This window comes from Anguilla rostrata, chromosome 17, assembly GCF_018555375.3.
Source record: "Anguilla rostrata isolate EN2019 chromosome 17, ASM1855537v3, whole genome shotgun sequence".
NCBI lineage: Eukaryota > Metazoa > Chordata > Actinopteri > Anguilliformes > Anguillidae > Anguilla > Anguilla rostrata.
Window position 1 is genome coordinate 14,815,324 of NC_057949.1, and position 60,948 is coordinate 14,876,271.

Sequence of the window (60,948 nt, forward strand, 5' to 3'; positions counted from 1 at the left end):
TCAACACAGGCTGAACACACACACACTGAAAACACACTGAACACCTGGCACTCCAGGTGCTCCAGCAGCAGCTGGGGAGAGACCAGCTCACTTCACACAGGCTGAACACAGGCTGAACACACACACTGAACACCAGGCACTTCAGGTACTCCAGCAACAGCTGGGGAGAGACTAGACCATGTCACTCACACGGTCTAGTTGTAGGTAAACTGAACACTAGATACACTTCAATGGCATTACTAGGCTGAATGGCCCGTTCTTGTCATTATGCTATGTCATGTCATGTCATGTTATGTCATACAAGTTCCTTCTGTGTTGCTGAGTGATGTCAGTTCAAGCCTTAATGGACAGGCGAGGAGTTGCAAAGGCCAGAGCCACAGAGTCCGAAGAGAGCAGCTGACTGCTGGAATGCTGACACCTCTCAGGAGCTCAACCAGCCACACATTCAGTAGATACGGGCTGACCGAAGGTAGCTGGTGAAAGTGACATGAAATCGTCTTTATAATTTTTATTTTTTTTAAACACAAGTTGGAATTGCGCAAGCAGGAGCCATTTTTGTTCCTGTTGACGCGTTGCTGCATTTATACATGAAGCCACATCACATCTTCCCTTGAGCACATCGTCAGGCCGAATGCGTCAGACAAATTCATTAAAATTAAAGAAGAGATTAAGTGTAGTTATAAAAAAATGAATTAGGTAACACACACACACACACACACACACACACCCCTGGATGTGTAATGTCACTGTTGCGTGTAGAACCAAAATGCATATTCATATATTCTAGCTGTAGACCTCAAACCCGCTGATGCCCATCTAGCAGCCACTGTGAAGCCAGCAAATTGTGAGAAACTAGTGTAAATATCTACAATGCCCTTCATCACACCCAGAAACCATCAGGGCTGAAAAAGTAGACTAAAACAGAAATATTATCATTTTTTGAACTCCAGAAAGTGGACTATCCCTACAGTGAACTACAGCACATCAGCTTCAGCAACGGCTCACAAGGCTCTGATTGGTCCTTAACAGATCACAAGGCTCTGATTGGTCCTTAATGGCTCACAAGGATCTGATTGGTCCATAATGGCTCACAAGGATCTGATTGGTCCATAATGGCTCACAAGGATCTGATTGGTCCTTAATGGCTCACAAGGCTCTGATTGGTCCTTAACGGCTCACAAGGCTCTGATTGGTCCTTAACGGCTCACAAGGCTCTGATTGGTCCTTAATGGCTCACAAGGCTCTGATTGGTCCTTAACGGCTCACAAGGCTCTGATTGGTCCTTAACGGCTCACAAGGCTCTGATTGGTCCTTAATTGCTCAGTGATGGCCCAGAATTCCCTGCTGAGCACCCGAGTGCCATCTGCGGCGCAGAGCCAATCAGACACTGCCCAGGAAGGCTTTCATTCGGCAGGGTAATCCCCACCAATCAATCAATCCGTCAGTCCATCAATCAATAAATCAGTCAATCTACTTTTTTAATTTCTATGTAAAATTTCATTTATATAGCACAATTTACAAAGAATTTCTCACAAATATGCTTCACAGTATCCCCCAGTGTGAAACCCAACAAAGCCAGAGAGGTAGCAGTGACAATAAAAGCTCGGGTGGGATGTTGGAAGAACCCTTATGAGGAACCTGACTGATGAGGGAGGCCCTTCCTCCTCTAGCCAGCACCACATCACGCGACAGTGCAGCGCTTCACAATCTCCACCCTGGATTTTCCTACAGCCTCTCGACCAACAAAGCTAACTGAAAATACTGTAAGTTCTACCGTGATGTTGCGCTTGAATATATTTGAACAGAAAGCAGGTTCATTTGCTTTGATCTGGAACCCTTCCCCAAATGGTCAACAGTCAACGGCTGTACCCTGTTTCATCATCATCCGGGCTGATTTCAGCTGAAGGTCAGTCGGTTAATCGATTAAACATTTAAACTCTTTCAAAAGGAACCGTTCACCACAGCGTATTAGCATTTTGACCAAAGTTCTAAAAGGCATATAGAATATATTATCTGTGTGAGATCATGCATGATGTGGGCCAGCCCACCTCAGTGGGTCCCTTAGCCCCACTCATACAATGGAAAAGAGAGAGGGAAAGAGAAGGAGAGAGGGAGGGATAGATAGATAGATAGATAGAGGTAGATGATAAAAATCTAATCTGTTGACAGGGGGAGGGAGGACAGAGGGGGAGCTGTCCAGACTCAGTGGTGCTGAAACACCAGAGAGAGAGGGGGGGAGGGACAGAGAGAGACAGAGAGAGGGATAGAGAAATGAGGGAAAGCTAGATAAAAAAAAGAGAGGAGGGAAGGAGAGCAGGAGAGTGGGAGTGAGGGAGTGGGAAAAAGAGGGAGGGTGAGAAAGAGAGGAAATGTGGTAAATAAATGTAATAAATGAAATAAAATTGCTTGGAAATGCAAAAAGAAATTAAAGAGTGAAAGAGAGACAGCTAAGAGAAACAATACAGGAGAAATGAAGAGCAGACTGACATAGACCCAGAGAGAGAGAGAGAGAGAGAGAGAGGGAGGGAGGGAGGGAGAAAGGCACAGTGTTCACCTCTGAGCTGGGAAGGGAAACTGTAAGCTCTTCAAAAGCAACCATATATCGCAAATTAGAATATAAATTCAAATATATTTCTAATATAAATGATAAAATACAATTTGATAGGCATTTACACAGCATGTGTGCCTGTGCTCTGGTGAATTTATGTTGTCTGTTGTAATAAAACCATTAAATGATTCATTGTCCCAGAAAATGATTCATTTCAGACAGCAGATGGCTTATCAAACTTCCACAGCTAAAAAAAATGCAGAGAAGAATCCATCAAAATCTACTACTTGTCCCGCGTACACGTTCGTGTACATATGTGTGCATCTGCTGCTGCTCGTCAATGAAGAGGCTGTTCGTAAGGACAGATGACATCACGGAGGGGAACGAAAACCAGCACACAGCTTGAGTCCTACGTTCTCGGATGACTGATTTCTATACTGTGCACAAAAATCATTTTGCGCAATGAGTCAACATTACCACTACTTGATTCAGTTTTTATATCTAACGTGTTGCCTTTGTCCACTTGGCTACCAGACCGACATGTGGCATCTCACCAGATTAATCATTAACCCTTGCAGTTCTAAGCCAATTTTCCCAAATGTTTGGTACTCTCTGATTTATATATGAATATATATATATATATTTAAATATTGGCCTATAATTCAACCTGAAATGTAATGCCTATTTTTCAGCACAAACTGATTCCTGCTCTCTCCTACGCGCTGAAAGAAACTTCACCAAGCAGCCAATCAAGTGACACCTCTGCACTCAACGCTGCCCCGCCTCCACAGTTCAACGAATCAACGTTATAGGTGACACAAGAATGAAAGGGTCAGATTCGGGGATTCAACGCGAGGGACGACCACTAGGGGTCGCCGTAAAGGACAGTTAAGCCCAAGCCTGGGGCCTTGAGGGCGGAGACGCTAATGGGGGAGACGCTAACGGGCGGAGGCGCTAACGGGGGAGACGCTAACGGGGGAGACGCTAGCGGGGGAGACGCTAACGGGCGGAGGCGCTAACGGGGGAGACGCTAACGGGCGGAGGCGCTAACGGGGGAGACGCTAACGGGGGAGGCGCTAACGGGGGGAGACGCTAGCGGGGGAGACGCTAACGGGGGGAGACGCTAACGGGGGAGACGCTAGCGGGGAGACGCTAACGGGGGAGACGCTAACGGGGAGACGCTAACGGGGGAGACGCTAACGGGCGGAGGACGCTAACGGGGGAGACGCTAACGGGGGAGACGCTAACGGGGGAGACGCTAACGGGGGAGACGCTAACGGGGAGACGCTAACGGGGGAGACGCTAACGGGGAGACGCTAACGGGCGGAGACGCTAACGGGGGAGACTGCTAACGGGGGAGACGCTAGCGGGGGAGACGCTAACGGGCAGAGACGCTACGGGGGAGACGCTAGCGGGGGAGACGCTAAGCGGGGAGACGCTAACGGGCGGAGACGCTAACGGGGGAGACGCTAACGGGGGAGACGCTAACGGGGGAGACGCTACGGGCGGAGGCGCTAACGGGGGAGACGCTAACGGGGGAGACGCTAACGGGGGAGACGCTACGGGGGAGACGCTAACGGGCGAGACGCTAACGGGGGAGACGCTAGCGGGGGAGACGCTAACGGGGAGACGCTAACGGGGGGGAGATGCTCACGGGGGAGACGCTAGCGGGGGAGACGCTACGGCAGAGACGCTAACGGGGGAGACGCTAGCGGGGGAGACGCTAACGGGGAGACGCTAACGGGGGGAGACGCTAACGGGGGAGACGCTAACGGGGGAAACGCTAGCGGGCGGAGACGCTAGCGGGCGGAGACGCTAACGGGGGAGACGCTAACGGGGAGAGACGCTAACGGGGGAGACGCTAACGGGGAGACGCTAACGGGGGAGACGCTAAGCGGGCGAGAGACGCTAACGGGGGAGACGCTAGCGGGGAGACGCTAACGGGGAGACGCTAACGGGGGAGACGCTAACGGGGAGACGCTAACGGGGGAACGCTAACGGGGGAGACGCTAGCGGGGGAGACGCTAGCGGGGGAGACGCTAACGGGGGAGACGCTAACGGGGGCAGGGGAGACGCTACGGGGGAGACGCTAACGGGGGAGACGCTAACGGGGGGGAGACGCTAACGGCGGAGACGCTAATGGGGGGGAGACGCTAACGGGCGAAGACGCTAATGGGGGGGAGACGCTAACGGGCGGAGACGCTAACGGGGGAGACGCTAGCGGGCGGACGCGGAGACTGACCCGCGTGTTGTTCCTCTCGGCCTTCAGCTCGGCGATCTCCTCCTCCCGCTCCAGCAGCTGCTCCCGGCACACGTTCAGCTCTTTGGTCAGGACCGCGAACTCCTGTGGAGAGAGGGCGGGGCACACGGTCAACCGCCAACCAATCAGAAACGCACACAACCGACGGCAAAAAAAATGAACACGCACACTTGGCCCACTTTCAATTCAAACGGCTTCTCATGTCACACACATTCCACGTACGTGCATATTGCTAAAGCTAGCAAAGTGTTGATTAAAAGGTTACGTCGTTCTTACACACACACACACCACGCATCCGTCATGAGTACACACGCTGGTTCGCAAATACACACTTGAAGAATCGCTTTAAGTCGAAACCGAACATGCTGACAGTTGGCTTCACGTGAAGATGTCCAACAAACAAAACGATGGAAACCAAAAAAAGATACGAGAGTTAGACAACAACAGGAGAGCGTAATTGATTTGTTCTCTGCTGCGTCTCCTCGTATCATGTGTCGCCACTGACATAAAAAAACGCCACTCAGGGCCTAAAGAGCGCCGTTTCGCTGCTGTTGATTTTCCGAAAAGGGTAAAGCAAATCGTTTTTTACGACCTTTCTGCTTTTATGAAATTACCATCACCCTTTGACTGACATTGCATCAAATTGAAACACCTGAAACTAAAAAAGTTTACACTTGCATGATCAAAACAATAAAACACAATATTGATTCGGAATGCATATTTATTGACTAAAAATCATAAGTTTCTTTAAATATAAGATTTAAAAAATGGTACATTAGCAAACACTATAAGAAGTTATATCAAACACTAGACCCACCTAGTTGGTTGTGTTATGAAACTCGCAACTGTACCAAGCCAGCTGTGATATAAAACATAATATTTGTTATTTGCGCTAGTTAGTATCAGCTATTGGTGTAGCGATAGTTATCCAGTTTGTAATTCACAGCAAATTAGCATTGACAACAGTAACCCATCACTCTGACACCTTCTATATGCATTCCCGCATATAATGTGATGTTACGCTCTTAAAAGATATAGCCCAGAACATATTAAAACCACATTTAGCAAATACCCGAAAGCCAATTACAAGTATTTTGCACTGCATCCTCAAACCGCGGCTTGCATCGACAGTGACATTTAATGCGATGCCGTTTGGATAATAACACTATTGGTTATATGACACTAATAACTTGGCATCATTGTTCCTCGTTCGCTCAAAGAAACGTCCCCACCCCTATTACGGAGAGGCCTTTGATTCATTTGTTTCGAGCGCGGGTCTTTCCCGTAGTCCGAACCTTTGCATCGGGGTAGCGCGCCCAGAGAGAACGCAGAGTCGCAGAAGAACTATTTATACACGGGAAGAGAGGGACGGGCGACGCGTTAACGCACAGCTGGGAGAGCCGCGAACGCAGAGAAACAAGGTTGCGCGTCGCTTTTACGGAGGCGGCTAAAATAGACCGTGAATGTGACGAACGCTAAATAGGTTATTTTCCCTGCAAACCGGTTTCGGTGCGGCCTGTGTATCTACCTCGGACAAGGCACCATGAAGAAGACCGGGTCTATAAATATGCCGATCAGGTCTGAAGGCTCCTTTTTTGCCATCTGACCACTGTTTGACCTGAAGGGTCCCCTGCATGGCATTAAGAAGGGACGGGGTTTTTTCTAGATTAACTGGGAAAAACTGATTATCAAACGTGCAACGAGCCCAGTCAGAGGCAGTGGACTCATGTGTGTCATAAACACACGCACCAGCAGCTTTTGACGGATGATAGCAGGAAAGTCTGTTAAGGAGTAAAGCTTTTACTTTAGAAACCATAAAACACAATTAGTTAACTAATCAGGGTTAATCGCACACTTGACTAAAGAGTCCCTACACAAAAATGAAGAATTAAAATGGGGGGCTGTCTCGTGGCGTAGCCTGTATAGCGCTGTCCACATGCTCATTGCGAGCCGCGACGTCGGTGGTTTGAGTCCGACCGCGCGACCTCTGTCACATGTCTCTCCCTCTCTTCCCCACCCCTCCTGTCCCTCTACACCGTCCTGTCAAATAAAGCTGAAAACCCCATAAAGTAATAAATGCAATGATGTATTTTTAAAGAATTATCACATATTTTACTCAAGCCAACTTCTTTCTGCAATGTACGGCACAGTGGCAGTGTTTAATTCAATTTCAAGTTCAATTTTATTTATATAGTGCTTTTTTTACAGACACTTTCACAAAGATGTGTTATATGATGGACAGTTAGGAAACTAATATCTACTAAATTAGGAAATTCCAAGCCTGATCCCCCCCCAAAAAAACCAGAAAATGAGGTAAATAAAATTCCCCAGTCAAACAACGTGCTTTCTTGGTGTGACCGGTTAAAGGCTCCAGTCGATCTACATGTGCACAGGTGAACTGAGGAAACATCTAGCAATAGCTTACATGGTTCATGACTGTTGCAGTCTGCATTCCTGAATGGGTCAATGTTGTGTCAGGGCAAAAACTAAAATAAAAAATAATCCGTTCTGTAAGGCTACTCTCACTCATTCAAGTGGCAAAAATGTGTCATCTGGCAAGATTACATCACATTAAATTTAGGCATTTAGCAGATGGTCTTACCCAGAGTGACTTACATAAGTGCGTACAATCAGGCTAGTGCCCAACAGCAGGAGTCAATGCACAATGTCATAATGTTACAACATAAAGCTATATGCCATAGCAAGTGCCAGAGAGAGATGGAAAATGCAGCATTATTATGAACCAAGTGGGCTAGAGGATATAGTATTAGATTCAGCATAGGTATAGCTAGTGTATGTGTGCAAAATGTTCAGCATTACACGATCCAGGGCACAGTTTAATTGATCAGATTAATGGTCTGACACAAAAAACAGGCCTAAAGACAGGATGTAGCATTTGAAGGTAGCACACCCGACCATTTTTAACTGAAGCTCACAAGCAGAGCTGGGTGTTTTCAGACGCTCCCTTTCTGAATCATGAGCAAGGAGCTGGGTGTTTTCAGACGCTCCCTTTCTGAGCTCATGAGCACAGAGCTGGGTTTTTTTCAAACGCTCCCTTCTTCACTACGTGACGAGCCTGTGTTTACATGGAGGTGAGGATGGGGGCGTTTTACACGTATCTCTATAAGTGCTCTAACGTAGGTGAACTGTGTAAATCAATTCCGCAGCGAGAGAAACCGAACAGCTCAGCGTATCGGACGCTCGTCCGTGCATTAGCCTTCCCCTGCACGGGCGCGCGCCGACCAATCGCGTGACCCCTCCCCCCCCCGCGCCTCGACCTGACCGCGCACCCCAACCGTCCTGACGCGGCGTCCTTAAGCTCCGCCCCCTTCTCCACACGGAAGGGAAACGCATCCGCCGCAAGGCCCTGGACCATAGCGTGCGTTTGATATAGACCGCAAGTGCACCATAGTCCCTCCATTTTGTCAGAATGGAAAAAGATGCGATAGAACAAAAGGGCTTCATAAATAGGCCACCAAATGACAGCTGAGAGAAGAGAACGGACTCTATCTGGCTCCCGCCCAGGGCCCAGGACAGCCGAAGCTCCGCCCACAGCTCGTACTCTAACGGTTACGGTCTGATTATGGCCTGTCCTGGGGTCAAGTTCCACGGTCACGTTCGGTCCATATCTGGTCAGGACATCCCGGCCTGATAGTATAATGGTTAGGGGGCTGGGCTTTATCAGGGCGGGGGTGTAGTATAATGGTTAGGGGGCTGGGCTTTACCAGGGTGGGGGTTTCTATTACTTTTTGGCTAAATAAGACAAAAAGATTTGTCAATGGGGTGAGACAATTTTACTTGTCAAGCAAAAAATAACTTAAAACAAGCTAATATTTTCTATTTGAGAGAAAGAAATAAGATTTTAAGTTTCATTATAAGACTAAAATACTTACAGAGAGAGAGAGAGAGAGAGAGAGAGATGAACGGAAAGAGGAGGGGAGGGGGAGAAATGTACAGATGGGGGCACAGTGGGCTAATTCGAACCCGGTATTCCGGGAGCGAGTCTCCCTGAGAACGGGCTAGAATTCCGACTGGCACCGCCTTCCCACAATCCCTTGCTCCTGCCCCGACCTCTCCAGCATTCCTTCTCGCGGCGCGGTCACGGAGATCGAATGATTATCAATTTACTGGAGTCCTTTAAACTGTGCTGGTTACCCGCTCTCCCTCTCCCACCCTCCCACTCTCCCTCCCTCCCTCTCTCTCTATGTGTTAATGCACCGCATCTAAGAATAGATTCCAGAAACCAGCTAATTAGTATGCAGCAATATGCAAATTGTCTGATTCGTTAGCGGCCCTGCCTGTTTCATGCTACCGGCTCGCTCGTTCGCTCGCTCGCGCACGCGTGAATCTCCTCTCCTTCATGCCAAAGTCAGGACAGTAAACGCGGAGATGTACTGAATCAGCTATGTGTGAGTGCCGTGCCCATAAAACTCTCCCTCTCTCTCTCTCTCTCCTCCTCTCTCAAAATGGCAGCATTAGCACACTGTCAGTCCACGGTATGTAAATTACCTTAATCCCCTTCTCAGCGGACCGGTGTCTAGCCCGTACTGTAAACGCACGCGTGAGTCTTCGCTTCTTAAAACCGCCACTAGAACGGCTCAAACACCATTCTAGCCCTCCTTGTTTCTCCCTCTCTCTCTCTCTCTCTCTCTCTCTCTCTCCCACACACACACACACACAGATGTGAGCGTCTGTCACTCAGCACGTACAGCACTCCCTGTCTCTCTCACCTTGACCGGGACGGCCGCCTCACTCTGAAAGCGCTCTTTACGCGTTTGAAAAACAGCACCCAAACAGAGGGCCCTAACGCTGGCAGGAACGCGAGCCGCTGGTGTCTGCCGATAACGCCCGTCTGAAATTCGAGCCGGGACCGGGCTCGTCCGGGGGTTCGGATTTCAGTGACCGCGGCGCATGTTCTTAGCGTTTTCATCCGCTTCCTGCCCATCCCAGCCGACAAAAGAACCCAAACAAAACTGCAGACTCTCGACGGGGATCCCAGCACGCTCCACTCCCGTTACAATCCCAGATACAAGCCAAGATTTTGGTCCCTAAACATTCCTGGAAATCCAGTGTAAACATTTTTCGCAGTTTCCTGGATACGCCTTGAACATTATGTTTAAGTCAGAAGGAACACGACAGGATTTCTAGTCTTAAAACATCTCGAAATGCAAATAAATTGCATTATTCCAGTTAAATCATTGAATTGTTGTTGATCACTCGCAGCTATTTTATCAGGAAAGTTAACAATGTTCAACAAATCGTGCATTTCAAATTCCTAAAATGTCACTGGCAGGCATCTTTGACGTACCATGACCAAACGAACCGTCAGGGGATGTCATCTACACGTGACCTCCTTGGAGCACGTCCCGAGAGCTTGTTTGGAACAATAAATACGTCCTACGACGTTTTGAGGTGCGTATGCCGTTTGCCACGACATTAGCGTACAACGGGACTCAACCCAGAACATTCTCCAGTGTTCTAATGTTTTGCGCTGTCTCACTATTGCGTTGATTCCTCCAGTAAAATGAGGAGGAGAGGGCAGTGGCAAACGCAGCACGTATGCGCTGCTCCTCAAAGCCGTCAGGGCTAAAATTCGACAGCTGCCCGCCTGTAATTTTCTCTGGACCTCACAAGTACAGTGTGTATCCTCACCTCCAGCGAGACCTGGCATAATGGCCATGCGAGAGAATACAAATACTTCCTTTGTTTCCTCTCCGTTTTTTTGTCTCCGCGTCTTCCCTCTACCCACTCCACACCTCTCCCTTCGTCACTCTTCCTCTTTCTCTCCATATCTCTCTGTCCGTACCTCTCCATCCCATCTCTCCGTATCTTCTGTCCCTAGCCTCCCAATCCCTCTCTCATCTGCTCCTCCATCCCTGCTCTCCTGTTCCTCTCTCCGCTTGCATCCCTCATCCTGCTCTCCCATGTTCCCCTCTCTCTGTCGCATCCTCCATCCCTGCTCCTCTCATTCCCTCTCTCTCTCACCCTCATCCCTGCTCTCCCTCGTTCCCCCTCTCTCTGTTCTGCATCCCTCCATCCCCTGCTCTCTCTCATTCCCTCTCTCTTCGCTCCATATCCCTCCATCCCCTGCTCTCCCTTGTTCCCCCTCTCTCCCGGCTCTGGTGGTCTCTCTGGATGTCCTCCTCTCAGTGACCTCCTCACCCGTAGGTCTCCGTTCCTCACACTCACGTTTTCCAAAGAACGTCCCAGTGCTTCCGACACAAAGCCTCTCCCAAAATGTTCTCTGTGCCCCCCGCCGCCCCCCTCCCCCCCCACAGCGGAGAATAGGCATCTACCCCATATCCCAGCCCCGGATCTGCACAATATCCCACCTGGCCGTCGACTGAGGGCAGGTTTACCCGGACACGCACGGCGGATATTTCCAGGAAGGAGCAGAGCGTCTAACACGAGTAAATGTCTTCAAAATGATTTCACCAAACAACACACTCACGCTTGGGCAATTCGAATGGCCACACCCACAAACACACTCGTACATGCACATGCACGCATGTACACAAGCACACACACACACACACACACGTACACACAGGCACACACACACACACAGACACCCACACACACACACACACACACACACACACACTCACACACGCACACACGCACACACACACACACGTACACACAGGCACACACACACAGACACTCACACACATACAGACACACACTCACACACAGACAGACACCCACACTCACACACTCACACATACAGACACACACTCTCACACGCACACACAGACCTGTGGCAGGGCGATGGACAGCTGCCTCTGGAGGGAGTCCTTCTCGTGGCCCAGCTCGCGCAGTCGGAGCTGGGCCGTGCCCAGGCAGTCCTGGGTCTCCCTCAGGCTCTCCAGCAGCCGCTCCCTCTCCGTCAGCATGTTCACCATCAGCGACTCCAGGTTCCCCGAGCTGCCGCCCTCGTCCCCTCCGCGCCCGTCCCGGCCCCCGTACCCGCCCCCCGGCCCGCCTATCCCGCCTCCGGACCCGCCCCCTCCCCCGGCCGGGGAGGAGGGGCCCCCGCCGGCCCCACCCCTCCCGTCCTCCGAGATGGTGGGCATGACCTCGCACATCATCTTGAGGCGGGCGTCGGTGGGCTGGCCTCTTCTTCGTGGGTTTTAACTGCAGCTCTCAGGCCACCTCCACGCCCTCCGATGGGCAGATTGGGGCGTGTGTGTGTGTGTGTGTGTGTACACACCTCTATGTGTGTGTGTGTGTGTGTGTGTGTGTGTGTGTGAGTGTGTGTGTACACACCTCTATGTGTGTGTGTGTGTGTGTGAGTGTGTGTGTGTGTACACACCTCTATCTGTGTGTGTGTGTGTGTGTGTGAGTGTGTGTGCACACACCTCTATGTGTGTGTGTCCGCGCCTTTGTGTGTGTGCGTGTCTATATACGCGTGTTTGTGTGTATACGCGCGCTTACGAGTTTGAATACACAAGTTTGTGCGTACGTGCGTATGTGTGTACTCGTGTTTGCGTACACAAGTTTGTGTGTACACGTGTGTGTTTCTGTGTGTGTGTATGTATGTTTGTGTGTACGCACGTTTGTTTGTGCTGCTCTGTACGTGCCTCTGAGTGCCTGCCTCACGTGATTGGCTCTCTGGTCTGGCAGTTAGGTGTGACGCATGGCTGGGTGAGCCTTGGTTTTAAAAAGGGCGGGGTCGGTCTTTGCAGCCAATGAGATCTTTAGGATGCTAAGCCACTGGCTTCCTACATGCCTGTCTGTCTGTCTGTCTGTGAGTCTGTGAGTCTGTAAGGGGCGTGTCTGCTCTTCTCTGACGGCTCACAGGGCTGGGGGGTCAGGGTTCGAAGCCTCTTCCTTTCAGATTAGCCCAACGCTACGCGGCTCCTTCAGCAGATACGAACGCCCAGGCCCAACCATCTGCGCGTTTGTGTGCCCTGATTCGCAAGATTCTCAGGCTGCCCTGCAGTACAGCTGGAGCGGCAACTTTAGGATGAGGGTTTAGGGGTGTGGCGTGGGTGTGTTGGGGCGGCGGTGGGGTGGGGTTGGGCCTAGTTGGAAGTGGTGAAGTAAAGGAGGCTGGATTAAGGGGTGAGTGGGCGTGTCCAGGGTTCCAAAGGGGCGGGGAGGGATAAGAGGGAGGGCGGGAGCTGAAGAAGGCTTCTTCCTCCCTGGTTGGTCCGTCACAGAACCAGGAAGCAGAGCTGGGAAACAGAGAACGAGAAAAGAATCAGCTTTTTGTGCCATTTTCTCATTTTCTAAGCCCTGTGTGATTGGTCCGGTCGAGCAATCCTTGTTGTCTGGGAGGTGTAACACCAAACCCTCGAACATGGATCGCAGCCTTCCACCGACAGCGAGGAGTTTCACTGGGAGAGTGTAATGCGTGCGGAGGTTCACGCTGTCTCCCCCAGATCCCCTCCCTGCTGAACAGGCGCCCCAACCAACCAGTAGGAGTCGCTAATGCAACGATCAGGACTCATACCCTCACCGGCTTCCCACCCGCGAACACTGCCAATTGTGTTCGTAGGAACATCTGACCAAGCCGGAAGTACCGCTGCCGGGGATTGAACCCGGGTCTCCGTGGTGGTAGGCGAGAGCATTAACTCTACACTACCCAGACGGCCCCCGAATTTAGTTTACCGGGCCTTCATGTGGTAGAATACTCCCTAGTATTCAGAAAGTGACCTCACTCCCCCAGTAACATGAAGTCCTCTACAGCCTTTGCAGTGCTTTGGAGATCACCCTTTGTTTATGTGAAGCATCAAACCGCATATATTGCACATCTACAGTTCTTAATGTTTTTCATGCTTTGGTAAACCAATATTTCCCTGCTTATGCACAAAATGTGTAGATATCATCTCTTGCACTTGTCACATCGCAAATTAATTTCAAACGCATTTTTCTACAGTCGGCATTAAGAGGTGAAACCGTTCCTCGGGTTCCTTCAGGAGTTTGTGTCTAAAATCGTCATCGGCTCAGCACAAAAACGTCTCTCCGCCGAGAGAGGAGGACCGACCGACTTCAGGACCCCAGACTGTCGGCACCACGGACAAGAAGAAAAGAACGATTCAGTCGTGACAAGAAAGAACCATAGAAATAAAATCACAGAACAAGGGGGATGAATCAGACGAGTTTCAATAAAACATTCAAAATAAGGGTTTGGCAGGCGGCGTGATTTGGATGGCAGCGACACAAAGACCGAAAAGGGTAAATGTGTGCATCAGAAGGACAGAAGGGAAAATCTGCGAAAAAAAATTATATATTATTTAACTCTGAAGGGCTGGTGGAAAAAGCTGAATCAGGAACTGGTTTTTGTACGCATTGTTTTATGATGTTTTTGGGGTCTTTGTACGCCGACAGACAGTGCTGTTAGCTTCAGCCCAGGGCCGGAGCGTCGAACAGAAAGTCCCTTGCCTTTAATCCCTGCTGCAAGGTTGCCAAACCTCTTCCTCCTGAACGGGTGCATATACCCCAGACCTCTTTCAAATGAAGTTCATATGAAATGATTTGAAGTTCATATAAAATCAAGTCATTGAAAGAGAACTTCTGAATTGCTGTAACAAGAATCAATAACACATGTATCTCTGAAATGGTATAGAAAGTTTTTTTAAAAGTCTGACAAAATCATGAGGAATCGCAGTTTGCATATTCCTGTCGAAACTGTTCAGTTATCTATGATGCCCCAGGTAAAGTCAAATTAATAATAATAATAATAATAATAATAATTTGTATTTTCAATTTCATCATCATGTTAATTCACTACGGAAATTAGTTTTAAAGCAATGATACAAAATTTAAGGATTTACCTTTCATATCACAAGAGATTTTGAATTTAGTCTGTAGAATTTATGTTTTATGCAACCAGATGGCTTGTTTTCAGTCAAATAGTAAGCGGGTAGTGTAAATAAGTCATTTTCTGATTACACCACATTATATTATGTTGTGATACTACCAGAGGTGGGTAACCCGGCTTCAAACAGTCTTTTTACTCTATGAAACCGGGTTACCCACCTCTGGATACTACATATAACAGACCTTTTAACGTAACCATCACGTGACAGACATCTTCAGATATATTCAGACATCGGCTACATAGACTGATAACCAACGTTCAACGAAGCACAGGACCCCAAAATATCCAATTATAACAACCTCGTATATAAAAAAAAGAAAAAACAGCCGATGGGAATTATCGAGGTGGAGAGACAGAAAGAGAGAGAGAGAGAGAGAGAGATGGGGGGGGGGGGTTAAGAAGAGGGGGTACTGTGTGGAATAGGCGCCGTAGAGCACCAAATATCAAGACGGGGAGCATAGCTGCGGGCACGCGCAACTCGCAGCAGCCGGACCAGGCGCCGAACCCCACACGTCGGAAAGGCGGAAATTTAACAGTGCAGCCAAGAAACAGGCATCACATTTCGAAAAAAAAATTATCTACGATTCATACATATAATAATTAGCCATAGTTTACACTCCGTTGATCAACGAGCGAGCGAACGAGAGGGGAGGGGGCTCTTCCGTTTGCTACAATGTATTTCTTACCTCGACGCTAAACGCTTCGTTAGAATCAATAATACTCCGAGACAGGCTGCTAGAAAGACAGACATACTTTTTGCATACAGGCCAGAAAATGTGTCCAATGACATCTTGGTTTTATTGCAAACGATAACGAGTAGGCTGCAATTAGGGCCAGATTTTTCTAATTGTATAGAAATAACTGGTCGAATCAACAACCCCGCTCTTTGGTTGTACGCGCGCGCGCGCGCGAACGCAAACACACACTCACACACACAAACACACACCTATGTCGATTTATGTAGGGTAAACCACAATGCATTAGCATTCACAGCAAAATTCTTCCTATCGAATTTCAAATCTATGTCCGTCTTTAGCAGCACTTACATGGGCGAATATGTCACAGTATCTTCATGTATTTCGGTATGTTCTTGTGTATAGTTACGTACGGCGCGGAAGCAACCTGTAATTGCGATAATGGCTCCGCATAATGTGAAAATTATCAATATAAATGTATGTTCATATTGCGATCACAATGCGTACACATGACATGCACGAAATACGGACAGACAACCGGACATTGAAACCGGACCGACACATGCACATTTACACACTCAATATTATCAATATAAGCCTACAGGGTCATTTTATATTTCGAGGAATTAATTTAAAAAATGGTGCTATATTTCTCTCGGCCTGACTGTATGATTGTCTTCATATGTGCGTAGCCACAGAGGATGCTATTATGATTTCTAACGAATAAACTTTAAACACACGCACATTGTTGTCTACACAGCACTAATGGTGAATTGCGTTCACAAACAGTATGCAAGAGTCTAAGCATGTATTGGCATATCAAATGTCGCTCTCACCCCTATACACATCGTTCAACATAAACGCAAACGTGCAAACACACACAAAATAAATTGTGTGCTGTCAATGTAAACGCACCTGTCAAAGTCTCGACATTCCGATCGTTTATTTTCTCCTTCCTCCCTCCTTCCCTGCCCCCTCCCTACACCGCGAGACAATCTAACAAACACGCACGCATATTTGATAATAATACATGGCTGCAATTAGGTGAATCTGGCTTTGCATCTTACCCTAATCATCGCTGGAAGGAAATGCAAGACATCACACTCCTCACGGCTCCATTAGTCTCGCGCTCGTCGGTGCCAATACCTCCTCGAAAAAACGGGTATCGGTTTCCCCCTTTCTCCCTCGCGCACACATGTAAACGGCGCAATCGAAGGCAACGCTATCCACCGCCACACCATAGACCTCTCTCTCTCTCTCTCTCTCTCTCTCTCTCACACACTCTCTCTGGAATGAAAAGGTGCTGGGTCTTAAAGAGACATTCTCGCAAAATCCTCCCATCATCCCTCTCCCTCTGTAAAGCACACACCCAACAGACGTTCACCGACTGAGAGACAGATTTACGACCAAACGCTCATACATACACTTTTGAACATATGATTGCCCGCGACTAAATATATGTGCGCATTATAATTGAAGGATACTGCTGATGGCCATGGGTGGTACTGTAATCGAAATGGCGAAACACCGTCTTTGCATGCAGTAGCCTACTTATATGTGCAAGTCCTGTTCCACATAGGTATTGCAACATCAATGGCAACTGACTTTTCGACACTGACAGCAAAAAGCGTCAATCAGTAATGTCAAATAGTAGCTACAGTACGTAATTGGACAGTTTGAAGAAGTGTATCATAACCATCTCCAAGGCTATCTCTTATAGCCATCTTAACGAAAACCACGACACGCGCATATGAAGCGCGTGGACAGAAGGAAGCACGAAAGGAACTTCGCGTCCATCTCATTTTGCCTTCTTCCGCCTCGCTGTGATAACGAGCACTGCACTTTCCACCCCACTTATCGAAAGCGTACCCGGACTACCTGCTCAAACCATTATCGCTGGCAGCAGTCTGTTGTTTAAAACCAAGACGAAACAAATGTCACTTGTCGCTTAGAAGGAATGTAAATATAAAGGGTGTTCAATCATTCCCTCATATTGTGTACAAACTGTATTATCTGAAGAAATAACGATATAGCCTACATCTGTACATAGGCTACACTTTTCAGTTTTTATTAAACGGTCAAATATTTTTGACATCTGCCAAAACAGAAAAACTAATTTCTTAGTCATGGCTCAATCAACCGGTTCCAGATTCTCAGATTGATGACAATCAGACGTGTTAAATGAACCTTGTTATTTGTAACTCCGTGCTATTTAATCTTAGTATGTGGTATGTTATAATTTTGTCTTTACATATGTAGATGCACAACCCATAGCGTAGCAGCGCGACTAATGTCGAACAAAATCTGTTGGTACGGGTGTGCCATATAAATTTACTGCGCAAAATTACTCTCTCTCGCGAAAAAAAGTGTCTAAAGACCAAATAAAATGTACTGAGGTAAAGTACTTTAACCAGCACCTGCAGAAATCGAATTACCCGCGGATTCTGCAATTCCATAGCTTTCTGTTAAGAGGTTGGATGCATAGGGCGTGAGCCAATCTGACGAGGGAATAAAAAATAACTTCCAATAAGACACGAGAACAGGAGGGGTTGAATACAGGTACAGCCAATAGAATGTATCCCAAGCGACGCGAGCGAAACAAGGTGGGGCTGGTTAGAAGTGTCCCGAAAGAGGTGATGTAATGTGTTTTTAGACGATGATGTCATTGATGTAGACACGGTTAGGATTTAAAGAGACAACGGGGTGATTTAAATCGAGTCCAAGATCTGACGGCCGAAGATAAAATGATGAGGGAATCCTTAGGGAACCCATTTAACAGTCAACCATACAAATCATGCAAGCAATGATTATTACCTGCGCGCCAGACTGAATACCGCTATCAGTATATTTCTGTTAAAAATAGAATGACGATAGGCAGGGAGATCGGCATGCGCATTGTCTGTTAACTTCCGATTGGTTTGGGGGTCACACTTGTGTGTGAGTGTGTGTATGTGTGTGTGTGTGTGTATTTGGGGAAGGGAGGGGAGCGGAGGGGAGGGAGGCGGGGGGTGTTGGGCCAATGTAAGAAATAGGAGAGAGGAGAGAGTCGAACTGGTTTCAAATATATTCGTGCATTAATGTGCAGATATAAGACGCCGACATTCACAGCTTACGTATGTATCATTTTGCTGCAGGGGATTGGCCGAGGCTAGCAGATATAAATAAGTACATTGTGGAAGCACCTTCTCTTTATGAACCCGGTCCTGTGACCAGTAGCCATTCTGTTTTTGTAAGGTATGTTTATCATTTGGTACATTTATCATTTCGTTTTGGTATTACATGCGAGTGTTTGCTCTTAAGAATTTAATTATCCCAATCATTTATTTATATTTTTTCTAAAGTCATGCACTACACTTGTAGACTGCATGTTTGCCCTTGGTGCAAGCATTTGCCTGGTTCAATATTAATTAATTATTATGCTGATGATGATGATGATGATGAAGAAGAAGAAGAATCTTCTTATTCTACGTATTATTATTATTATAATAATAATAAATAATAAATAATAATAATAATAATAATAATAATAAAGTGCTTTACATTGATGAAGGGGACACAAATGTGCAGTACCCACCTGTGTGATGCAGAAGCAGCCATTTTGCACCAGAAAGCTCACCACACATCAGCTAAGGTGGAGAGGGAGGGAACAATTTTAGCCATATAACTGGGGGACGATTAGGTGGCAGGTTGAAAAAGCCAGACTGGGAATTTAGCCGGGACACCAGGGAAACCCCTGCTTTTTTTTGGAGTGTCACAGGATCCATAATGGACCCCCGTGAGTCAGCACCTCAGTTTAACGTCTGAACCGCTTAACAGTGTAACCGTAACCCTGCAGCACAGTGTCCCCATCACTGTCCTGTGTCATTTGGTTGTGATTTGATCAGAGAGAAGATCGTCCCCAACCGGCCCACCAAGACCTTACAGCAGTAACTTCAGTTTTCCCCGGAGTCTCCCCTCCATGTACTAACCAAGCCTGCTCCAGCATAGATTCAGCCATTTAACAGGAACAGAGTACGTGCTGGTGTGGTTCAAAACAAACCAGGCAGCATGTGTCCTGCAGTTTAGTAAATTAAGCGAGAACATGAAACCAGTGTACACACTGCCCATCTAAGAATGGAGTTGTCCTTCCCACCAAGCCTGTGAACATCTGAGGCTGTGATTGGCTATCCCTGAGCGTTCTTCTTTCTGATTGGATATTTTACTTCTAGTGGACCTAAATGCCTAATATCCAGAATAGAACAGGAAGGCTTTTCAGGGTTATTGAAAGAAGTAAATTCTGGAAACTGGAAACAAATGATGATATCTCATTCTTTCATTAATTTCCCTTCATTTGGGTTTATTACATTACATTTCATTTATTTGGCAGATGCTTTCATCCAAAGTGACATACAAAAGTGCATATCATGGTCATTGGAATAACTGCACAACATAGGTTTATCACCTCATTTTGAGCCATAATCTGTCTATAATCTGCTTGGCTATTTTGTACAGCTGTGTATTTGTCCATTTCAGTCCATTTAGGAACTGTCATATGGTCATTCAAGACGTCTGCAAAATTCAGATTCTGTTTGATCAATGAATCAGTTGGGTTTGATTAGAGGTTTTACTCTCTCTGGAGTTGGACATTCTCCTTGCTCGTTTGTATGTAATGTCTATGGAACAGGCACAGGTGTAGGGGACCAGTGTGGCAACACAACCCCAAAGGATCGAAGATCCTCAATAGCTCACCATAGATATGATGTCATTTTCAAAATAAGGGCCTTTCTTCTGATGCCAAACCACTACTTTGGTCTCATGACCGTAACCTATATTTTTTTTTAATAGATTTTTTTTTTTTTTTACCATTATAGTGGTTTTGTGTGTTAGGTATATGTATTGATGTTTATCGATTCAAAGAACGGGTTGTCCCTTGTTCGTCTTGATGTTGAAATTTTGTTTACAATTCTGTTTACAATTTTTGTCTTAGGTGATTTTTCTTTGAGTTTTTGACATTTAAAGGGATGTGGTTTAGTTGTTTTGGGAATTTTAAACCAATGACGACACTGTCATGTGACCATAACACCCAGGTTCCAATTCAAGTTCTCGTGAAGGACGCTTTAGTTGAGAAGCACGTCGTGCTCACAGCGAGATATGGTGGGTTACTGATGCTGTTTAGTCTCAACTAACCCCGGGGTTCTGTTTAAGATCAATGGAATCATGAACTCCAACACATTTTGGTCAGACGCTCCCTGAGAGGACACTCAAACATGGCTGAAAAATGATCTTTCGGCAAGAACATGATTCCAAGCATGCCTAAAAATCAACCAAGATGCTTAACTTACCGCAGAAAGACTGTTGTGCAATGGCCGTCTCAGGCTCCGGACTTGAATTTAACAGGGAACGTGTGATTTAAATTGATTAGGGTAGCGCCCAAGCGCAGGTTGAAGGATCTTGAAAGATTCTGTATGGAAGGATGGCCAAATATCCCCTAATATGATCCCCAGTATCATAAAACACTATAGATGACCACTCAGTAGTGTTATCATTAAGAAGGGACAGGACACAAAGTACTGAACACTGGGTCGCCTGGCTGTCTTTTTGAGAAATTAGTGCATTACTTTGTTAGAAATGTATTACTTTATTATTTATTTATTTTAATTCATTAAAATGTCTTTGAGAAATTATATTAGAATGAAAGAATACAGCTTTCCCATATATTTTGTTAAGATTACTATAGTTCATTGCCGGTGTTGTTTATTTTTTTTTTACAGACTATTTTACTCACCTTTATCAAGGTGTGAGTACTTTTTCAGTGACTGTACATGAAGCTTTTACGAAGAATGCAGGATAAGTTATAAACAAAACTAAGGAGGGCCTTTTTTTCCCTTCGCTAAGCAAACCATGCTAAGCAAACGCAGGCCCAGGCTATAATTAGGCTTATTCCCATTAAATGCTACTATCAGTGTTCAGAGTGGCAAAGGAGGAAGCATACCACTGGTTATTATAGTGTGACTATAACATTTAATGATAACATTGAATAGTACAACTTAAGAAAACAACCTACCATCTGGGATATTAATTACCCGGCAACACCCACCTACCCCTCCCCAAGCACGCACACACACAAACACACACGCTTTCTCTCTCTCTCTCTCGCACAGACACTCTCTTTCTCTCTCTATCTTTCTCCCTTTCCCTCTGTCTCACACACACACGTACTCTCTCGTTTACATGCACGCACGCACGCACGCACGCACACACACGTACACACACACGCACACTTTCTATCTCTCATACACACACACTGTCGTTTACACGCGCAAACACACACACACACATACTCTCTCGTTTACACACACAAACTTACACACACACACACTCTGTCTCTGTTGTTTCTCTCTCATACACACACACACACACTCACTTGTTTACACACGCACACACACACACGACACACAAAGACTGTGGCAGGTACACGTTCTCCTCGTACATGTTGTGCTGAGTTACTAGCAGACATTCAGTCTACTAATAGAGCCGAAGAGTGTCCCCAGCTCACACCCACTGTTTCTCTCACCTGCCAGATGCCTGCTGGTGTGTGAAACCTCCCCATTGGTCGGGCTGATGAGGCTCTCTGTCGCCCTCTGTCTGTGGAGGAGGAGAATGCAACACGTTCTTTTCTGACAGAGCACTGTGTGCGTGGGACTGTGTTCCGGTGTGTGTGTGTGTGAGAGACAGAGAGAGAGAGAGAGAGAGAAAGAGAAAGAACAGCATATATAAAAGATGGGGTGAAAAAGGGTGGCAGAAGAATAAAAAGTACGGTGTGATACAGCTGCTGCACTGGAAAAGGCCAAAGGGACAGTAACATAGAGACTCAAGGTAGTGCGAGAGCACAGCTTAGCTGCATCCACACTCCTAACAGGCAGGCGCTCCACATTACTACCCCAGACAGCCGGCAGGGGGCTGCTGGGATAGCCGCTCAACTACCTGGACATGGGCACAGGGGCTGAGCGGGAAACGTACGCAGAGCCGCTCCTCTCTCCGCTCTGGGGTCGGACAGAGGTCAAGGGTCAGAGGTCAGGATAGGGAGCTCGACCTCTGCCCTGTCGGGAAGGCCCGCACAGATTTAATGAACTTTGCATTGCAGTCCATCTCTCTGTCCTCCCTTCTTTACCCATAGCCCCCCCCCCCTCCCCACTGTCTGTCTCCATATTCCAGTCTTTGGACCCCTTTTAAAAGACCTGCCATTCACTCCCAGAAGCCCCGCCCACCTTCTGAGCCCTCCGGTCCCCGCCAGTTCAGAGGAAATCTGCAGTCTCCGCCCCACTCATGAGTATTCATGAGCAGTCAAGCTTGCATTGTGATGCTGAATGACTGGCAATTACAGGCCATTCCAGACAAATCCGTAGTGATTACAGTCAGAACCACACAAGTAAGCGCTGATGATGCACATCACTCAGATCCTTCCAGGCCCGGGGCTGTTTTTTCAGCCGAAAGCGTTGGGAGTCAGACATCTTAGGCGGGGAACTGAATGTTTTCACACACACACCCCCATCCCCAAACATCTGAGGAGGTCAAATATTCAATTTAGCCCATTGACCTATCGGTGGGCACTTTAACCTCAGCTCTGCATCGGAGTGTTCTTATTGGCCAGCTGCTTCCTCTGCCTCTTCGAGAGTGTAGCAGCTCTGGGACCCGTGCTAGCAGTTGGGTTCTTGCTTAGCCAATGGAAATGTTTGGCACCCTAAAAGCCTTCCCATAGTCCCCTATTGTGACCGAGAGGACTTTTTAGTGCAGCTCCAGGAAAGTGCATTGCTTTGTGTTGTGCTGTTTGTGCTGATTTCATACAGGCATGCCCGAGGGGCAGCCCTGTTTCTGTTTGATTTGATGTTTGTGCTGATTTCATGCAGGCATGATCAGGGACAGCCCTGCTTCTGTTTGATTTGATGTTTGTGCTGATTTTGGATAGGCATGATCGGGCAGCCGTTCGTTTGATTGAGTTGTGTGATTTGGACAGGCTGATCAGGGCAGCCCTGTTCTGTTTGATTTGATTTTGTGATTTGGCAGCATGATCGGGATGCCGTTCGTTGATTGATGTTGCTGATTTCATGCAGGCATGATCAGGGCAGCCGTCGTTGATTGAGTTGCTGATTTGACGCATGATGGCAGCGTTTGTGTGATTTGATGTTTGTGCTGATTTCATGCAGGCATGATCGGGCAGCCTGTTCTGTTGATTGATATGTGCTGATTGGCAGGATGACAGGACTGCCTTTCTGTTTGATTTGATGTTTGTGCTGATTTTGGACAGGCATGATCAGGGACAGCCCTGTTTCTGTTTGATTTGCTATTTGTGCCGATTATGGACCAAGGCCTACCTGGGATAAAATTATATATTAATCACAAAAAGCAATGTTTTAAATGAAATGCTAGCATTTGCCAAAAGCCTCAACAGGAAATTAAACTGATAACACAAAAAAATCATCCTACTGTTTCTCAAGGTGTATCAGCGCAGTATTTTGACTGCAACAGCCCTGTATATGCCTACCGTGGTTCAAAAAACATGTACTCACCACTGTTCCGTGTGCTTGTGGGGCCTACTGCTTCACGGCTGTGCTGTTGTTGCTCCGAAACATTTCCACTTCACAGTAACAGCACTTGAAGTTGACTGAGGCAGCCCTAGCTGGGCAGAAATTTGACAAACTGACTTGTTGAAAAGGTGGCATCCTATGACAGTGCTACGTTGAAAGTCACTGAGCTCTTCAGTATGACCCATTCTACTGCTAATGTTTGTCAATGGAGATTGCATGGCTGTATGCTTGATTTAATGCACCTGTTAGCAATGGGTGTGGCTGATGGGTGTGGCTGAGACCACTAATTGTAAAGGGTGTCCGCATACTTTTGGAAATATAGTGCATGTGGATGCATTTCTCTCTCATACATTTGTATGCATAAATATTATCAGTTATTCATAACAAATACAGTAGAAAATGAAATGATATCTGAACAAAAACACATTTCAGTGTACAAAAAGGCCAAGTTACTCACAGATATCAAGCATTGCCTATAAGTCATTAACTAAATCTAGGCCTGCCACTAAAAGTGTAGATGTCACAGCAAAAGTTACAGCAAAAAAATATTTTAAAAATCTTAGCTCACATAAATTAAACAAGCTCTATTCCAAAGCACTGTTACCCAATGTTTCCTGTAATTTTGTAACTGCATTTCATGTAACTTCCTGTATTTTTTCAACTTACCATCTGAAGAGAATGAACTTTATGAGAATAGAGCTTGTTTAATTTGTTTTTAGCTAATATTGCCAATTTCACAGGAAACTGTATCAGTTCGTGCAGTGTGGAAAGTTGTAGGAATAGAGCACAAGAGTGAGCGGGAGAGCGAGAGAAAGAGAGAGAGAGAGAGAAGGAGAGTGAGAAGGAAAGAGGAGAGAAACAGAGAGGGGGGGAGAGAGAGGGAGAGTGACAAGGAAAGAGGAGAGAAAGGCACTGCATAAGTTAATATAATCAATCAATCAATCAATCAAATTTTATTTATATAGCGCATTTCACAAACAATTGTCACAATAAGCTTCACAGACAACCCTGGCCTAAACCCCCACAGAAGCATGCCTAAAGCAACAGTGGCAAGGAAAAACTCCCTGTGGCAGGTGGGAAGAAACCTCAGAGGGAACCAGGCTCAAGGGTCTGAGTAAGACTCAATTGTGATGAGAGAAAAATGCAGACCTGACTTCGCCTTGTTAGTGTCTGCAGGTTCTGACACAGCGCCCCCTGGGTCCCATAGAGTCCTGCGGTGTAAAAGAGTCTAGAGCAGACACATCACAGGCATTTAGCGGACGCTCTTATCCAGAGCGACTTACACAACTTTTTACACAGCATCCAGCTATACAGCTGGATATATATTGAAGCAATGCAGGTTGAGTACCGTACTCAAGGGTACAACAGCCGTGTTCTACCCGGGAATCGAACCTATGACCTTCAGGTTATAAGACCAGTTCCTTACCCACTACACTACAGTACACTGCCAGCCCAAGGATGGCCAACTGCAGTGGGACTCGCCCGTCAGTCAAACTCCTCCTGAACGACCCAGTTAAACAGCCTCTTCGGCTGCAGCCAATTGGCTCGGAGCGTGCCGCGTCACCGGAAGACGCACAGCAGAGAGAAACCGCTCCAGCTCTCCGTAATTCAGCAAAATCCCCAGTTTTTTTTTTCTTTCGCTTTTGTTTGTTCGGAGAAAGAACCCGGTGCTGAAAGCTCAGCACTTCGTCTGAAAGCTTCGAGATCTGCAGAATTATGGCGTGCCGGAACATTCCGTCCACCGCCTTTAACTGAGTAATGAGGGCTTCGCCGTGCTGAGAAAGAACAGCCTGACACCGGCTCTGCAGGAAATGAACACTGTGCAGGCATCAGGAAGCCCATTCATAAAGATGTGTCATCAGGTCGTTGACTAATGTTAGTTTTGAAAGTAACTGCAGGGTGACTGTGGATTAAAGCAAACAACTTTTGGTAACTATGGTCCTCTCTCAGTAGATGCGACCTCTGACTGAGCTACATGGCCTGATATTGAATTCCAGATCAGGCCGGACGGGGCTGGCAGCCTGGCAGGGCATCGCGTGATTGGCTGCAGCCTCACCCAGGGAGGTGGGGATTGGCCATGTTTTGTTGCTCAGTGGTGACCCCTGCTGGTCAGTCGGGAGTCCACAGTCTGCCGGTCTGAAGCAGTCTTCCTCTGACTCATGTAAGTAGGAGCTCAGCTTGCGGCCTGAAACGTGAAAAGGAGCACAATGTGACATCACAAATGGCATCACGCCTTCGCACGCTCGCCTTCTTTCCCGAACTGACGACGGGGGTCGCAATAATGAGTGTGGCTCGTGAAGACACTTGGACATTGTAAGCTGGGTGAAAGAGGGAAAAGTGTGAAAATATGACCTTTGACCCAGGTTGTGATTTAAAGAATCAAATATTTGGATTCTTTTTCTGATGAGCTTGTTTACATGGCTTCTCCTCTCTGCTATAACATGTTTTTTTCCCTCCGTGAGAAAGATGTGAAGGTTTAAAACCTCACAGTTGGACTAATAAATCCATTTTGTGAACATAAATAATGAGATTCCTTGTTCCTATACTTTCTCAGTGTCTGAACAGACAGCATTCAAATGCTGTCAGAATTTCACCATTTCTGTATATCTATCGCCATCTGCTGGTTACTCAGGGGTTTACTTGGTGCCCCAATTACAGCACAAGAAAAAATGTATCGAATCTCAATTTTTTAGTCCCTAAAAATGTTAATATCATGTTCCTCTTTCACTTGTAATTTATTTTATAAGCTACATTCTGTGGTATGAGATTATGTTGTGGTGAGGGTTGAATATGAATATGATGTGGAATTATGAATGTATGTTTGTCATGCAAGTAAAACCCATTGAAATGGGAAAAGGTGCTCTTTCGCAATGCTTCCTTTCACTTTGCCCATAATCCGAGTTGTGTTGTGGCGAGTAGTTTTGCTAAGTGTCAGTGGCTCTCCACTTGTGTTCCTTCTCGATACTGGAAACTTTGATTACAGAACGAATGTACTGTGACTTTTAATCCCCCCTCCTCTCCATCCTCCCTTTCTCTCTCACCAGATTTCCCCTCTCCTCCCTTCTTCTCTCACCAGAAGTCTGTTCATTTTCATGTCAGACTTCACTCCTCCATTTCCCTTTGTCTTAATCCCTCCTTCCTTCCTTTGCCCTCTTCCTGGCCCCTTCCCAATGTGGCCAGTTAGCCCTTCTGTTCTTTCACAGTAGGAAGGAGTCAGTCTGCTCCCATGTTGGAGCCTTAGGGGCGGAGCCTAGCGTGCGACTTTAACGGCAGGGTCAAACCGGGGGCAAATGTCAGCCCCGCCCCCAGGAGGGGGGCTGTGCCCCGGGCTGACCTATTAGAAGCAGGCTTTGGGCTTCAGGGGGTTTCATGATGAGGGATGGTGTTCAGGCCAAAGTAAGCGAAACAGGGAGAAGACCAACCGTGACATATCCCAGCGCTGGAGCCAAACCAGAACTATACAAGTCCATCTTCAGTTTACTTTTGTTAATTTATGCACTGATAAAAATGAATACAGCCATTAATTAACCTGCCTGACCTCAGATTTAGAGGGGGGGGGGGGGGGGGGTGGATGAGGAGCCCATAACGGGAGGCTAAATTAAAAGGTATTTCCAACAAATGCTAATCATGTTTTTTTTAAACAATTGTTTGTTTCACTTTGGCTGAACACCTCTACATCTTACTAATATTTGTAAGGAGACATGGGGAACAGAGGAAAATAGACATAAGAATTTAAAGTACAACAAGGAAGAATAGTTTACTTTATATCTGTGGTGAAATTCCACAAAATTTGGTAACAACACTGCAGATGTAGAGGAAACTACCAAGACTATATACGCCCTCTCCCACTACACATACCGATTTCTATCCTAAGCAATGACATCAGGGGTTTTCCACAGTGAGATTGACAAGTGACAGCTGGATCTCCTTTAGTGTGGGGGGGGGGGGGGGCACACAGGGGGGTGAGGGAGCGCATGTGAAAACCAATCTGGTGGATCTCCAGAAAAGAAAATGTCAGATGTGCCAGGGGTCGGGTACAAATTACACAGCAAACAGATCATCCTTTACTTTTTGGCTGGACCGCAACAGCGGGGCCAGCCCTACAAACGCAAATGTCTGTGACTGAGTCACTGAGTGATGAAGTTACACCATTGGTCGGCCGAGTTATGAAGTTACACCATTAGTTGGCTGGGTGAAGTGTGTTAGGTCCAGCCATATACTAGGTTTTGACCTGGTCTTGTTAAAATAGATGGGAAGTCAGGAAAACAGAAAATGAAACTTATAATTTCCGTACATCGGAAGTCACGATTACAATATTTCAGACAAACTGAAGGTTTGGTGCATTGTTTTGGTTTAATTTGAACTCCATCCTCCAAAAAATGTTGTGATTAATCCAGTAATGCAGGAAATGAGAGGTGGCATGGTGGAGTTCTGTACGTTTTCTGTGTAGCAGTATTAGTATTATAAAACATTGTATGTATGCATGTATGTGAGTATGTACTATGTATGTATGTATCTTTGCTTGCATGCATGTACAGATGGGTGACAAATTGAAGGAATAACCTGAACAAATGCGTGGAGAAACATAACAAATGCAGATGCTTCCATACAGGTGTACTGCATGGTACAATTAAGCAATTAACACTCTATCATGCACTGTGGAATGTATAAAAATGCTGGTTAGGCCTAGCTGACCTCAATTTTGGAAAAGATCTAATTGACTCTGAAAGAGGGTTCATTATTGGGGCACGGGTGGCAGGAGCTTCAGTCACAAAGACTGCTCAACTGGCTAGTGTTTCAATAGGAACAGCGACTAAAGCGACCTCTGCATTTCGACCTATGGGAAAGACATCAGTACTTGACACACCCAGTTTCAGTGCTATCCTTCTTAACGAAATCTTCAGTCCACTCAGCTTACAGATTAGCTGCTTTTCAGCCGCAGTTAGCCTCCGGTCTTCAGGACGGTGTACGCAGCCACATTAAGAGTCAACAATATAAACATATTTTTCAACCATTTAAAAAACCCAAAAATAATAAAGTGAACACGGCAAAAATCGGGGGAATTCGCGAGCACCGATAGGGCGAACAGAAACAGGGTCACACCTACGTTCCGTCCGCCCCTGCTGCGGCACCGAGAGGTCACCTCAGTGCGTCTTCGCCTCTCGTAATGAAATCTCTATGGAAACGGCACTCCGCGTACTAAATCTGAACCGCCAAAAACCTTTGCGTATAAACCAGTCGTCACATAACAGATTGTTAAAGCCCGAGTCGTGCCTGGTCTGTGTGAAATGTCTTGGCCACAGAATACAGCTAATGGCTGCCTGGGCTAGCTGTATACTGTGGTGTATTGCTACATTAACCAGGGTCTGTCCTTTTCTGTTTATTTATGCTGGCTAACCAGCGAGCGTGTGTGTGTGTGTGTGTGTGATACTGCACAGTATATCGCTAAGAGTGAGAGAGGCAGCCAAAATACTTTGACAAAGCACTCAGACCGGGGTAAAATAATTATTTCAAGTAGATTACTGGAACTTTTCAAAGAAACATCTATTTTCACCAATGTTCCGAAGAACACTCTCCTCTCATACGATTTGCACGTTTTAATCAGCTGCATATTTGAAATGCTCATTTCACTCCAGCCTGGTCCTTCACAAAACCGCTCAAGCCATCCACCAGGGCTCTGTTTAAACCCGAATCCTTTATTAGGCCCAAAAACGTAACACCTCAGAAATGAACGAGTGTGCCGACCTGCCTGTGAGAGGGAGGGAGGGAGGGAGGAAGTGTGAGGGACAGAGAGAACGAGGGGCGGAAAGAACTCCCAGTGCGGAGTCAGTAACTCGCAGAGTCAGGTGTCAAGTAGGCAGGACACTCCAAACAAAACAACTTTTTCGAAAATGAACCACCGGCAGACACGTCCGTGAACACCGTGGTAAGTATGCTCAAAACCAACTCCCAGCAGTACAGCTTCCATTTCTGCACCCACCGGGACCTAATTTCATAAACGTTATGAAACATTACATTATATTACAGGCATTTTTAGCAGACGCTCTTACACAGTGCGACTTACACAACTTTTACATAGCATTTACATTGCATCCAATTATACAGCTGAATATATACTGAAGCAATTCAGGTTAAGTACATTGCTCAAAAGTACAACAGCAGTGTCCCACTGGGGAATCGAACTTGTGACCAACTCCTTACCCGCTATACTACACTGCCGTAGCACTCCTGCCACGCAGTAAGAAGGTACCGGGTTCAAATCCCGGCCGGGGCCTTTCTGTGTGGAGTTTGCATGTTCTTCCCGTGTCCGTGTGGGTTTCCTCTGGGTACTCTGGTTTCCTCCCACAGTCCAAAGACATGCTGGTTAGGTTAACAGTCTAAATTTCCCCCAGGAACGAGTGTGTGAGTGATTGGTGTGTGTGCCTTGCGATAGACTGGCGAAATGTCCAGGGTGTATTCGTGCCTCTATCCCAATGCATGCTGGGATGGGCTTCGGCACCTCCCTCAACCCTGATCAAGATAAGCGGGTTAGATAATGAATGGATGGATGATATATAGGCTAAGGGAAACATGTATCAAGGCGTATTACAGGCAGAATGAGAAAAGCATTAAACTGTGCAAAACAAGTTCACAGTCACAATTTCAGTGAAAACCTGAAAATATGTCGAAGGTGTAATCTCCGCGGAGTTCCAAACCGATCATTTTTGTAACTACAACAGGCACAATTATTCATTCCCATCCTAAAGTCTTTATCAACTAGATAAATGATTTTTGTGTGATTATGTGTGAAATTAGTTTTGATATGCTTGACCGAGCAATTGGTATCAAAGCTTCGGTCATCCAGTTGTAACTGAGCAACAGTGTGGAGAGCGACACATTCGCTCAACCAACCAAGACAGTGCTCCCAGAACCAAGACAATGCTCTCACAGGACAGTTCAATGATGAAATAAACCAGAAAAAAAAGTTGGACTCCGCCCCTGGCTGGTCAACCGTAATGCAAACAACCATGTGATATTTGGATGAACCAATTGCAGACAGGGGGAGGTTGCAGCAAGGGGAACAACACCCTCATACCTGCAGTCTGTTATCAAAACCTACACTCCTGCCAGATCCTTCAACCCTCAGTCTACTGACTGTCCCCACCCTAAACTGTCTTACTGTCCCCTATCTAAAGGGGAGTACTGTCCCCTCCCTAAAGGGGCTTACTGTGCCCTACTAAAGGGGATTACTGTCCCCTACCTAAAGGGGATTACTGTCCCCTACCTATAGGGGCGTACTGTCCCCTACCTAAAGAGGATTACTGTCCCCTACCTATAGGGGATTACTGTCCCCTACCTATAGGGGATTACTGTCCCCTACCTAAAGAGCAGTACTGTCCTCTCCCTAAAGGGGCTTACTGCCCCCTGCTTAACAGAGAGTGGTGCGATAAATTGTGCATTGTCAATTCGGTTTTGCACCCACTATATAAATAACTGTATGTTGTAAGACTATGTACTGTCCACTATTATGGGCTGTGACACTGAGGATCTGGAAGCAGCACTGTTTGCAGCCTAAATCTGGATGTGTGCACTAGTGTAAGTCACTCGGATAAGTGTCTGCCAAATAGCTACATTTGAACAGAAATGCATTAACTGCTGAGTAGCAGTGAAAAGCAGCAGACCCTGATGGGGCGTCTGGAGGTGTGTTGGGATGGAGTGAGAGTGAGAGTGGGGGTCTGGAGGTGTGTTGGGATGGAGTGACAGTGGGGGGGGTCTGGAGGTGTGTGGGATGGAGTGAGAGTGGGGGGGTCTGGAGATGTGTTGGGATGGAGTGAGATGGGGGCTGAGGGTGTTAGGATGAAGTGAGAGTGAGGGGGGGTCTGGAGGTGTGTAGGGATGGAGTGAATACGGTAGGCTGTTAGGACGTGTGTTGGGATGGAGTGAATACGGTAGGCTGTTAGGACGTGTGTAGGGATGGAGTGAATACGGTAGGCTGTTAGGACGTGTGTAGTGGAAGGTTCTGTGTGGGCTCATTAGAGGTGTTCATCCGTTCTTCTCCAGGAAAATCCAGAGAAATGGTGGCGTTTGCTCCTGAAAGAAAGAAGAGAGGATGTTACAATCACAACCTTTACCCTTCCTCCTCCCTCTTTTTCTTCTCTTTCTTCTCCTTTCACCTCCTCACCTTGTTCTTCCAGGTTTTTCATCTCCTGTCGAAACTGGAGTTCCCCGTTAGGACCCGGCAGGGGCTGCCCGTCCACTGCCTGCTGGTTTCTCTGTCTCTGTGACATGTCCATCACCGCCTGAACAGAAACACGTGGATTAGAAGCTGTGTGAAGCATGCTGTGGAGCTGGCATCTGAAGCCTCCAGCCCTGAGGGGCTCCAGTGGCTGCTGGTCCTGGCTGCGTTTCACAACTCCATTCAAGGAGTTGTGATTGGCTAAAGTGGCCACACACTTTCATCACTTCCAAGGTCTAAACCATAGAAACCTGCAGACCCCCCCCCCCCCACCCACCTGCTGGTACTCTTTCCTCTGAGCCTCCAGCGCCGTGCCCCACTGCTTCAGAAGTTCCTCTTCCTGCCGCAGAGACTCCGCCCTCTGGGCCAGCTCCGCCTCCTTCTCTCGAAGCTCCGCCTCAAACTGCTGGAGCTCCGCCTCTGTATACACAGGCTTTGAGTCATCCAGGGTCTGCGAGAAGATGTAAAATGGAAGGAGGGACAGTTACTGCCATTTACAGACACTGAATGTACAGGATACTCCGTACGCACGCACACACACACTCACACACACACGTACACTCACACACACACACACGCTGTGTGTGTTCTAACAACGCCCAACTCCACTTTAAGTTTATTTTCCCATATCTAGCCAGCTAACAACAGAGCAGAAGAGATTTGATTGTGAGCTGGCAAGCTGACCTCCATGACGTAAATTTCTGGCACAGATTACCCACTCTCTTTTGTAGTTTTTTTAAACAATATTATAAATCTGGGGAGGACAAACTTTAAAATATCTCTTTTTTTTTTTTTTTTTTTACAATCAACTGATATGCAAATCATTTCGGGGATGAGGTTGTGTTATCGTTTGTTCCGTAAGAATGGCACTGAATTGTACGTCGCTTTGCAAGCAAAATAATAATGTTGCTAACGTTATATAGTGTCACAGCTGGCGGGTGCCGTGGCATGGCTTTTCAAGCTAGTCAACGCTACTGTTAGCCAACAAAGAAATTTAAAGAAAACACAAGAAAAACAACAAAGATATTTACAGTGATGCATACAACTGTACAAAAATGTTTTTAAGTATAATTTATTACATGAATGGGTAGCAGCAAACAGCTTATGCACGTTAACAGTAGCTGGAAATACTGCCCTGTGTGTGATGTTTTAATTGTGTGACGGGTTGCTAACCACGTAGCCGCTAGCAATTTGTTTTTTAAAATGACACCATTACAGTGTAAAGACTATAAAAAATGGACAAAAAGCTTTCTTTTCAAAAGTACAAACGTCCAAATGTCATATATTATTTTGAAGGAAAAAGCGTCCATTTCTCCAAAAAAACTGCCAATTTTTTTTTATTGCAAATGCTACCGAACTTGAAGGGAATGACTACACGACTTGTGAGGCCCAATTTCAATTACGGAGCGTTTTGGCAGCTAACTCCATACTCACCTTCCACTCTTCAGGGCTGCCAAACTCTCTCTTCTGCGTCGATCTCAGAAACTCATCCAGGCTGACAAGCCGATCCTGATTCACGTCCACCTGCAAAGACAAAACCAATCCACAGAAATGAAAACAATAATGGTCGTCTTGAACAGATGTTGACATGTTGATGTATGTCATAATGCTGATCATGTCCAAATGATGTACAATGGCAGATAATTTAAATATGAAGTGTAATGTAGATTATGTGTATGTGAAATATAATGGTCGATTATGTGTATATCAACTGTAATGGTAGATTATATGTATGCGATGCTATGGGAGATTATGTGTACATGAAGTGTAATGGTAGACTATGTGTATATGTAGTGTAATGGTAGATCATGTGTATGTGATCGTAGATTTCAGCAGGGAGGACTAACTGACGTTCTTCATGACGTGTTCTCTCATCCTCAGTCGCTCTTCCTCCATCTCTATCATGTCATCCTCTTCATTCCGGGGGTCATACACTTTCTCAAGCTGAGAGAGAGAGAGAATCAGATACTGAGCAAAAATTGCTTATCAGTGGCAAAACAGCAAGATGGTTTATTAATATGGACAGATATCAGTTGGCTGGACAAAATGATCTGATAAAATTACGTAGCCACTGGGCTGAGGGAATACCTCTTTAGTGAACAAAGCTTCAAGCTCCTGCTCATCCAGGACACCGTCTCCATTAGTATCTATAAGAAATAAAGGCACTATATCAGCTGTTCCAACATTCCATCCCATTCTCAAATCCTCAAATATGTCAACTCCAAACACATATTTACATATCAAAGAATGCAAATGTAAATCAACTGTCAATAGTGGACAATACTTGATATCAGCTACATTTGAAACTTGATATTATCAGTGAGTTTACACAATTTCAAAAAGGATTTGCTGTTATCCAGTTATGAACTGAAAATGTAATTGTTGCGCCAACATCCATTAACATGTTAATGCAGAGGCTTGTGTTGATTGCGTGCATTTCAAACGCAGTTGCTAATATCTGTTATTCAGCTGTGCTGATTTGTGTTCTGTGATGTCAGAAAGGGCGATTCAGGTGCTGTCCATTCAGCACCTCCAGACTGACCTGGCAGAGCTGCAGCACCACGGACAGCACCAGCCCCACTCACAGGCATGTGAACAGCTATGGCCCAGAGCCAATCAGGGCAGCTGATTGCCCAATGAAAAGGTCAGAGATATCCAGAAGGCCAAGCTCCCAGGGCTAAGAGGGAGACCTTTCCAGCACACAGGCTTGCTTTGACTGGCACTCAGGTGCCGTTCAGGTTCCGCCTTTTGATTGTGGTGCTTTTAGCCATTTTTTAAAAACCTTATTGTGCGGATGGTTTTGTGGTCTGTACTCAAGAAGCGATTGAAAGGCACTCAAGCACGCGCTTTTCCGTCTTTGTCTTGTGGCCATTGGAACTAGAGAACCATCGTTCGCAGAAAAAGTCACGACGAGCGGCGACTTGCGTTACGGTTATTCTAGGCGACGAGGGACTAAGATGCAAATTCCAAAAAAAGAGTGGAGAAATAAACAAAAACACCGAACGGACGCACCGTGAAGGCTGAAGAAGGTTCTGGGGTCGAACTCCTGAGGGTCGAGACCATCGGTTTCTCTCCACACCTCCCGAAGCTGTGCTACACTGCCCTGAGACAGAGAAAAAGAGACAGAGACAGAGAGAAAAAAGAGAAGTTCAGCACGACAGACAAAGTGTACCTGCGCCCATGCACCATGAGTGGCACTGGGTTACTTGTCCCCCTCTTCTTCTGGGTCACATTGCCCTCTTCCCCGACAATCTCATTACGTCTACTGCTCTCCACTGAACCCAGAATGCCCGAGGTCCTCCACTCCTCTCTCATTCCCCCCTCCATTCCATTCCTTCATATCCTTTCACCGATCCTCTCCCTCCATCGCATTGCGTTAACTTAGTAGACATTTCATTACCTTACAGGCATTTAGCGGACGCTCTTATCCAGAGCAACTTACACAACGTCTTGCATAGCATTTACATCCATTTATACTGCTGGACGTATACTGAAGCAATGCGGGTTAAGTACCTTGCTCAAGGGTACAACTGTAGTGTGTTACCTGGGATTCGAAGACCTTACCCTTACCCATTAGACTACACTGCCGCCCACAAGACGCTCTTATCCAGGAATGAAGGAGGAACAGAAGAGCATTCAGCTGAGTACAATGAGCAGGAACGCCAGACCAGGCTAACAGCTTTCCCAAACAGCGAGTGAGGGAATAACAGCACTAAAGCACCAGTGCAAGTTAACTGTGCCATCCAAGACCCATTTCTACTCCGGTCTCTCTCTCTTTCTATCCTTCTTTCTGTCCCTCTCCCTCTCCCAGCCCCCTTCTCTTCTTCCTCTTTCTCTGTCCCTCTCTCCCAGTCCCCCCTTTCTCTCTCTCTCATTCTTGCTCTCCATCTCCTACTCGCTCTCTCTTCCATCTCCTTCTCACTCTCCCCTCCCTCTTTTGCTCTCTCTCCTCCTTGACCTCCATCTCCTTCTCACTCTCTCTCCCTCTCCCTACCTCTCACCGCTCTTTTCCGCTCGCTCAGCCTCCCTCTGCTCCATCTCCTTCTCCTCTCCCCTGTCCACTCTCTCCCTCCTCTCTGCTCTCTCTCATTCTTGCTCATCTCCTTCTCATCTCCCTCTCCCTCTCCTACTCTCTCCCCTCCCTCTTTCTCTCTCTCTCATTCTTGCTCTCCATCCCCTTCTCGCTCTCTGTCCCTCCCTCTCCCTCCACCCCTCTCACCGGAGCGTAGACTTTGGGGTGCTGCCTGTGTTTCTCGCTCAGCCGCCGCAGCCTCTGCTCCTCCCTCTCCTGCTCCTCCTGGTCCAGGCCGCGGAGGTGCTCCCTCCTCTCATGCTCCTTCAGCATCTCGTAGCGCTTGAACTCCTCGTGACGCTCCAGGTCATAGTTCCGCAGGTCCTTGGCGGCCTGCCAAAAGGGGGGGGGGGGTCAGACCGCTCGGGATAGACCTCTCTGATCCCCCACCCCCTCTCCGTCTCTCCTCAGCTTCACTACAACCATCAGGTCTCCCCAATGCTCCCAACTTAGGAGCATTTGCACCAGAAAATTCATGTGGGCTAACTCGGAAAATAATTTAAGAGCACATCAACTAATTGGCATGCATTAGTGCGCTTCTACATTTTTCAACTTGAAAAAAATGTTAGCGTAGAGCCCAGCCTGTTTGATCTAAACCCCGGTCCCCCCCTCCATCATTCCTGGTTACCGTAGCGATGAGCAGCTCCAGGTCTGCGGACTCAAAGGTGTTCTGGTTGTGGGGGTCCAGGTGCTCGAACTGCTTCAGCAGAGCGGCGTGGTCTATCTGCAGAGCTGAGAGGGAGGGGCCATGTTAACTAACAAAGGACACTGGGAAAATGGGAGAAAAGCAACAAAAAGTACAACAAAAAGAAAAAACTTATTGCATAAAATTTATATTTAATATTAACTCTTAATAATAATGTGCAGGCACTGCTCATTTAGACCCCGCCCCCAGTTATACCGTCCCCCCCCTCTCTCTCTCTGTTGGTATAGGCCAGTTACACCCCCACCTCTTTCACTCTCTGCGTTGGTACAGTCCAGTTACACCCTCCCCTTGTCTCAGTCTCTGTGTTGGTAATTTCCAGTTATACCCACTCACTCTCTGTGATGGTTCAGTACGATTACACCTCCCCCCACTCTCTGTGCTGGTATTGTCCAGTTATACCCTCCCCCCTCACTCTCTGTGCTGGTACAGTCTGATCACAAACTCCCCCCTCACTCTCTGTGTTGGTACTGTCCAGTTTGGCCTTCAGCAGCATCCTGAGGCGTGCCACTTCCTGTCTCTTCAGCTCGTCCAGCCGGGTCCTGACATGGTGGCCGACCAGGTCCAGCTCCTTACCGAGCCTACCCTTCTGAGAGAGAGAGAGAGAGAGAGAGGGAGAGGGAGAAGAAAAATAACAACAGAACAGACAAGGCCGCTCAACCGCTGCAGTCCATCACACTGACACAGTAATGAACGGGACCCAAAGAGCACCTAGGGGCCCGAGGGGAGGGTCACCTCTATGTCCTCTGTGTTCGCGGCCTGCAGTTTCTCCCTGAACAGAGGGTCGGTCTCCAGCACCTCGACCACCTCCCTCAGGTACCTGTCATAGAACAGGCCGGTATCCTGGGGAAAGAACACAGGTTCACACAGCTCCTGGGCACTGATGGAGGGATGACAGAGAGAAGGATAGAGGGAGAGGGGAAAAGGGAGATAAAAGATGGAATTTCTGTGGTGAAAATACCAAGTTCTCTTCCTGTTTCCCCTCCGGCGGGGGATGGGCTTCCTGGGGAACTGCATTGCGGTCAATGGGCACTGACCATGCCCCAAAGGTGATTGACAGGAGAAGCAGCCAATGGGGACCAGAGGTCATTCTCCTTGGAGAGGAAAGGAGAAACCCATTAACAATTAGGGTACGCTTGATCCCAACATTATATGTGGGTCAATTTGCAGACTTGACACTGTAGTGAGTGTTATTTGCTGTAGTTTCCAGTGTAAATAGCATTTATTTTTGATGTTACTTTGTACTTACCCTGATTTTGTGTACTACGAAAAAGAGATGATGAAATTAATAAAATGTATTATTACTTTATCAATAGTGACACTTTACAGAGATTCTGTCACAGTTGAACAAGTCATTACATAATTTGAAAAAATTGAATTAGGCAGTATCAGCAAGATTAACTATAATATTGAAATCAACATATTGCCATACTGAAAGCTGGTGGCATTAAAAAACACCGCCAGGCATTTGGATTCAACTGCAAATATTATCTGTCTGTCGACCTTGATTTGCTGGATACAAGCATGTATAATTCAAAAATAGAACCATGGTCTCTTATTAACCACTGTACAGTGCCAAGTCTTGACGCACACAGAGAGGAGCTTTCGCAACAAGACTGGCAAGACAGTCAGCTCCTGTCATCCAGAAATCGTGAACAAACGTACAGAAGAAATTAGTGAAATGCAATGTAGGGAAATGTAATGTTTAACATACATTTCCTGCTTGCTTAGCTTACGCCTTCCATTCCAGCTAGCGCATCCAGCACCGTACTCTAACTTGAAATTATAACGTGAGTCAACACTGGCTAGCTAATGCTAGCTATGAATGAGCTTGCATTTTCTGCGCAACCATCGTCCTGCGTCTCGTTTGAACTATACGCATAATTGTTTTGGTAACAAAACCCTTGCATTCACTCACCAACTTCTTTTTGCCATCCTTCCCTCTCAACTGCAATGGTCTTCTCTGTGCAGGTACTGTAAGTACAACACGTTTTCTGCTTTAGCTGGCACTGGCAGTGTGCGCATACTGACGGCGGTGACATGACATCTGGCGCGCCCCCTTTGTTTACATGTCGCTAACAGAGTAACGGGAGGTTAGGAGAGGGTTATTTTGGCATTTTCGGTGGGAAAAAAAGTGCAGTGAGCGGGACATGTTTGGGACATGTTTTTTAAATTGATTTGGCTATGTACTGTACAATTTCATATTTGTAATTAAACAATTCACATGTGGTTGAAGTGCACATTTCTCGGTTTTTATTTAAGGGAATTTTTATAACGGTTTCTTTCTACATCATGTAGAAAATGCAGCACTTTTATAAATAGTCTCCCCATTTCAGACAAATGGGTTCACAGGTATTTCTGATTCTGATCCTTTCTGTCTCCATACGTTCCTCTTTCCCTCACTTTGGTACAGGTTAATGCTTGTTTCCTCTGTCCGTAAGGCTTTGTTCCAGAACTCTACAGTTTTTTAAATTATTTTTATTTACTTTTTAAAAATTTATAGCAAACTCTAACCTGGCCATTTTGTTTTTGAGATTTACCAGTGATTTGAACCCTCTGAGGATATGCCGGGGTAGTCTTTTCTTTTTGGTAGTCTTCGACACATCTATGCCTACATCCTGGAGAGTGTTCTTGATCTGCTCAACAGTTGAAAAGGGGTTTTGCTTCACAACTGAAAGTGTTCTTCTGTCATCCACTACAGTGGTTTTCCATGCTGTACTAACTTGTTTGTCATTGCTGAGCTCAAAAGTGCATTATTGCTTCTTAACAATGTATCAAACAGTTGATTGTGACACACACAAGGTTTTGGCTATGTCTCAGATTGATTTATTCAAATTTTCCACCCTACTTTATTGGGATTGCCACTTTGGTCCTCATGTTGAGAGACAACAGTAAAAGACTCCAAATCAACACCTAGAATCAACTCAAAGTCTTTTGTTAGTTTTTTTGTGCATGAACTAATGATGCAAAGACACACAGCAGGCCAAGAAACAGCTGCCAAGCAGCCAATTGCCCCATTACTTTTGGTGCCCTAAAATGAGGAACTATATATAAAAAAGGCTGTAATTCCTACTAAGTTCACCAAACATGGATAAATACCCTCAAATTAAAGACAGTCTGCACTTTAACCTCATATTCATTGTTTCGTTTCAAATTCAATGTGCTGGAGTACAGAAGCAAAACAGAAAACATTGTGCTGTTGCTCAACTACTGACGAGCTGTAATGTAGATACCATAACAGCATCAATTAAGTGCAGCGTGTGTCAATCACAGTTTTGTTTTTTATGGAGATCAGTAGTCAGAGAATCTCTCCAGTCCTCTCAACCTGATCACCTTTCCAGTAATGTTAAAAAATAAATAAATAAAACATTTTATTGAGAAGTAACAACCACATGGACATGCTCTCAAAAGAACTCGCCATATAGATATTAAATATTAATTTGAAAATAGATATATGTGTATACGTACATTTTTCAAAGACAGTTCTTCGGAGATAATAAGTAATAATGCATGAAATAAATTAGCACTGATAAAATACATCAAAATAAATAAATAAATACATTCAAATTGTTAAATTAATAAATCTGAACAAATAATAAGCATGATCACAAACACAAAATTATACTATGTAAACAACGATGCCATGTAAACAACAAATTATAATATTATATTAATAAACAGTGATAACAACATTAAATAATCTGTATGAATAATATTACAATATATACTATGACAGAACATGAATGTTCTATGTTGTATGTACTAATAAAAATAAAAACAATTTTCCAGAATTGCAGAAACATAGATAAACAGCAGTGTGTTCAGTATAGTAAAAAAGATCTTATGAAATGGACCTAGAAGCAAGTATGGTAAATTGCTTATCAGTCTTATTATACATCTAATCAAAAGATTAGATTTCTGGTTTTTCAGCGTGTGTTTGAACTCATCCTCACACTGATTTAAAAACTGATCTCTCTCAGGTCAGTTGGTGTACTTGCTCTTTCGTCCTCCATCTCTCCGTCCTGGTCTTCTCTCTTCTGCTCCCTCGCTTTTTGTCTCTGTCCGTTTCTCAGACGCTCTCTGAGGGCGCCCTCTATCAGGTCACTGTAGTACTGCAGCACAGCCTGCAGTGAGGGAAGAGGGGGATTGGGTTAATAGTGTTCATAGGCCAACTGCATTACAGTCAACACACTGCCGATGGCGGCAATCATCAAATCGTTAGATCTGGCATGTTTAAACATTATAGTATACATAGCATGATATACACTAAATAATTATATATAATTTCTGTTGTTGTATGCTGGTACTTGTTTTTTTTTGATCTTTTTATATATATATATTATAATTTTCAATACTAAATAATTATTTATTCTACTTATTAATTACAATGATTTATATATAATTTTTTCTGTTGTGTTTGTTTTAATGCTGTGTGTACTTGTGTTCTTTTTTATTCTTTCTTCATCCTCCTCTATTATAACCTTTAGTTTTTAAATCCTTCTTACCTTCTGTTTGATTACACTGCGTTTCACTATACGGTACATCACACCTCTGTCTCTGTACTCACTATTTCAGTGACACGATTAATCCCGCCGATTCCAGTCTGACCGACTCACCATGTCGGTCCGGCAAAGTGCGGAGAGCACGGCGGTCACGTGACCAGGCTGAGGCCCCCTGCCGCCCAGGCCCCTAACGGCGGCATCCAGCGCCGCCGCGGCGACCAGAGAGGGCGGAGCTCCCAGGAAGGCCGAGTCGCAGACGCACATGGCGACCAGGGTGTCGCCATGCCGACGCAGCGTCGCCAGGGAGACCCCCGCCGGTGTTTCTCCCTCGTGCGGCTCCCCGAGCGCGGACAAGAAGTGCGGGAGGAAGTCTTGAGGGGTTACCGCGGCAACGTCCCATCGGAGGGTTGCTAGGACGACGCGTTCCATCTCCTGCGAGAGGGAAGGAGGACAAGAGGGGTGAGAACACTGAACACACACTGTGACAAAACAAATACAAAGAGGTACCTCTCGTGGAGGAGGGAGGGAATACATCGGCCACTTATAAAGTATATATATCTAACAAACGCTCAAATGTACAATAATATTACTCAAACAGTAAAGTAATACAAGCAGGCACAAATACAGCAAAATGAGATACACAGTCACACAAATATATGCTCATAAACAGCTGGAACCTATCAATTGGTGGTTTAAAATAATACCCAATCAATGGTTCTGGACTGAGGTGGATAGAGAGATACGTACTTGAGGGAAAGACTTATCCTGTACTTACTGTGTGAACTACACTTGATGTTCCTGGCTGTGGATAACTGATACTTAATGAGATTTGTACCTTATTGGACCTGTGTTCTGTAGTTGATGCAAAGACCCTTGGCACGCACTTATTGTACATCGCTTTGGATAAAAGCGTCTGTCAAATAAAATGAAATGTGATGTAACGCATGTGTCAGCTGTAATGTAATAAGGGGCGGGACACAGAGGGTGAGTTTCCTGACTGCAGTGAATGCTGGGCTGGGGGTTTTGGGGAGTCGCCGGGACTGAACCCCGGCTGCAGCGGGCCCCACCTGCAGATCCCGGGCCGTGAAGCTCCCGTCTGCGCAGGCACGCAGGCCGTCTGTGCAGACCGTCTGGCTCTCGCTCAGCTTGGAGGCCAGGAGGACGCAGGCGGAGCACAGGCTCCAGGGGCAGGGGGGAAGGGAGAGCGAGACGGACAGGAAGCGGTCCAGCAGAGACACCGCCAGCGGGAAGACCGCCTCCTCGCAGCCGCACCCACAGCACACCTGGGGGAGGGGGCGGGGTTAGAACCTTATACACTTGGGGGAGGGGGCAGGGTTAGAACCTTATACACCTGAGGGAGAGAGGGGGCAGGGTTAGAACCTTATACACCTGGGGGAGGGGGAGGGTGTGGGGTTAGAACATTGCACAACTGGGGGAGGGGGAAGGGGCGGGGTTAGAACCCTACACACCTGGGGGAGGGGGCGGGGTGAGAACCCTACACACCTGGGGGAGGGGGCAGGGTTAGAACACAGCACACCTGGGGCAGGAGACAGGGTTAGAACCCTATGCACCTGTGAGAGGAGGCGGGGTCTGAACTCCACACACACAGTGAAATGCTGACAGACAGACAACACTGACAGCAGGAAAATAACAGCAAATACATGTACAGACCTGCCTGCCTCCACATTACTGTTTACATTTGCACATACTGTAAGACCAGATACTGTAGGTTTCAGCCTGTGCAAAACCAATTTCTCACAACTTTATTGGTCAAGGCTGTGAATGCAACCGCAAAAACTTCTGCATGTGCCACAATCTTCAGTTAATCTGGCTAAAGCAGGGACTCTTACCCAGAGCAACTGACAAAATTAATGTAAACATACTGTACACAGTGATAAAAAGAGGCATAGATGGTTTATCCTCAGCACGCACGGGAGACAAAAAGCAAAAGGACCACAGAGATATCTTCGCCTCTGTTTTGACTAAAACACAGTCTCCAACAGGTTAGACTGTAACAGTTTAAACCCAAAGCAACGTGTAAAATACCATAGAATGCCACAGCAGACAGACGTCTGTGAATTGCGTGCTCATACAGGGGAGCGTGCGGGGGAGGGCGGGGGTGGTGGGGGTTGGGCACTCACCTCCAGGATCCACTTGGCCAGCTGGTCTCTCTGCCGCGGGTCTCTCCGGACCAGGGAGACGTAGAGGGCGGAGGGCAGGTACCTCCCCTCCGACTGCAGCAGCCTGCCCACCACCCGCTCCCCGCACGCGCTGGGGTCCCAGGGGGCCCGCAGCTGCCCCCCCGCCGGCCCCCGGCCCTCCTCCTCCTCGCACCACAGCGACTCGCCAGACATCCCGCGGGGCTCCCCAGGGCGACGGCGACCGCCTCGGCGTCTGTTCCGGAACCTTCTCTCCCCCGCCGTTATCTGACCGCTTCTGCCCGTGCGCCCACGCTAGCGCCCGTCTGTGCGTGCATGCGTCAGTCTGCCTGTTACGCTGTGAGCCGCTGATGTTTCTCTCAGTGTCAGAGTACGTGCATGTCTGTGTCCTTCTGCCCAGTGTGGCCTGGGAATCTGAGTTTTTTTACCTATTTATACTGCACAAGGGTAATGAGGGCAGGAGGGGCGGGGACGACTTGTTAAAAAGATAAAATGGCGAAAAGGCGACAATGCCGTCTGTCCGACAATGGCGTCAACAGGTGGAGAGGGACGGAGAAAGAGAGAGAGGCGGTGGGAGAGGGGGTACCGAACAAGGGAGGGAGGGGCCCGGAGAGAGGGGAACAGATTGCCTCCCTCTGTGAATGGGGGGGGTGGGGGGGTGGGGGAGAAAGGGACGAGGAGAGAACGAGATTTGTCTCCGAACGGCAACAATGGAAATGAATAACAATAGCGGAAGACGCCTGTTGATAGCAAGGGGCGAGAGAGAGAGAGAGAGAGAGAGAGGTGAAGTTTGAGAGAGAAAAAGAGAAAAACCAACCTAGTGGAAAGTTTGTCCGCACTATTTAAATGTTTACTTTGTTAAACGAAAATCCTGCAAATGTGCAACACAGAGTTCCCTGATTAATATGTGATTTACATTTGCAGCTTGAGAGAGGTGCCATTATGTCATTTGCTGTTATTTCGAGTGCTTTTCCGCAGGAATTAAAACCTTGAGTCCAGAAAGTTTGCCAGCGCTCTCCATCTCCAAACACACAGTCTGGCAGAGGGTCTCTCGGCTAAATGCAGTTAAAAAAAAACAAAAACAAATGCACGATTGACCTTGTGTTAAAAATGGCCTGTGAGTGTGATTTTTTGTTTACTAATCAGTTACACACTCCCTCGTGTTACCCCCCCCCCCGCCCCCCCCCGCTTCTCTCTCCCAGGAACTTCATTGTCGATGCAGCCTGTGTCAGCCCTGCTCCGGTCGCTGTAAGCAATCTGTTTACGTGCGTAATACTCGATGAATACATTAGAGAGGGCAGGGAGGGGTGCGTGTGACAGACAGGAAAGAGCAGGGGGGTCACTGGAGCGTTTTGTTCTGTTTACACATCACTGCCAGCACACCCGCTCCTGGCCTTATGGTCCATTATACACACACACACACTCACACACATGCAAGCACTTACACACACACTCACACAAACATGCACGCATGTGCACACACACGTGCACCCACACACACAAACACACACATGCACACACACACACACGCACACACGTACACGCAAGCGTACACACCCACACACACAAGCAAACATAAACACACACACACTGAATTCTGAAGTTCCCCTTCAATCTCTGAAGGTTTTCAATCATGCAAAGATATTATTCATCAGTTTTGCTGACAAACTCCTCACTGAAAATAGTAAGAAGTTCCAGAGTAAACATTATTATTATTATTATTTATATAGTGGTTTTCGTGGCACTCAATAAAACTACGGATAACATGAAGAAATAGAACGAGGACAGTACTTTGAAAAAACAGCAGAATAAGTTGAAAAAAAAATGTTTTTTTGTGAATAAGATTTTGAAGAATCAGAGGCCTTGACAAACTCTGTAAGAGCATTCCATAAAAATGCAGCCCAGTAAATGTGAATGTTTTGCATCATTTGTTTTTAAAATTTGCAGCTGGAACACTGAGGCGACCTTCTGTTGAGGTCCTCAAGGTGCGTGATGGGGGTGTGTTTTTAAGGAATTGGCAATATATTCTACGGCTGGAGCAAGCAATGAATTAAAAGTGTAAAATAAAAAAGTCAAAGTTAGTAAATTATAAAATAAATTCAAAAATATAAAAGAGATGTTAATCGAAAGTTAATTTGTGCAGCAGAAGTTCTTCTGAATGTAGGCCCGGTTGTCTCTCTTCTGTGGGAAATTCGACACCATTTCTCTGACAGCGCAGGTCCTGTGACCCGATCCTGAAATAGCGAGATCACGCGCCTCGCTTAATCTGGCCATCGCTTCAACAGCTCGCGTTAGTTTTGCCGGAAAGTGTGACAAAGGCGAGTGAACAAACTGTTAAGAAAAGCCTTTCACTTTAATGAACATTGTAATGTCACTCTATGTCAGTCCTGTTAATCTATTTAGTCAGTTTACTGTCTTCTTTTGGATATCCCCGATTTACACACTGGGGGTACGGAGCGGTCCTAGAGTCCCAGGGTCTGCTCTCTTCATAACAGATCAAATAAAGTAGTTAATGACGGTTAAATCACCGCACGACAATTTCTCCATTTATTTTTTTGCTAATTTTAATGTAAAATGTGCACCAATGAGACTGTGAATGAAGTATCTATCCGTGGCTCTGCTGAAGCCGTGTTGGGGAGCCCAGGTTAGTCCATGTTTACATTATCAACATAGCCCGACAACAGGAAACTCATCTTTCCACTTAAAATAATCGGGGGGAAAATGCACTAAGAGTGATGACGAGCGTTAAAGATTTGCGCCTCCACTCCCTTATTTGGAGGTCAGTGAAAACAACAAGTGCAGTCTGTGGCAGCTAGTGAGCTGGGAGATAAAACTACGCATACAGAGAAGCGCAAGAACCCAATCTTGCAGTCTCCCTTCCGTGACATCACAGTCAAAACAACGTGTCATGAAAAAACAAAAACAAAGAAACCTGACGAAGGCGCAGCTGCCAGATGCTTGCCTGAATCGGACAGAACAGCTGGATTTACTCATGAAGGTAGCAGTTTCGTAACTATTATTGTAGCCTAAACACAGTCAGAGGCGCTGACATTAAAGACAGCGAAGAAATGTGAACTTCTGACGAAACCCGCATTATCATATCATTCTCGCTCTGAACTGGGCTCAGCAAAGCGAGAGCGTTTTGAAGCGAACTGAAAGCGAAGACTCGGGAGAGGAAGGCCGGTGGGAAGCTCGACCGTCGGGGGGAAAGCGGGGTGCGCGAGACGGGGCGACGGGCCGACAGGTCGAAAGGCGGTTTAAGCGACGCGCTGCATTCATGGGCGTCGCAGCCGAGTTCACACAGACACGGAGGGGGCAAACGAATGAAAAGAGCCGGGACGGAGGGACGGGGAGGAGGAGACGTGTTCCTCCCCTAATTTTCCGGTTCATTTAGCGGGACAGGGGGGGATTACACTCCCATTCCTCGTGACTTTTAACACGAGACACCTGCTGAGACGGACCCAGTTAAGACTGCATTAAGTCACTGTAAAGGCCCACGCTTTTCCATGGCAGTGTGGTATAACGGCTCAGGATGTTATCTTATAACCTAAAGAACACCGCCGTTGAACCTAAATTACTTAAGTATATATTTGGCCGTATAAATGGATACTATTTAAAAATGCAACGGTTCCTCGCTCTAGAAAAAAAATGTGTACTAAAAGGCAGTGATGTAATGAGCGAATAGTGCTTAGTCTGAAAATGGGCCATTTCCTTACACATTCTGTATAGTTGTTATAGCAAACTGTGTACTGCAGTCACTAATACTTTTGCTAATTTCTGACAAGTTCTTTTAAAAATTAACTTTTTAATAATAATATTTTTACCAATCCCATGGGTATTTCCAGGATTATTTTGAAATTTACAAAGACCCTGGCAGCAAAAAAAGAAAAAAAAAAGAAAAGAGAACCGTGTGCAATTTAGTGTTAATATTCATGGACTTGTTCAGATGGACAGATTGTGAGGGAGGGAGGGAGGGAGGGAAGGGGGGGTATCGGACAAAGAAAAGAGTTGGGAGTGGGGCCTAGAACTCGGCTGACCTTGGGTCACATGACAGGGATTAACCAATTGAGCGGCTTAAGAGTTCTGATACAGATTTTATTTGTACGTATTAATGAAAATAAGGTTATAATGGAATAGTCAAACTCCACATAAAACATACTGTATATAGTAAATAACACATAGGCATGCATGTGTGCGCAAGGACAGCATGGCGTCATTTAGAAATGAACCGCTGTCGAGCGAGTTACCTTCATTACACAAACAGGAATGAGGGAGAGAAAGAGAGAGAGAGAGGAAAAGAGGACAAATCAAGATGACATCCATAATAACAAAGGAAATAAATGGTATAAAGACACGGACTGACAAATAACACATTAGGCACTGCTTGCCAAATTAGGAGACAAGACAATCGATGATCGCATGGTTACAGTAACAAATATGCTTCTACCATAATACACAAGGTGAAGCCATGCATTTCAGAAGAGAAGTGAACAGAGGCTACAGACTAGATGTTTAATCACAAACAAAAACGGGGAACTAGACGTAATGAAACTATGGTTACCTCAGAGAAAAGAGTAAAAACAAAAGCTCAGTCACCTTGCTCACGTTAAGCCCCCCCCATCCCACCCGTCCCACCCCCCCCCCCCACATTGGGTGTTACCAGCCCCCCATGCCCTTCTCTCTCTGTAATGTGTATATACAATATGGTACAAAACTCTCTTTCCCAGGTCACACTTCCTGCCATTCCTTCATATGCACTTCCTGTCTGCTTTCTAAAAGGGCCTTCAAGCTTCCTGTACCGAGCAGAGCGGGGCGAGACGTGTGAACGGAGCCGCGGTGGAATCGCGAGCGGCCGGATTTCAGGGTAGCTAGCGTCCGCCGAAGCCAAAATTTAGTCACGTGACACGATTAGTTGATTGGCAAAATGGGGGGAGGGGTTCCTTCCTTCATTAAATGACCGGTGAAATGTCTCTCAACTCTAAAAACTGGCATAATTGGTTAAGTGGTGCATACCGCCACCTGCTGGTCTGGAGTGTAAGGGCGTGTGGTCTTCCTGAAGCAGGTAAAGGCAGTCGTTCACACGCCGGTCAGCCCAGAAAGCGTGAAGCAACTCTGACCCCGCCCACCAGGACCCCCCCGCTCCCTCTCCCTCCATCGCTCAGTCCTTCGGTTAGGGGTAAGTGGGGGGTGGGCGGGGTGGAGAGCCGCTGCCGCTCGGTTGGGCGGCGGCGGAGGCCACGCCCCCGGCCTGCGATTGGCTGAGGAGCGGCTGCGTCTCGCTGGGCTCGGATACGGGGCTCTCCTCGTCCGAGCTGGGGGGAGGGCAGAGGCCCAGCACCTCCTGCACCTTCACTGGGAGCTCCTGCGAGAGGAGGAGAGAGAGAGAGAAAGAAAGAGAAGAGGGGGGAGGAGGAGAGAGAGGGAAGGAGGAGGAGGAGAGAGAGAGACAGAGAGACAGAGAGAGAGAGGAAGAGAGAGAGCGAATAGACACCAGTCAGGAAAAACACAAGAGAAACATACAGGAGCTAATGGACAAAGCCAGTTCTGTGAGTTATACGCTGAGTGTTAAATATGCTGCATATGTTTGCATACGTACACGCATGTATGAGATGTGTAATGAATCTGAAACAACAGCTCGTGTCGCCCTTCAGTTTTAGCGACAGCCTCCTGTGCTTTAGGCTGGCTAACAGAAGCGTTCGCTCTGCGGTCCTGTCGACTGTAACCACACCCTCCGGTCCTGGCTAACTGAAGCGTTCGCTCTGCGGTCCTGTCGACTGTAACCACACCCTCCCGTCCTGGCTAACTGAAGCGTTCGCTCTGCGGTCCTGTCGACTGTAACCACACCTCCCGTCCTGGCTAACCGAAGTGTTCGGTCGCGGTCCTGTCGACCGTAACCACACCCTCCGGTCCTGGCTAACCGAAGCGTTCGCTCTGCGGTCCTGTCGACCGTAACCACACCCTCCGGTCCTGGCTAACCGAAGCGTTCACTCTGCGGTCCTGTCGACCGTAACCACACCCTCCGGTCCTGGCTAACCGAAGCGTTCGGCCCGCGGTCGCGTCGACTGTAACCACACCCTCCGGTCCTGGCTAACTGAAGCGTTCGCTCTGCGGTCCTGTCGACGAAACCACACCTCCGTCCTGGCTAACTGAGCTCGCTCTCGGTCCTGTCGACTGAACACACTCCGTCTGGCTAACCGAAGAGGTCGGATCCAGGTTCCTGTCGACCGTAACCACACCCTCCCGTCCTGGCTAACCGAAGCGTTCGGCCCGCGGTCCTGTCGACTGTAACCACACCTCCCGTCCTGGCTAACCGAAGTGTTCGGTCCGCGGTCCTGTCGACCGTAACCACACCCTCCGGTCCTGGCTAACCGAAGCGTTCGGCCCGCGGTCGCGTGGACCGTACTCACCTTGCAGCGCGTCAGCTGGAGGTAGATGGCCTCGGCTCCTCGCAGCAGCGACTGCAGGTCCAGCCTCATGGTCAGATCGTTTATGTGCTGGAGAGAGAGAGAGGGGGGCGAGGGAGAGAAATAGAGGGAGATAGACTTTTACATTTGATGTTCCTTTATTGAAACACAAACACTTTCCACAATTACCTTAAAACCTACCCCAACCTTGTGTTTACAAACCCAAACCCCCCCCCCCCCGCCCACCGCCCCCCCCCCATCCTACTATACACCCCCACCACAGTTAACCTGTCTGAATCTCAAGCTTGTTTATGTGCTGGAGAGAAACAGAGAAAGAGAGAGAGAGGTGGAGACAGAGATGCACTTCCTCCTAGACTGTGAAAAATATTCTGAAATAAGGAAAACATATTTCAACACATTTTCTAAAATTATAAAATCATTTCCTCCCCTGACAAACGCAGAAAAGCTGAAAATAGTTCTGCGAGAAGAGCCAACAGCCCCTCTCGCAGCAGAATATGTTTCAGTCTGTCACAACCTGAGGGACAGTGAGAAACTACCCAGATAAAAGGTACAACGTGTGACCTGTTCAACCTGTAAATATAATTACAGTTAACTAAATCCTAGTATACTTTTCCTCTCTCTTTTCTGTTCTATTTGGAATTCCTGTGTGTTTTTTAAAAATATATATATAATGCTTTGGCAATATATACTGTATGTATTTCATGCCAATAAGGCGAATTGAATTGAATTGAGAGACAGAGAGAGAGAGAGAGAGAGAACGTGACGGACGCTTGCTAACGCTAGCCGCAGCGGGAGCTCGACGGGGCCGCGTAGCGAACGGCGGCTGCGGCCGGTGGTGAAGCTGGCGGGCGGGTACCTTCAGTATGGTGTTGAAATCGTAGTCGGAGCCAATCAGCTCCTCCCTCTGTGACTCCAGAATGGAACAGGCCATCAGCAGGTGGAAGTTAGGGCAGGGCAGGCGGGTCCACATCACCTGAGGAAACGGGGGGGGGAGGGGGGGGGTTCTGAAACACTGCACTCTCACTCAAATACAACTGCGCCAAATCACTTTAATAACGCAGGGCTGCTATTAGCCTAATTAGCTGCATGACGGCAGCGGAAGAACATGAGAAAATGGGGGAAACACATTGAGAGAGAGCTAGGCTGAGCTCAGAGGGCTGAGCCTCCCCCCGTGTGGGCGAACGAGCCCTGCGACTGCACCGCTGTAGCGCTCTCTCACCTCCCACAGCGTCAGAATGTCCTCAAAGGAGAACTCCCTCTTGAACCAGATCAGTAGCCAACGGAAACAGAAGCACAGGGAGCCGCTGTCCTGGGAGTCTGAGGGGCAGAGGGAGCGGAGGGGAGAGAGAGGGGAGGGAGGAAGGGAGAGAGGAGGAGGGAGGTAGAGAAGGAGAGGAAAGGGAGAGGAGAGGGAGGAGGGGAAGCAGAGGAGGGGAGGGGAGAGAGAGGGAGGGGGAAGCAAGAGGAGCGGGAGGGGAAGAGAGGAGGGAGGGGAAAGCAAGAGGGAGGGAGGGGAAGAGGAGAGGGAGGGGGAGAGCAAGAGGAGGAAGAGGGGGAAGAGGGGTAAGAGAGGAGAGGAGGGTGGAGAGAAGAGGAGGGGAAAGAGCGGGGTGAGAGAGAGAGGGGGGGGAGGGGGGCAGAGAGCGAGGGAGGGAGGGGGGAGATGGAGAGAGAAAGGTTCACGTAAGACTATATACAAAATAGAACACACCATATTTCATAAACAAATGGAGGAGACATGGAGAAAGGTGACCCGGGGAGGGGGGGGGGGTAATAGGTGAGCCGTACCCAGGTAGTCGCAGAGCTCCGGGTCCAGAGCTTTGAGCAGGATACTGAGCTGCAGGAGCTGCTGCTTCATGGCCTCCTGAGACTCCTCAAAGTTGTGATGCTGCAGCACAGAAAAGCACTCAGAGTTTACAGAGCTACATGAAGCATACATCAGATACATTACATACAGGCCAGCAGCCTACCAGACGACTACACAACACAACACATTACTCAGACTTCAACAGCTGACAGCGACGAAGCAGCCCAGGTAAGACCAGACTCAAGACAGACACGGGTCCGCCCCGACACGAACCGGACCAAAAGACCAGATCCCATACACATACACACACGACGCCCACACACACACACACACACACACACACACACACAAACTGACCACGAGGTCCATGAAGCCTGTCAGGCACCAGAAAGACTCCACTTCATTCTGAGTGACGAAGAGGATGGGAGAGAGGAGATCGCTCATCCCCTGCACATACCCTGAGAGAGAGAGAGAGAGAGGGAGAGAGGGAGAAACATCAAAACGAGCGACCCCCAAATCACATCATTATAAAGCCCTGCAATGCCCAGTGCTGAACACAGAAAGGAGGTCCCTCAGCCTGCTTGTCCTGAGGTTGAGTTCACTTACAGACACTAACTCCACTAACACCAACCAGCCTCAGGGCAGCCATATTACCTCAAAGAATTAGACCATACCGAATTATGACGAAAGTAAACCAAATCTACGTAACCTATTGGAACAAAACCACACAAACCCGACACAAACTGAATGCTATTGGGGCCTAAAGGGACAGAATATTTGACCGTGGTGATTGATAACACATAGAGAAGGGCATTGACAGTGTGCAGATTCAGCCTGGCCATAGAGACCGCCCGTACACGGGCAGACCCGGCTGCCCAGAGAGGACAGGCTGCGCTCCCACTGCGATCAGGGGGCAGTGGAGACAGAGCTGCACTTCCTGACAGAACGCACAAAATACCAGGACATATGGACAAAACTTATTCTCAAAAATTAGGACCATTTCTCTAAATGTCACAGATTACAGTAATCTACAACCTATCTGCAATCTACAACAAGTGAGGCAAAATCCCTGTTAAGTTGTATTGTTAGAAGTTTCTGTTCTTATTACTGTCCGTATTGGTGTTTGTCCTTCAGCTTGTAGGATGTCTGGAGGTTTGGCTTTGGTTATTTATTCTTACATTCATATTTTTATTATATTTTATTTATTAATTGTGTCTTTAAATATATATTTTATTCCACTGTTAATTATAAGCCTCGTGTCATTGTTAATTGTTCAACTGTGAATTGCTTTGGCAATATTGCTCATATAGTCGTGCCAATAAAGCACTACTGAATTGATGGTGAGGGAGAGAGAGAGAGAGAGAGAGAGTATATGTATGCTTTGGCATTAATTACATTTGTATTTCATGCCAATAAAGCAACTTAAATTGAAATTGAAATTGAGAGAGAGAGAGAGACAAAGACACAGACACACAGACAAAGAAAGAGAGTGAGAGACAGAAGTAAGAACACCAGGAGAGTGTGAAGGGCGCGGGTCTGGCCCGCGCGCGGCGTAGCGTAGCGTGCCGTACCCAGGTCGAAGTTGTACATGCAGTAGGTCATCAGCACGTCGTGCAGGAGCGTGAGGCCCGGGTTCTCGTTCCCGGAGAAGAAGGAGTTGTGCCTGTCCGTCCGGCTGACGTCTCTCTCTGCGGGGCGGGACAGAGAACACCGTCGATCCGTGAGACGACTGGAGGGGCGGGGGAAACGGCAGCCAGCCAGAGAGCGCTACGCCGCCCGACCACAAAAAAAAACACAGCCCCTGCAGACGTCGCCGCAGGGCCGGCCAATCACGAGCGGGCGGGGTGACATCACCGCCGGCCTATCGGATGCGGGCACTGGGTTTCACGGGTAAGGGGGGGGGGGGGGACTGACCAATCAGGCTCCGGTATCCCCTGAGGAGGGAGTTCCTCATCTCCTGCTCCTCGCTGACCGACTTCCACTGCACCTTCATCCTGAAGTACTCGTCCCTGAGAGAGAGGAACGCAGCGGGGCTATGACACGGGAAGCAAACGCTCTCTCACACACACACACACACACACGCTGTACTGTACACTCTGGTGGAGACGGGCGCGAGGGGAGAAGGAACGCGGGTCGTTAGGACCCGGAGAGGGGGGTGACCCGGAGCCGGGCGGGACCCGGAGAGGGGGGTGACCCGGAGACGGGTGTTAGGGAACACGCGTGGGGCGCGCGGGTGCGACGGACTGACTCACGTCTTCGCTCTCACCAGGTCCTCCCTCTCTTTGGCCGTGCTGTCCCAGGGGTAGAACGCCAGCAGGAACTTCCACACCTCCTTCCGCAGGGACGGAGTGATGCCCTGCATTATGGGTGGGTGGGGGGAGGGTGGGGGAGAGAGAGAGAGAGAGAAAGATAGAGAGAGAGAGAGAGGGAGAGAGGGAGAGATTTTTTATGAGTTTCCTGAGCTGCGGGTGGGGGAAACAAGCTGAAAATTCACATCAGACCAATATCATTAGAAGTTTAAGAACTTTACAGTCATGAGCAAGAAATGAGCAAGCCGGTGAGCAATGAATGTATTTTGGGAACAAACGAAAGTATTTTGGCTGAGAGATAATATCATGAAATTTGCAGATGTGAAAAATGTATGCCTGTACACACCCCTCTGAAGACCAGCTCCTTCACCCTCTGTGGATCCGTCACCCGGCCCTCCGCGTCCAGAAGCTCCTCCCACTTGTCCAGAGGCTGACCCCGTGTGACCTCAGGCTTCGGTCCCAGTTCGGCTCCCTGAGCGCAAGAACAAAAAAAAACGCTGCGAGACGGTCCACAATCTCGCTCTGTCTAAACAAGACCAGGTCAAAACCTAGTATGTGGCTGGACCTAACACACATGATCCGGCCGACCAATGGTGTAACTTCATCACTCACTCAGTCACTCAGTCACAGACATTCGCGTTTGTAGGGCTGTTGCGGTCCAGCCAAAAATACTTCTTTGAAGTATCGCCAATTTCAAATTACCCACCCGCCGTAGTTCTTTGGAAATGAGGAAGTACAGAGGGGTACGTCGTTACGACATGCTGTACACCTCTTCTGCTGGTGATACTTCTGTGCAGACTGCCACACAGAGAGAGTTACTCGGTTACACCGCGGCCTGTTCAATGATCTGTGTGTGTGTGTGTGTGTGTGTGTCTCTGACAGTGCTGAGCAGTCGGTGGCCCCTCCCTCCTCTTACGCAGGTAATGAGCTCGAACCCGGGCTCCTCTTCGGCGGAGGGCGGCCCGTGCCCATCCTGGGGGGCCCGCGGGTGCAGGGGGGAGTCCGGCGGCCGAAGCGCCCCCCGAAAGAAGTTGGTGACCTTGGAGAACCCCCCGAACGTGGTGGCGTAGGGGTCCTGAATGAACCGCTGTGAGAGAGGAAGAGAGAGAGAGAGAGAGAGGGGGGGGGTGAGAGAGGGAGAGAAAGAGAGAGAGGGTGAGAGAGAGAGAGAGAGAGAGAGGGGGGGGGTGAGAGAGGGAGAGAAAGAGAGAGAGGGTGAGAGAGAGAGAGAGAGAGGGAGACTCAAGCCCTCTTTCCACCGTGTGGCAGGAACTAAAAGAGAGCAGGAACTGTCCACAACGGGGACTACTCGGTTCCTAGAGTATGTTCATGTCTGCTGTCCAATCACGCCTCGAGAACGGTGAAGACTCTCTTCTCTCAAAACAAAGACAGACTGAAACCCACTTACTGTACATAGACACTTAACTCATACCAGGGAATCTCCAGTATTAATACAGTACGTTACTTGAAAGTATAGTTTCGCTCAATTTATATTAAAAAATGCAAGTACCTTCAGATGAAGATCCAGACACTGACACTCATTACAATACAAACCAAGTGCGTGGACTTGCGCACGCACACGTAAATTGACTTACGGACACAAGGTCAGAGCTGCCCTCTTCGAAAAGCTGCAATTCCTCAAACGACTGCGAGAGGGCGCCAGAGTCGTGTGGATATACCAGGAACAGCCGATGGTCCACTGGAGACCTGAGGGGGGGCAGGGAATGAGAAAGAGAGAGGGTGGGGAGAGGGAGAGAGAGAGAGGGGGAGAGAGAGAGATGGGGAGAGAGAAAATAAGAATCAGCGACAGTCACAGTAGACGGCAGCCGACACGGCGGGCGTGGGGACGCAGCAGGAAGAGGCAGACGGGAGGGACTCACGGCGCCAGGATGATGTAGCGCTGCAGCGCCCGCAGCAGGTCCATGGTCCCGCCCCGGTGGAAGTGCAGCGGCGGGAGGGGGTGGCCCCCCCTGCTGGTCAGCACCAGGAAGTTCCGCCCCAGGGAGAAGCGGGCGCGGCGGAGCGAGTAGAGCTCGGACAGCGGCAGGGAGAACGAGCCCCATTGACCTGCAGAGAGGAGAGCCGGTAGCGCCATTAACACAACTAGCATCGTTAGCGCTATTAACACCACTAGCACTGTTAGCACCGTTAGTTCTGCTAGTGCCATTAGCACCATTACTGCTATTACCACTGTTAGCGCCATTAGCACTGTTAGAGCTGCTAGCGCCATTAGCACCGTTAGTGCTGCTAGCGCAATTAACACCATTACCGCTATTACCACCTCTAGTGCCGTTAACGCCATTAGCATCGCTAGTGCCATTAGCTCCGCTAGCACCATTATCACCACTAGCGCCATTAGCACCCTTAGTGCCGCTAGCACCATTAGCACCGCGTAGCGCCGCAGTACCTGTCTCCCGCACCGGGGTGGGGTCTCGCTCCCTCTTCACTGTGCTGATGACCGCCCAGTCCGGCTCATAACCGGGGTCAAAGTTCGTCTCCTCCTCCCCTCCCTCTCCATCCTGTCGAGGGTACAGACAAGATGGCGGCACACATCACTTACCTTACCCCGTCTAGCGTGGAAGGAACAGGGGAGACTGAGCTATAACCCTCAAACAGCCGCACTGAAACGCTGCTGTTTCAATATGAGATTTTAACTTGACGTCAACAGTTTTTTTTTTTCTGACAAGGGAAGTTTTCTTAGTTAACCAAAAATGATGAGGTATATTGTTAAATGCACAGCGCAGTTCCTTTGAGTGCCGTGTGATTTTAAGAAAACAGGATCTTATGAAGCGACACACACATTACTCGAAGTGGGATTGAATGCCTTCACAAAACATTGTGCCCGAAGAGAGAAAAAAAAAAAAAAAGAAGTCCCCAGCAGACTCGGCAGAAAATAGGGCACAGACAAGATGGAAACTTTCACACAGCACAACCAGCGCTCTCTCATTCACCTCAAAAATAAGCATCTACACGAAACAAGCGACAACCAAATTAAGGCAGCACTTCCTCCTGTGGCCTAAGTCAAGCTACAAAGCAGCTCAACATACTGGGCGAAGCTCCACACTACAAAACTGAGAACTTCATACGCGTTCATCCTCTACCTTCTTGGTGTAGAACACAGCCGGTGCGCTTCCTCTCTCCTCTTCAAGGGGGCTCCACTCCAATGCCGGCTCCCCACCCTGAAAATGAGCACAGACAGAATTGTAAAAAGGGAAAAAATAACAGCGATGTCTCACCTTTAAGTCACCCGTGGTACGTTAGATCCAACCAGTTTTATCGTCAACCTCAAAGCGTGGATTTACCTATTCCTTTATTCCCCTGTAAAACTCCCGTGCAAAAAACAAACGTTACCTACGGATCTCTGCCTAAAATAACTCCTTACCCTCTCCTCTCACATTCTTTCCATCCTCCCATTGTTTTGGAACCTCTCATGGAAAAAAAGAACTGATGATCAGTATAAATTAGACCACGCACTTCTGGGACATCTGAAAATATCCTGGATGAGTCTCTAAGTGACATTTCCATACACTACCATACATTTACACTTCCGAGTCCTTGTTTCGTTGTTGTTGCTACGCATATTAAGTTTGCTTAATATGCGTAGCAAGGTACTTAACCTGCATTGCTTCAGTATATATCCAGCTGTATAAATGGATACAATGTAAAATGCTATGTAAAAAGTTGTGTAAGTTGCTCTGGATAAGAGGGTCTGCTAAACGCCTGTAATGTAAAACCCCCAGTCCAGCAGACGACCCCGCCTCACCCTCTCGACGATGCGGATGAACCCCGGGATGGCGGTGTCCTGGTTGCTCCTCTTGGCGTTGGTGTGCAGGTACACGCCCTCCTTCTCGAACATCAGCTGCGTCGCGCCCGACCGGAAAAAAAACAAGGCCAATCACAACCCGGACAACCACACAGCTGAAGCACACGCCCGGTTATTTTTGTACACGGGAACCGGTCTGTTTGGGGGGGAAAATGACTGCGAAAAGGATACGTGTTATGTTAAAAATGTCCATCCCATAAAAAAAAAAAGAAATGTTTTCAACGTCGCACTGGCAAAGCTGCCTTTGACTAGAGAAATAAGGCAGGGCTTGTGAGAGCCACAATCCCACCCTGACCCAAACATCAGCACATAAGCAGGAGAATTAGGTTTCAGTCAAAATAAAGGTCAAAGACAACAGAATAAAATATTAATACCGGCTGACTGAAGAAAAAAAAAAAAACCCAGCAACACGGAAATGAACACGTTCAACTGAAACATAAAAAGGTCCAAAAAACTTCAGCCTACAAGTGAACATGGTACTTATTACAAATGTCTTTCTTTTTTTTACGGTTTTATATTGTTATATTTCCCCCACCTACAGGCCACACTGCACTACAGGACAAGTCGCACAAATCACAGGAGAGCCACATCGCTGATAACTAATGACATCACAGCCTTGCCTGCCAATGAAAGTACTGCAATTAATACAGAGGTCATGCAAGGGACCTCTACATAAATCCACCCAATGCATTCTGTAAAGTAAATCAGTCAAATTTTGCAAGAAAAATTCAATGAATTTTGGAACTTGTAGAATATTTTTCGGAGGGAAAAATTCAGCCAGTATTTATTTCCTCAATTCCAGAAACAGAGATATTATCTTCTTTTTTTTATTTATTTAATAAACAGCAGAGGTCTGAGTACGATTCTTTGGGGGCGGGGACTAGAACGGTGTTGACGTCCTTCAGTTAGCTGCCTACGAATAACTGTTAACAGGCAATAAATGAAGTCAGTAAAATGATATCATCTCATCGGCAATGCCATTTAATTTAAATATGGGCATTACACTTGGCAACCAAGTGTAACGTTTGGCAGCTCAATCAATAGGCTGCCAGACTGACAGTGCACTTCAACTTTACATAACATAAAGACCAAAGCAGTTTGACACCGCTAGCCCACCCTGAAACCCTAAGACATGCTATCAAAAGATATCACATTATGGGTGAACTTCTATTCGACATAAATGGAAAAATACAGCGCAGAACATCTTGTCCCCTTCGCAAACCAACTGCGCAACTTGGCTACAGTACAGTCATCTCGAAAAACATCGCGTGTTACTCATTAGTTAAGAATGTATCGGCTTTGTAATGAAAGGATAATCTACGCAATAACAACATGACTATAAAGACCGGCCTCAAGGTAAACGGGTCAAACCAGTGGTGGCTAATGTAACTTAGCGAGTTAAAATTGTTGAAGGTTTTCAGATAGAATCAGCTATACTAGCAGACTACTACCCTGTCTGTATTCAAAAATAAAAGTTTCAACGCTGAGCTCAGGGTAAAAACTCGCCCAAGGAGCAATAACATAAGAGTCATTTATTAGGATTTTGTTGGTCCTTAGTCAGCTAACATTAGCTAGCCGGCTAGCTAAAAAGCTAAGTTACCTGTCGATACCAAACAAACAGCTGACCAGTTTAAAAACCCACCCATCCCAAACGGATTTCATACCAAACGATTATAGGATGGACGTTAATCACACATCACACAATATATTTCAAGTCTAAGCAACAATGGGATTGACTTGTAACTATATTACAAGTGACCAACATTAAAATACTGACAGTAAATACTCGGTTACCTTGTGACTTTCCCCGTTCGACTCCATTCTCTCGTCACTACGTAGCTTTTACAAAAACAACGCAACGGCTGGCCGCAAGAACACTTCCGCTTTGCTTTGCGTATACACCACAGAACACTCATGAACTAGAACTGATATTTGTACCGTAGACATATTACGCTCCATGTTGTAGTATCTATCATTTTAATGCGCCAGTCAAGATAGCACCCACTCAGAATAATCACCTAAGTGTCTAACAACGTAAATAATTCCACTTTGACAATCGAGTTCACAATCGAGTGTAAATTAATTTAGCCGACTGCCATATTTAATATAGACTTCCCCACAAATAGCTAACCAGAGCTAACCTTATAAGTGAGCAAGGTTATATTTCTTTATACACATTTTAATGTCTAATTAAAATTTCGGGTTTAGTGCAGTCCAAAATATATTTAAAATTACGTAGGCCCTAGTCTGATTTGTGATAATGGTAATGTAATATAAGAACCTTTAAATTCAAATTATGCTATTTCATTTCTTAATTTATGTAAATTGTTTATTTAATTTCTTGTATCCTGGCTGCTTTACATGGGGTTCCCCCTGGGAAAAATTTAGTTTTTCTATTTTATTCTATTTTGTTCTTTTCCCTGAGCCAAAAATACTGTACAATATGAACACAGATCTTCTCATAACCACTTTATATGCATGTTCTCAATACGTTTAACTAACTAGTTTCAGTGCATGGTGAATAATTGGGATAGGATGCCATCCCACCACCAACCCTAGTGACGCCACTGATGGGAAATGTATTGTAATATTTACGATTACAGGTAAGAAGGATATATAAATGTTTCAACCCCCCGACCTGTTGTTTTTACCTCTTTTGGGGGGGGGGGTCCAAGTCTTAATTAGGGGGATCGACCCCCCAATCCCCCCGTAAACCCTGTGCGTCTGTATTTTACCCAGAAGGATTCAAACAATGGGACATGCCTTTGCAATACAAAAGACATTCTTTAATGACGTTGTTTGCTCGTTCTTTTCTTTTAAAGAAGGGGCCTACCGGTTCAGGTTTACAAGTGTTCTTCTAGCAGGGCTATCACTTTCATTTGTCATTTATGGTAAAAGAAAAAATGACTGAATCCATGCCTGTGTTTCTTTCAGCTGGAATGTATGTCTGTGTCTGCATGCATATATGTGTATGCATGTCTGTCTCATAGCCTAAATGTATATGCATTACTGTTATCAGTTACTTATAACACAGTAC

General features: G+C 47.1%; 4 protein-coding genes across 10 annotated transcripts in view; all 4 read right to left on the minus strand.

The window, feature by feature from the left end:
- Positions 1–16,621, minus strand: part of ppfia3 (PTPRF interacting protein alpha 3) — a 45,635-nt gene extending 29,014 nt beyond the window's left edge. For 2 of the 5 annotated variants that reach the window (XM_064315467.1, XM_064315466.1), the window contains exons 1-3: positions 16,400–16,617; positions 11,567–12,988; positions 4,791–4,892 (exon numbers count right to left, since the gene is read on the minus strand). In XM_064315467.1, the coding sequence (XP_064171537.1) occupies positions 4,791–4,892; positions 11,567–11,899 (435 nt within the window). In that variant the 5' untranslated portion in view covers positions 11,900–12,988; positions 16,400–16,617. Of the gene's footprint in view, positions 1–4,790; positions 4,893–11,566; positions 12,989–16,399 lie in introns of all 5 variants that reach the window. The other 3 variants (XM_064315464.1, XM_064315463.1, XM_064315465.1) reach the window with 3 other exon arrangements.
- Positions 16,622–29,212: 12,591 nt separating this feature from the next.
- Positions 29,213–38,970, minus strand: nucb1 (nucleobindin 1). 3 transcript variants are annotated; one of them, XR_010326553.1, is made up of 15 exons: positions 38,805–38,962; positions 37,848–37,980; positions 37,622–37,729; positions 37,343–37,475; positions 36,812–36,915; positions 36,331–36,516; positions 35,124–35,214; positions 34,200–34,258; positions 33,963–34,055; positions 33,546–33,635; positions 32,389–32,562; positions 32,058–32,175; positions 31,829–31,966; positions 31,137–31,647; positions 29,213–31,089 (listed from the first exon to the last, which is right to left on the minus strand). XR_010326553.1 is itself a non-coding variant. In XM_064314557.1 (14 exons), the coding sequence occupies exons 1-13, from the start codon at positions 38,819–38,821 to the stop codon at positions 31,872–31,874; spliced, it is 1,398 nt and encodes a 465-aa protein (XP_064170627.1). In that variant the 5' UTR covers positions 38,822–38,970; the 3' UTR covers positions 29,213–31,647; positions 31,829–31,871. The 3 variants fall into 3 exon arrangements, 2 of the variants coding, with proteins under 2 accessions (XP_064170627.1, XP_064170626.1); XM_064314557.1 differs by having other exon boundaries at positions 29,213–31,647; positions 37,343–37,472; positions 38,805–38,970; XM_064314556.1 differs by having other exon boundaries at positions 29,213–31,647.
- A 1,046-nt stretch (positions 38,971–40,016) lies between these two features.
- On the minus strand, positions 40,017–47,458 carry ccndx (cyclin Dx). Its single transcript, XM_064314558.1, has 4 exons — positions 43,530–47,458; positions 42,456–42,671; positions 41,503–41,820; positions 40,017–41,010 (listed from the first exon to the last, which is right to left on the minus strand). The coding sequence occupies exons 1-4, from the start codon at positions 43,740–43,742 to the stop codon at positions 40,846–40,848; spliced, it is 912 nt and encodes a 303-aa protein (XP_064170628.1). The 5' UTR covers positions 43,743–47,458; the 3' UTR covers positions 40,017–40,845.
- A 163-nt stretch (positions 47,459–47,621) lies between these two features.
- Positions 47,622–59,861, minus strand: tbc1d17 (TBC1 domain family, member 17). The gene is made up of 17 exons (XM_064314555.1): positions 59,706–59,861; positions 57,852–57,947; positions 57,190–57,267; positions 56,496–56,607; positions 55,969–56,155; positions 55,684–55,795; positions 55,005–55,175; positions 54,435–54,560; positions 54,032–54,135; positions 53,694–53,788; positions 53,351–53,467; positions 52,137–52,237; positions 51,761–51,860; positions 51,192–51,289; positions 50,829–50,945; positions 49,955–50,041; positions 47,622–48,909 (listed from the first exon to the last, which is right to left on the minus strand). Exons 1-17 carry the CDS (start codon positions 59,730–59,732, stop codon positions 48,718–48,720), a joined length of 1,920 nt encoding a protein of 639 aa, XP_064170625.1. The 5' UTR covers positions 59,733–59,861; the 3' UTR covers positions 47,622–48,717.
- Positions 59,862–60,948: the final 1,087 nt, after the last annotated feature.

Excerpts from the sequence above, each read along its gene's own strand:
- nucb1 (XM_064314556.1), bottom strand. Across the intron at positions 35,215-36,330 it reads ACCCCAAAGTCTACGCTCCG|GGCAGTGTAGCACAGCTTCG; the intron begins GTGAGAGGGGTG and ends TCTCTGTCTCAG. Across the intron at positions 34,056-34,199 it reads AAGCTTTGTTCACTAAAGAG|CTTGAGAAAGTGTATGACCC; the intron begins GTATTCCCTCAG and ends TCTCTCTCTCAG.
- ccndx (XM_064314558.1), bottom strand. The coding sequence starts at position 43,742 with ATGTCTGGCGAGTCGCTGTGGTGCGAGGAGGAGGAGGGCCGGGGGCCG. Across the intron at positions 42,672-43,529 it reads TGGCCAAGTGGATCCTGGAG|GTGTGCTGTGGGTGCGGCTG; the intron begins GTGAGTGCCCAA and ends CCCCTCCCCCAG. Across the intron at positions 41,821-42,455 it reads TCACGGCCCGGGATCTGCAG|GAGATGGAACGCGTCGTCCT; the intron begins GTGGGGCCCGCT and ends TCCCTCTCGCAG.
- tbc1d17 (XM_064314555.1), bottom strand. The coding sequence starts at position 59,732 with ATGGAGTCGAACGGGGAAAGTCACAAG. Across the intron at positions 54,136-54,434 it reads AGGAGCTGGTCTTCAGAGGG|GGCATCACTCCGTCCCTGCG; the intron begins GTGTGTACAGGC and ends CCCATAATGCAG. Across the intron at positions 51,861-52,136 it reads CAGGCTTCATGGACCTCGTG|CATCACAACTTTGAGGAGTC; the intron begins GTCAGTTTGTGT and ends TCTGTGCTGCAG.